The 72,089-nt window shown below is 31.4% G+C and overlaps 2 protein-coding genes and 1 long non-coding RNA gene across 3 annotated transcripts; all 3 read left to right on the top strand.

Moving 5' to 3' along the window:
* The first annotated feature begins 20,518 nt into the window (after nucleotides 1-20,518).
* LOC139526851 (uncharacterized) lies at nucleotides 20,519-22,516 on the top strand. The gene is made up of 4 exons (XR_011665201.1): nucleotides 20,519-20,601; nucleotides 20,982-21,121; nucleotides 22,023-22,110; nucleotides 22,436-22,516. It is a non-coding gene; the product is annotated as an uncharacterized lncRNA (long non-coding RNA).
* Nucleotides 22,517-37,699: 15,183 nt separating this feature from the next.
* Nucleotides 37,700-43,155, top strand: LOC139528767 (bactericidal permeability-increasing protein-like). The gene is made up of 6 exons (XM_071324964.1): nucleotides 37,700-37,820; nucleotides 38,402-38,495; nucleotides 39,808-39,927; nucleotides 40,962-41,041; nucleotides 41,533-41,672; nucleotides 43,065-43,155. The coding sequence occupies exons 1-6, from the start codon at nucleotides 37,724-37,726 to the stop codon at nucleotides 43,134-43,136; spliced, it is 603 nt and encodes a 200-aa protein (XP_071181065.1). The 5' UTR covers nucleotides 37,700-37,723; the 3' UTR covers nucleotides 43,137-43,155.
* A 10,030-nt stretch (nucleotides 43,156-53,185) lies between these two features.
* LOC139528768 (uncharacterized) lies at nucleotides 53,186-58,451 on the top strand. Its single transcript, XM_071324965.1, has 7 exons — nucleotides 53,186-53,337; nucleotides 53,939-54,032; nucleotides 54,991-55,110; nucleotides 56,424-56,503; nucleotides 56,963-57,102; nucleotides 57,843-57,931; nucleotides 58,375-58,451. The coding sequence occupies exons 1-6, from the start codon at nucleotides 53,241-53,243 to the stop codon at nucleotides 57,909-57,911; spliced, it is 600 nt and encodes a 199-aa protein (XP_071181066.1). The 5' UTR covers nucleotides 53,186-53,240; the 3' UTR covers nucleotides 57,912-57,931; nucleotides 58,375-58,451.
* Nucleotides 58,452-72,089: the final 13,638 nt, after the last annotated feature.

The raw sequence follows: 72,089 nt of genomic DNA, 5'->3' as shown, positions 1-72,089 counted from the left end.
TTAAAAAAAATGTTATTCAGTGTAGACTTGGCGTGATTTGCCGATAGCCAGTTTCTATATAAGACTTTGAACTGTTCTTTGTCTTCCTTCTTTTAAAATATTTATTTTGAATGCTTTTTGATTTTAAAGACGGAGTACCATAAACGAACCTTCAACAGTAAAACAAGCAATCTTTATACCATATATATATATATATATCTATACGATTAGAAATCAACGCATCCGGAGCCTCGTGCAAGCTTCAAACTCATAATCGCAGTTTTAACAGACAATTTCCACAGTAGATAACTATTTTAACGTTCGGCCACTAATGCCCATGTGTCATGAATCAATGATACTATGTAACATTCGAAGACGTTGTTTAATTTTTGATTCAACATCTTTAAGCCATGTAGAAATATAAAGTAATAATTGCGAAATGAGTCTATTGATCTCATGTAGATAGTGTAGAACTGTGTCAAAGACACTAAATTAGTAAAAATGTCCATGCGAGCTATATCTGGACATAAATAAGATCAATTCAGACGTTAGAGACCATATGTTTTGTAACGTTCATTAAATCTGCTAATATATCAGGATTTTAAGCATTAGTTATATGACTATCCTTAATGTCAAAGAGTTCAATCCCCACAATAGTAATTAATTTCTCAGATTTTCTAGATGCAATAAACTTAACCGGATTAGAACTGGTTATTTTATTATTTTTTTCAATGCTAAAACTTCAATACTGTTGAAACATAAATTTAAATTTTATCGTTCACAGAATTTCAATACGAGAGGGAACTCGAGATAGACACAGGAAAAGCCATTAAATGAGAGGCGATGAATTTTCCGAACTTATTATTCGGAAAAAGATGACTATGCAACGACAATACATAGGGATACTCATGCACTACATGTGAGACCCGTTGTGTGGCTAATATTAGTACACATCCGGTTATTATTGTTATTCAATAGGTCGTTTTTAAGGGTAAATTCTTATACCAGTGTTTTTTAAAGTCTTTATTAATGATATTTTCTACTACAGTTGGGTGCAGACCAATCATTACATAAAGTAAACGCAAGTTAACGCGGCGTGCACATATTTCGTTAGTTAACTTTAAATTTCGCGTTTACTAGTAAACGCCCGTTTACTTCATTAACGTTAACGCGGTCAAAATGGAAATTTCTAATGTCTACTCGAGTAAACGCGCGTTTACTCTGTGTCCGTTTAGTCAGTAGTAAACGGCCGTTTACTTCAGATTTCACAAGTTTAATTTTACGTGCACGTGTATCTTATAAAATAATCGTCGTGTGCATTTGTACATTTATTTATGTTGTTAAAATGACTTAATATTTTACGTATATGTGTTTTGAACCTTAACATTCAAAAACACTTTTTATTAGAAATATAAACATTTATCTAGCGGATATTTCTAGATCATTACGAATTGTTTCGTCAATAAATTCTAGATGTACTTCCTGTAACATTTTCTGTCTAGTGTTTACTTTAAAGTCAGTAACAGATCTACTCTGACGGAAACGTCGTAGAAATGCACTTATCCCCTGTCTAGAAACTTGAACATTATCTGATCGTATCAACTCATCTCTAACTTCAGTATGTTTTTGCCAGATCTTCTTATACTTAATATCCTCTCACGAATGGTTTTACAGGTCCAGGACGCATTTCCATTTTGTTCTTATATGCAATGATTAATTTTCAATAAATTAATTAAAGAGGTGTCATTTCATTAAATGCAATCGTCAATGTGTTGATCGAAAATGGACAGATGGATATTTTGATGTACCTTATCATGTGATATATTAGGTCAGTGTATCCAGGATACGAGGTCAATCTGCGTTAACGCGCGTTTACTACAAACAGTAAACGGGCGTTTACTTTTTTTTTACAAAAATAGAAGACACGCCTTTTTCGCGTTAACGGGAAGTAAACGCGAAAGTAAACGCCCGTTTACTCTTTACAAAATTAGAAGACGCGCGGTTTTCGCGTTAACGCGGAGGTAAACGCGAAAGTAAACGCCAGTTTACTATTTATGTCTACTAAAATTTCGGAGTTAACGCAGAGTTAACGCGGCGTTTACATGAAGTGCACGCGAGTAAACGCCGCGTTAACTTTTTAGGCCCGTTTACATGTAATGCTTGGTCTGCACCCAACTGTATCTTCAAACCAGTAAGATATATTACTACGCAGATGACAATAATCTGTCTTACTGTGACAATAATGTAGCTAATTTGATTAAAATACTGGTAAATGACAGTTCAAAAAGGATAAAATTTAATGAAAGCGAATCCAGACCAGGCCATTGCTAATGTGAAAAAGACAAGAACTATAATTTAACTTCAGAAGGCAATAAAATTTCATGTGATGAAGATGTTAAACTCATTCTTGTAACTAAATGTTGATAAGCAGTTCTCACAAAATAGTAAAAAAGTTTAAAGACAACTTAACTTTTTTAAACGTATTGTCAATTCATTAAACAGTTACTACTCTATCATTCTTTCACATATTATTATTGGTAACTTTGCATTTTTTTGGTAACAGAAAATACATTAAAAATGAATATATCTCACCGCTGCAAAAAGATATATGTATGAAGATAATATAAGCATAAATGAAAATTTACTTTTTACTTCTAAAATTTCATCTTTAATAATTTGCAAATTTCGAACCATTAGAATTCGAATTGAAATATTTAAAATAGCACACAAGCAAAAGTCTAAGTTTACTTCATAACTTAATTAAATATTTAAACTTTTAGATCTTAGGACACTAATAATGTGCCGAGAGTAAACACTGCAATATATGGGCCCAAATCGTTCCACTATAGTGTTGCACAATTATGTAATGAGCTGCCAAACTACATTCGACAGAACAGTTTTTAAATGTCACTCTTGCGTAGAATGGCATGTTATTAGTACTTTGTGATATGAGCTTAGCTTATCCTCTAAATTGTTTTGCTTTGATTTAATGATGTATCTACATGAACAGTACATATGTTTGTCTAAATATGTGTGTTTTCTGCGTGTCATTTTATTTGTGTTGAATATATTATAGAGTCATTTTAAAAGTTCACTAGAGCTTGTGTAACTTTATTTTAATGTAAAGACAATAAAAAAAAAATTTTACATTTTGTATTTAGTTTGATTTTTTTTTTATTAACGACAATTGGAGCATATCTATCGTCTTCTGTGAATCTGTTATCCCAACGGTGACCCGACTCGCAATTGATTTTGTACAATTTTCTAGGATTTCATTTAAACTTGACAACCATTCAGCAAGTGTGATAAGCAATACAAATTATGCAAAGGGACGTTTACCTACATTCGTTGTTTTGTTTAAATGCAGATGTTTGATCACATGTTTTCGTTCGTCATATGAATTCATTATATACATGGTTTTCAATGGGAATTATTACCTCACAATGCATTCTTAATAGTAAAAAAAGCCATGACACGTGCAAAGATACATGTATGCGGTTTATTTTTGCAGGCAATTTAAAGTTAATTTTTGAAAGGGCCTGATATATTAAACGTGTGTGTGATAAAGTTTGAAAGACATACAACGTTCAAAAAGAAACTAACAATAATAAGTTCTTTACTAAATAGTCAGTAAATTTCAGTAGTGATCTGCATAATACCAAATGGAAATGTAAGATGCGAGAGGTATGCGTCAATTGAACAACAACCCAATGTCACAAACTATGATACTCGTCGATTTGAAAATAAACATTACTGCCTGTGTAAACTAGGCCGAAGTTACCAAATTGATATTAAATGTTGTAAAACGGTTTGACAATGCCATGACAGGAAAGACAGACAATATTTTAAAAGCATAACATAAAGCATGTACACATTCCCGTATCCTTTCCCAATTTGACTTCAAGGATAACAGTCGAAATTATCATTTTGTGGAAATATTCAGTATTAAGATAAACTGTGTAAGGGTTTTTGATATACACGAGTGTTATAAACAGAAGTATGGGAGAAAAACACACACACAAATTCTACAAAGATCATAACAATTTAATTGATAATTTTTCATGAACTCATTACTATAACCATTTTTCGTAAGCTTTAATAGAAATGATTTTTCTGTAACGAACAAAATTTCAATAATTTTCATTAAAGATACCAAAGAGATTCCATTTTCTGACTGTAGCTGTCAAAGATGAATTATCTTGAATTAAGAGCTAACGAATCAATGTAAACGATGTTATAATTCAAGGCTAAGCAATTGTTCCATTAAATGACATGTAAATTTATTATTATTCAAAGGTCAGAATTCATTTGAGACGTTTTACTTCGATTACTGCTGCATTTCTAATCAGGAATATTTCCTTGACTGTTATCATTTAATTAGTCTTTTACTTACATTCACAACGTCGACAGAAACTGAATCAGTGCATCATTTTTCTGATAGTCTGTATTACAAATTGCCTAATCACGCATTTAGTAGTTATCGAGGAATTATCATTCTACTGAATTTGTCAGTTTTGAATAAATAATCATTATGAGTGTATCTCGATAATCAAAAGAGAAAGAAATGACTGGAATTATTTTTCAAATATTTTACAAACACTGTAACGTAAATAAAGAAAAGGGGGATTATACGAATTTAAAAACAAACATGAGGCATACTGGGGAAACACAACAGGTTTCTCGAAGACCTAAATGTGATTTCGTTATGATGAACAGTAGCTAAAATAAAACCTCATTTCTTTCAAAAGAACATCATGAATTTTAAGCTACAAGTAATTGTAATAGTTATAGTTGCGCTGTCAGTCTACGAACTGTGACGACTCGTTTTACCTTCCTGTGATAAAATATAAAACACATTTAAACGATTATAGACAGAATTGCAAGGTCCTTTTAAGAATAAGACAAGGCTGGTACAGTTGTACTGGGTAGAGGTAATTATATCCGAACGCAACCATTCACGTTGATGTGAACCTTTTCTTTGATTTCTTTTTTGTTTTTCAGAAATTTTCAGAGTTAGTATGTGATCATGAGACAATCTTACAAAACAATGATTTCAAAAAAGGTCACTTAAACTAGCCGAATAAAAGCTCAACTAAATTCTTAATTATACATCAATTTATGAAGCAACATGTCAGTTTTAATCTCAGGGGAAACTATTGTATGTGACGCTTAGGCTTTTCAAAAAGTTTTTAATTTGAAAAGATCAGAAATACAGTTTTATCTAATTTGTGTCTTTATTTATGGACATAGCCAGACTGAAACACACAGAGAAGGAAGCAAAGTATTGTGTTTTAAGGACAAAGTTCAAGTACTTGTACTGTACTTATGTAACAAACAGGTCTTTTCAAATCTAAAAAAGTAATCAATTTATAAAGAATATATATTTATTGTGGAGATTTTTCTCAAATAAAACAAACACTTGTGTATAAACAGGAAGTATGCCTTTGTGTTATACACGGACAAGAGAGTTGTTGTTGAACGCTCTTCAATCCTTTTGTCTGGAAAATATAATGTTGGTTATAGTTTGAGAGCAGGCAGGCAGTGCAAATGCTGCAGCCACTTCTTAATTGATATAAATTATTGAAAATTCAAGAAACACAAAAGAGAGATTCTGACATACGCTCAGTTTTATTATTAGGTATTAACGAAATGTTAACGTTGGTATGACAAGCTGTTTTATTTAGAAATTTTTTTTCTTAACACAATGTGAGTAAGCTTTTATTTATTCTATTTTTTTTTTCAAAACAAGCTTTGAGGCCTACTAGTATTTTTAATAACAAGGAACGGTATATGTAAAATATACTTAAACTTGATGAAATTACACATTCGCATTACCAGTGACGTGACTAGCATTTCGCTATTATTGTGGCATTTAATTAAAAGTACTCCTTATGTTTAACAAAATGTTGGTTATGCAATCAAATTAGTACATGGCACTAATAAGAACAATTCTGTGTTTTATGTAAAATTGTGAATGGAAATGTGGAATATGTCAAAGAGCCAACAACCCGACCAAAAAGCAGAAAACAGACGAAGGCCACCAATTGGTCTTCAATGCAGCGAGATATACCCGCACCCGGAGGCGGGCATCAGCTGGCCTCTAAAAAAGATGTGAACTAGTTCAGGGATAAGGGACGTCATACTAAACTGCGAAATATATAAAAGAAACTAAAATTATAAAAAATAAATTGAAAAAAGCATAGAAATAAAAAAAAAACCAAACAGTTACGCCTGACTGATTGTGAATAGTATTATGAATTATAGAAAATGTTGTTTTTTTTATGCTACTGAGAAATTTCGGTTTATCATTGAAGTGAGCTTCCCAAATATTCAAGCATCCAATTTACCTTGTCAAGACAAAAATCTCAAAATTATGATAGAAATTTGTAAAAAGTCAAATCACAAAAATACTAAACTCCAAGGAAAATTCAAAACGAAAAGTCCCTAATCAAATGGCAAAATCAAAAGCTCTAACACATCAAACGAATAGATAACAACTGTCATATTCGTTGTATTTGGTACAGGCATTTTCTTATGTAGAAAATGATGGATTGAACCTGGGTTTGTTAGCTTGATAAACCTCTCACTTATATGACAGTCGCATCAAATTTCATTATATTGACAACGATGCGTGAACAAAACCTGCGTTACTGTTTATCTAATCAAATGCAAAAAAGATTGATAGAAAATATAAAGCATACATTCTTTTTAGTTCAACAATCATTAAGAGCCACTTAATGGTTTGAAAAAAAGGTCTTGTATAGATGGAGTGATATAATATATAATATATATATGTATATAGATATAGGAAGACGTGGATTCAGTGCCAATGAGACAACTCTCCATCTAAATCACTATTTATAAAAGTAAACCAGTATAGGCCAAGGTCTCCAACACGGAGCCGTGGCACATACCGAACAGCGAACAAGGCCCCCAAAAAGTAACTAGTGTAAAACCATTCCAACGTTAAAACCAACGGTCTAATCTATATATAAAAAAAGAAACGAAAACACTTATGAACTACATCAACAAACGACAACGTACGAACATTAGATTTTTGACTTAACTTAGATGGAAACAATTGCAGCGAGTTTGAACGGTATGACGGTACCAAACCTTCACCCTTTTCGGAAACAATAGTGTAACATGTATGCATATAATTTCGCCAAAAATTAAAGGTAATTTTCGAATGGGCGTGATATATTTTGATAAAAATCAATTGAAAAGAAAAAAGTTCTTAACTAGGTAGTCAGTGATTTTCAGTAGTGAACTGCACAATTCCAAATGACAATATAAGATAAAAGCAACACGTTAATCAGAAATTGAAAAACCGTATCTAATACTTAAAAAAAAATACTGCCTGTATAAAAGAAGCAGAAATAACCAAATTGATATTCAAACTTGTTAGTTGAGATAAAATTGAAAAAGCCATGGCAAGAAAGACAAAACAACATTTTATCAACATAAAATAAAAAACTTAAAACTGGACCATCATCGAATCCCACTAAAACCGGAGGTTATATCAAAAACTTAAGTAAAATGCAGATTTAACTGAGACAATCCAATATTTAAAAGTAACATTCGGAATTTAATTTTCCCATATCCAATCTCACTTCTACTTATCAAACACAACAGTCGAACATTTTACTTGCTTGAAAAGTATATCAATATCAGCTTTGTCATAAGATTCTATATACCTATATACGAGGGTTGTGAACAGAAGTATGTGATTAAGATACACAAACAATTTTATAAAGAACACAACAGCATACGATTGATAGCTGTTGTTGATTTAATTACTTTAGCCGTTTTTCTTAAGCTTTATCAGAAATAATTTTCCTGTAATTAACACATATTCTTTAAATATTAATAAATATCCCACACAGATTCCATATACTGATTGAAGCTGTCAATAATGAATTATCTTGAGTTTAGAGCAACCAAACATATGCTAACAGTGTTAGAATTCAAGGCTAAGCGATTGTTACATTAAATGACATGTAAATTAACAATTGAGCAAAGGCATGAATTGAGTAGAAACGTCCTTCTGTGATTACCGCTAAATTTCTTATCAGGAATGTTCCATTTATCGTTCAATTATTTTTTTACTACCATTTTAAAAGTTGACAGAAACTTAAAAAGTGCTTCATTTTTCTAATAGTCAGTATGAACAATTGCCTAATCATTTGGGGTAGGGAAAGTGGTATTTATTGAGGAATTAAAATTCTGCTGAATATATCAGTTTTAAATAACTAATCATTAAGTGTACCTCGATAATCAAAAGAGAAAGAAATTACTGGCAATATTTTTAAATATCTTACAAACACTGTTATGTTCATAAAGAAATAAGGAAATTATACAAATGTTATTATATAAAACATGACGCAAACTGGGTAAAACAACAGGCTTTCTCGAAGACCTATTTGTGATTTTGTTATTATGAACAGTAGTTAAAGTAATACTTCGCATTACATCAGTGACTAGCATATCGCTATCATTGTGGCATTCAATTGAAAGTGCTTCTTATGTTTTACAAAATGTTGGTTATGCAATCAAATTGGAGCATGGACCTAACAGGGAAGAGGAACTAGATTTTAAATTATAAATTTGAGAATAGTAATGGGAATGTCTTAAAGAGCCAACAACCCGACAAAAAACAGATAACAGCCGAAGGCCACCAATTGGTCTTCAATGCAGCGATAAATACCCAAAACTGGAGGCGTGCTTCCGATGGCCTCGAAACAAAATGTATACTAGTTCAGTGATAATGGACGTAATATTAAAGTCCGAAATATATAAAACAAACTTAAATCAAAAACTTCAATTAAAAAACGCATAGAAATGAAAAATACAACAGTAACGACTAAAGTTATAAAAAAAAACGTTCTCATTAGTTATGACGATTTGAATAGTATTACGAAGTATAGAAAATGTGTTTTTATTCTACTTGGATATTCCGGTTTATACATTTAAATATTCAAGCATCCAATTTACCTTGTCACAACCCAAATCTCGAAACTATAATAGAAAGTTGTAAAAAATAAAATCACAAAAATATTGATCTCCGGGGTAAATTCTAAACGAATAGTCCCTAATCAAATGATAAGATTAAAAGCTCAAATACATCAAACGAATAGATAACAACTGTCATATCCATGGTATTTGGTACATGCATTTTCATATGTAGAAAATGGTGGATTGAACCTGGTTTTATAGCTAGCCAAACCTTTCACTTGTATGACAGTCGCATCAAATTCCATCATATTGACAACGATGCGTGTGGTTTGTTTTCATAGGACCACACAATATTTTATAGACGACCATAGCGAGGTAGCACATAACCGAATATTTGTCAAATTTTTTTGAGTGTATGTGTCTACTATTGTTAGTTTTTATTTTTTGTTTTCCGCAAAAACATGCCTGATGATTTTTGACAATAGCCTAGGAAAGCAACAAGCTAAGCTCTAGAAATATTAGAGTTATTCTATATGTATCAAACTCCTCACGAATTCTTCTTCTCCGCACTATTTTGAAATGTTACGAACAGAATGTATTCAGTGTATAATGTTATATAATTACCCCATCTTCTGTTTTAAAATAGAAAGAAAAAATCTTGAGTATTATTACCTGCAAATATGTTCATCAAATAAAATTTCAATAATATTTCAACGGATATTGGACACATAAAGTAGTTGTCTCTATAAATTAAAAAAGAAAACTAATACGAAAAAAGGTAATTTCTATGAACATTAAATAACACCAGTCGTTTTATCCGCACGAAAATCGTGTTATATTTCAAATAACGTATTTTGTTCTACTTATTGTCATTTATAAAATTAATCTAATCATAAACATTTACAATTTCGGAAAATTAAGTCACGAAGTAAATGCACATGTCTGTTAACATCCCAATTTTGCATTACAGATGAAAACATTGCACTAATATTGTAAATCTTATTTGTGCAGATTTCAATGCATTGACAAAGAGTACAAGTCATGTACTAATACGTTAAAGTCTGACATTGTGATATATACAAGACAGGAAATCAAAATATTAAGTATCATTATACAACGGTTGTGCAAAGACATTATATTAGTTATTGAATATGAAGATACTGAAAGCTATTTAGTTTGTGATATTATAATTGCAATTTAAAAGGTTTTTATAATCTTGTCAAATAGTTGTGCAAATAGTTATCAAAATTACCAAGCACGCGCTTCGCTTACATAATATAAAGGACCATCTGTATGCAGAGTTGTCTAATTTGCACGCATACCACATCGTATATCTAGATATCCGTGTCGGGGCTGTGTTGAGATTATTAAAGCTGTAATTGTTTTCCTTGGCATCGTTACGTGTCCCAGTACTGGTATAAATAGCCGTCAATGGTCAATGGCCAGCTTTGGTAAAGCTTCGTCTATATTACATTATTCTTTTTTTTATCACAGAATACCATGTTATCATATTTAATCCAAAGTAACCAAGTCAGGATAAATTTTGAAATTATTAAGAAACTAAGGTTTGGCTTTGAGCGTTTCTGATGAAGATAAATCCAGAGAAGCGCTTTGGACGCAAGAAATTATCAAACGTGTTGTTTTCAATTTTTTTACATCACTGGGTCGATACCTCTGCTGGTGGACTTTCAGTCCCCGAGGGTATCATCAGCTCAGTAGTCAGTACTTCGGTACTGACATGATTTAACAAACTTTACTAAAACTGTCCGTTTATAGATTTTGAAATTATTAAGAAACTAAGGTTTTAACTCCCTCAGGCAAAGTTGGCTTTGCACATTGCACAAGGTCATATTTTTCTCTGACTGTTTATGACGTCTTTACACTAAAACCATTGGATGTTGGATGTGTACGGATTGATTGTTTAGTCTTAGATGCATGATTTTTTATCAGTTGTTAGTGGCTTTGAACAAGCTATCAGATAACTGCGAGTACTCTCAGATCTGTTCCTGCTGTCTTTGTGTTGTCGGGATGTATAAATACCCGGCCACGTCTACTTGTAGTCTTGTTCATCTGATGGGTTAAGCCTTTTCAACTGATTTTTATAGTTTGTTTTTATGTTGTACTGTTATACCACTGTCCCAGGTTAGGGAGAGGGTTCGGATCCCGCTAACATGTTTAACCCCGCCACATTATTTATGTATGTGCCTGTCCCAAGTCAGGAGCCTGTAATTCAGTGGTTGTAGTTTGTTTATGAGTTACATATTTAATTTTCGTTAATTTGTTTTTATATAAATAAGGCCGTTAGTTTTCTCGTTTGAATTGTTTTACATTGTCATATCGGGGCAGCTGACTATGCGGTTTGAGCTTTGCACATTGTTGAAAGCCACACGGTGACCTAGAGTTGTTAATGTATGTGTCATTTTAATCTCTTGTGGACAGTTGTCTCATTGGCAATCATACCACATCTTCTTTTTTATATTTAGGTGAATTTGGCAATTTATTTTTGGTATTGTTCACATATAGCTCTTCAACGGTTTCGGTACTTATACATCTTCGAATGTTTGGCTTTGAGTGTTCCTGGTGAAGGTAAATCCAGAAAAGTGCTTCGGACGCAAGAAATTATTAAACGTGTTGTTTTCATTTTTTTGTATAACATTATACATTCCAATAAACATATAAAACATTGCATATAACCTAAAACATTGCATATAACATAAAAGATTGGAATACATATAAAACATAAATTATAATCCTGGTACCTTTGATAACTATTGTATATTAAAACTAACTGTAAAACAGCATAGCTTAAATACTAAATCAAATGCAAGCGTCAATAAACAATTTATAAAACTGATCATTATCTTTCACTGCATTACAATTTATTTCGAAGGTTTGGACATAAAGGACCTAAAGTAGATACATGTTTCTCATATTTATTTTAATTTTTTTACACATAAAACAAGGTCTTTCACTTATAGTATATCATTGGTTTATTCTCATATGGTCCTGGTTCTATTTTAAGTGACACAACGGCCCATTTGAATTTTGCATTAACACGTCCAGATTGAATAGATATATATTCAAATATTACTCTGTACAATAGTGTGATTTAAATAGCTTATACGTACGAAGCTTGTTACTATTACTCTGTAACAAAACATTCTTCAATATTTTTATCAAATAAAACATTTTCAAGTTGTAGAACAATTTCCTTATTCAGCACACTACTAGACATTTGCGAAAACTCGCATACACCTACGATTAGGATTACGATTACACTTACAGGTAACATTTAAACTTTGATCGTCTCAAAGTGTAAATACAAACTTTCTTTCAAAACCAATGCTATCTCATTTATGATGATTTTAAATGTTGAACAATTGAGTTTTCAAGCAAAATATGTAACTATACTTAACATATTTAATATTGGTCGTTGTGTTAAACTATAGTTTAAGCATGCCACTCTAAAGTATGCATATATAATGTTGAAGGCCGTAAATTGACCTATAATGATTTACTTTTATAAATTGTTATTTGGATGGAGAGTTGTCTCATTGGCACGGATACCACATCTTCATATATCTTTATATGAAAAAATGAAGGAACATCATTTCATAAATTGATTTGACAACTGAGATTTTTTTTAAGGAGAATGAGATTCAACAAGTTGTTGTTTAAGAACTACATGTAGCGACATAAAGAATTTCGTTGATAACTGGTTTTTCTTTACAAGCAACCGATATTCTTTCTTTGAAGTAACAGATGAAACTCCTGAAACTTTGCTCCAAAATTTAGCCGATGTGAACGTTCTTTCCAGACACCGGTCGAAATCATACGCTTTCTCCAAGAAACAGAATACTTCTTTTTATGCTCTGGTTACGATCGTATCCGTCATATCACATGCTTTCTGTAATATTTGACGTTAGTGTTTCGACTATTAGAGATGAAATGCATGCATGTATACCTATTTTTGAAGAAACATATAGTCGTCTCATTCATTGTCCTTCTTTGGACGAATGGCAGGACTTACAAGGTGGGTGGGGAAAACTTCCGTTTGCAGAAGGGGCTATTGACGGAAATTCAACTGAAATTTATAGGCCGATAACAGAACCACAGGAACAATATTATTCGGGGCAACTTTGTGGAGACATCCACGACAGCGATTAACACCTGTTGTGACCATATGCGCTGACTTCGTTTGTCGCCGTAAAGACTTATTTACATAATGAAAAAAATCATTTTACTATGTATCTTTATTTGTTTTTGTTTTTTTTCATTTTGAGATAACCCTTTGTTTTTTTTTAACTGTAATCGTAAGTCTAAGGTGTAATCCTAAGTGTAGACCTAGTTTCCGCAAATGTCTATTAATACTAGTATACAATTCAAAATTACAATCTGTACGTTTCTTCATGACCCTATTACACCAGTCTTTATTATTAACAGCATTTTTATGTGATCATTTGTTTATGACAATATATCTTGCATAGTGTCAAAAGACACAAGTCTATATCTTTTTTGACACTAGGTGATCTCATAACATTTGTAATCAGTAATTGTAATTTAAAAAATTATCTTATATAAGCAAATTCATTGTTTTAGATAAATTACTTTCATGAGTTTTTAATGTAATTAAACCTCATTTACGGACCAAAAACTGCTAAAACGTAGACCATTTGTCAATAATGTTCTAAATGTATCAATGGATCTGGTCTGGTATTGCAGGTTTTAAAACGATAGATTAGAAATATAAGAGATTTTTTGGCGACAACTAGAAATAGATAATTTCGGGTTCAATGAGTGAACTCATCATAGATCTGAGGATTTTAATTTTGAACGTCTGATGCGCGTTACGTCTAATAAGACTCACCAATGACGCTCAAATAACTAACACATTAATGGCCAAAGAAAGTACAAAACATACAAACAGCATTGCTACCAAATATTCTCATAATTCTTTCGTAAAACAGGCAATAGTACTAATTTCTGAGGTAGAAAAGACTCAGTTTTTAAAGCTCTAATTTTTTTTAAGTTATTACTTTGTTATGACCAAATCTACAAATCTATGATAATTCATGTCTACTAGTGGAAGATATTAGCAGGCAAAATCGAGGGAATTGTGCAAATGATGATACAAGCATGAAAATTACCACAAAGCATCATTATTATATACTTTTAAAAAAACAACTGCTGGCCATTAAATAAAATCATTTTTTCAAGATGGCCACCGCCGTTTTCTAAAATGGCTGTTTTTTCAGTTTGAAAATACTGATTTTTTCTGGAAAACTTTTCGTTTACCTTCTTTTAGTGAAAAACTACTGTCAGGTTTGGTAGCTACCTTCCTCACATGTGAATAATTCACTAGACATGAATATTTGACACATACAGGGTTTGCGCATGCGCAAAAATGTTACAAAATTCATTTAAAAATATTTCAACTATTTAATATAAAATAAGTCATTTGGGATTTTCAATGATATTATGATCTGGTTTGATAACATTTTTCAAGGTTATGACACATATGATTTAACAATTTTGCGCATGCGCAAACTATTTATAGACATAATGAGTGATTTGTATGCACTACCAGGGCAAACTGATATAAATCGTAGTTCATCTCATTACTCTAAAAAGCAAGTAAGTGTAAAATCTATGATGCCACTGTTTAAAAACAAGCCCATTCAGTTGCAATAATGAGGTATTTGATGGATAAGACGGAAAATGTGATAAAAACGAGAAAAACATCGATAGTAACGGCAGATCAGCCACTTTTGGTAATGGATATTCAGTGGGAATTGCCTGATTTGTACAAAGGATTGTAAGGTGGATTTCACATTGAAATGACTTGTTATAAAATTCTGGGTGATATATAACGTGAAGGTAGATGGACACATGTGTCATGTGTCCTCACTAAAACTAGTATTGCAACACACAGAACGGCATATTCTTGTATGTATGTTCAAATGTACCTAGGACTAGACACGCGCATCAGATAACTCTATGTGTTTTAGCTTGAAAGGTATATATCGGCTTAAGAAAGCTAAACACAGAAATTATAATCATGTCATGACTCTGTGACGTTCAATGATTTGATAGACTGGCGTAAGAAAATATAGTCATCTCTACCACAGTTCAATTCCTGGAGTTAAATTATAAAATAAGAACTTTTTGTGAATTTGGTAGTATGCTCATTTCATGAGTCAGATTTTGTACAAACAGTTCATATAAAGCATGATACTGTATTCATTTAGGTCTTGATCGTGTAACATATTCTCGATCGCGACCGACCTTCTCCGAGATATGGCTTTCCTTCTCTTAAGTCACCCACAGGTGGCAATTGATTTTGAAAATGATAATTTTATTGTACGTAAGACCAGAAAATATTTTTTCTTATAACACAATTGATCAGACAAAAACAGAATAATGCAATTGTAAAGGGCGATGTGTTGTCAAAGGTTTAACCGAAGCCCTCATTTAGACGTATTGATGATAGCTAGACCAGAAGTCAGTAGACTAGCAGATGAATTTGCAAGATCTAGTAGTTTGAGGCATTCTATAATAGATGAACGACTTAATGAACACAAAAGGATTTCTTTAAAAAGATCAAAGGCAAATAATTTGTAGATCGTTTGAAGCAAATACAAAACGAAGGAGAACCGGTTTCTTATAAACAGATCAAAAAGAACAACTTCCTATTATGTCGGTAAAATAAAACTGTAAACGTTTTTGTAAAAAACAAAGCTAGAGAACCTTAGATATCTTTTCTAGACTTTTATTTCTTGTCGTAGTGGACAAATTGATTTGGAATATTTCTTAATCTATAAAGACAAACTGCTCCTCCGTTTTTGTCTTCGGATGTCATTTTTAACAGTGGTATTAAATCGGTGCAAATGGATAAACTTGAAACATTTTGCAATTTGCAGATCCAAATTCTGACGCGTTTATCGTTGATAGAGCAGCAATGGATAATTCCAGGCCACCTTGTAGGGAACAATATTGGATGATTTTGCAATTGTGTTATACGGCCTTAAATAAAATATTGCATCGATAAGTATTCAAGAGTAGATATTGTGTTAGATTTACTAAATGGATCATTGAAAGGCTAGATGTGAGAAGACAAAAGTTGGGTTTTGGAGTAGTTTTCTCTATGAAGATGACAATGAAACGAAGTGTCTTGCCGACAGAAATGCTTCTGTAGAGACTAATAAGGATACTTTCCATCTATCCCTTGTAAGCATGGAGAAGCAGATATACGAATTTTTGTCCATGTTCGGCCTGATTATGAAAATTGTTGTAGGACGGTAATTTAAGGTAGCACCGACACAGATGTAGTAGTACTAAACATTGCAACACTCCAAAAATATGGTGGAACAAACTGTGAATAGGTTTTGGCAGGAATGAAGACTTTTGATGGCTTCCTGTACGTGATATATCAAATGCGTTTGGTCCTCGTGTAGCTACTCTTCCTTTCATTCATACATTCAGTGCATGTGACACTAAGGGAATAGGTCAGTTTGGATGACATAGGAAGCATTTCAACATGTAAGGGACGTACTTATTTCTTTGCTGAAGTATAAAGACACATACAAGGACACAAAATAAGCATTTGTTTGCATCATGTATGACAGAACAACATCACTATTTGCTGTTAATGAGGCACGATGTAAATTTTTACCAAGGAAGCAGCGGCATTGTGATGTAGTTCCGCCTACAAGAGTTTTTTTTCGGAGGACATCCAAAGAGCAGCGTATCAAGGAGGATAAGTTTGGGCTCAGCCTGATTTATGTACCAATTCATGAACACTGGGGTTGGATGAAAGAAACAAATCGAGGACTTCTTCGGCTGCCGTTAAAGTTGTCGGAAACTTTTGAAATGAGGAGGCGAAATATCCTATTGTGTTGGTGACTGTAAATGCTACCGTTCTGTCCTTTCTTGTACGAGTCTTTCTAACAAAACTAGGCATTTAATCTTAACAAAGAATGTGATATCACTTGTTAAGTTTAATGATGAAAATTATTAAAAAAAAATACGTTTTCCAAAATTTTGCCGCCATTTTGAAACCGGAAATTACTCTTTTTTTGTCATTTATGTGTTGTTTTTTGTACTTTAAGAACTGTAATTTAAAGCTTAATAAAACCTTACATTGGATTATACCTATAACACAACTTTCAAAGATTTACTTCTGGATATGACGCCATTTGCAAAATGATCGGTGGCCATCTTGAAAAAAAGGAAATAAATTTTTTATGGCCAGCACACTTATTTCTTTTAATTATCTTTTAGTCCACCTGTATACCAAATTTCATGCTTGTATTTCATGCTTGTATTATTACTTGAAAATTATTAAAATATTTTTTAAGTATTTGCCTCTAATTTGGAACCGGAAACCACTATTTTTTTTCTTTTATGTGTTGTTTTGTCGTACTAAGGAGCTGTTTTTAACGTTTTATCATATCTTACATTGGATTATACATGACACACCTTTCAAGGATTAAAATCCCTTGTAAAATTGATTGAAAGTAAAAAAAAATCGAAATTTTTGACTCGTTAGCCGACATTTTAAAACCGGAAGTCACCTAAAGTTTCATTAATGTATTGTCTAGTCGTAATTTATGAACTGTCATTTTCTTTTTATCAAACTTAACAATGGATTTTACATATAACACCTTTCAAAGGATTAACAAATAATGGCTAATTTGTTATTACGCCCATTTTCAAAATGTGTGGTGGCCATCTTGAAAAAAAAAAAAAAAAAATTCTGGCCAGCAGCGGATTTTTTATAAGTATCATTTAGTTAACCTTTATACCAAATTTCATGCTTGTATCACGATTTGCACAATTATGTCCATAATATCTCCCACTATACACATAAGTGCTTACTTCTATACGGGTGCCACATGTGGAGCAGGATCTGCTTACCCGTCCAGAGCACTTGAGATCACCCCTTGTGTTTGGTGGGGTTCGTGTTGCTTATTTTTTAGTTTTTAATGTAGTGTCATATGTACTATTGTTTGTCTCTTTGTCTTTTTCATTTTTAGCCATGGCCTTGTCACTTTTTTCGATTTATGAGTTTGACTGTCACTCTGGTATCTTTAGTTCCTCTTTTGAAACCGTGAAAATAGAATTGAAAGGCAATTTCCAACTGTAAAATTTTCCATCTTGATGATTTGCCACAAATTACCAAGAAAATTGTTCAAATGTTTTGGAAAAACTTCCATTACGAAATGCAAAAATGCTTGGAATCCAGTAGGTGTGAATTCTACGAATTCCAAGTAAATTTAATACTTCCTCATTTTCCAATAAATTCCACATTTTTGAAGAACATACATGTAACAACAACAGCTGTTTATTTTTGGAATCCATACGACCATAGTAATACGATAACAATCATTACCAATAAATAGTATAAAATAAGTTCTAATTTATTTGAACTGTTATACATTTTCAAAAGGTGGCGAAGCAATCATGCAGTGTAAAAATACACTTTCACTGCTTTGTTTGTTTTTGGTAATACTTCCAAATGTATATCCTAGGAGAATCACATGGAAGCAAATTCAAAAAGGTCAGTTAAAACCATGCTTTGAGAAAATCGTTAAAAAAATATCAATGAAAGAGGGACGAAAGATTTCAGAGGGACAGTCAAACTTATAGATAAATAAATTGACAACGCCATGACTAAAAATAAAAAGGCAAAGTAAAAAGTATTCTATTTAGACACGCAATAATGTTTTATTGAATAACGTATTTGAAAAAAATGAAAATGAAAAAATGAAATTATTTTTGTTTTATTATTCATACATTTAACTTCATTAAAGTGTAAATTACATGTTGATCTATAGAAGCACGTCATGTTGGCTTTCAGCTTTTTGTGTTGACAACGGAAACTAAACCAAGTTTTATCTGTGCCAAGCATATGTCTAAATAAGGACGTTAGGCAACAAACAAATCAACCAATTAAATGTTATGTATTCTTTTATCTTTTAAATCAAGCCAATGTATACATGTAAAACGTCTCCGTGAAATATAAAGTATTTCAATTTGAATTGATTTGGTAGTATCGGACTTTCATTATTCGTACTTTCGTTTGCATAATATATATGTATGTTTCTTTTACAGCCACTAGAATTTGGAAAGCAATTTCAGGCAAAGACATTTCCAGTCGCCTACAGATAAAAGATATAAATATGAAAGGAGGATCGTATGTTAAAAAGTAAGATGGTACTGACGTATATTTTCTGATTTAAATAAATATACTAGGATCAATGAAATAAAAAAGGAAATTAAAAAAAAAACAAGTGAACATACATCTGGCTTTAAGTAAAAATTTGTTTTGTTATCTATGTAGATAAAAAAAAATGCTTCGGTGCCTTTCAACCTTTCACACGTCTTTTTTATAATTCCAATAACGTCATATATCTGATCAATTTTCAAGTTTGCTTAAATCTTTTTCTTTCAATCCTTTTTATTTAGTTTTCTGAGGATGGTAAAAAACAATTACAATAAATATTTTTTTCTTTTGTATTATATTAATATTATATATAAATTATACTACATGTCTTTGATTTTACGTTTGTACTACTTATATTGATTTATATAAATTAGTTATGAAATATATGCGTTTTCCGAACGTTTTATTAAATCTGTTCGCAATGGGATAACTTTTATCAATATATATTGCTATCTAACAAATACTTTAATTGTCTAATCCATCAGTATAAAGATAACTCATGTGGATATACCCAGAATATCAATCAAGGGGGATTGGAAGAAAACTATTATTGTCGAAGCATCCAACATTGGCCTCGGAATGAAAGCTGACTGGCGGGTAAAAAAGTAGGTTTACGCAATAGGAACTTAACTATTGGTTCATTAGATTGTTTTTATTTATTTAAAGAGTGGGCTTTCTTTAGGTGTTTGCAATAAAGCAACGACACCGATGTCACCTTCATTAAATGTATACAATACTGTTATTCCTTACGTATAAGTTGGTAAATTTCTATTTCTATTGTTAACTTTGATTATTATGACATGGATAGAAACTGTCATACATTTCTACTAAAACATTTTGTATAGATTCGAAAATCAATACAATATTGTACAGGTGCATAACTCTTGGCAAACATTGATTGGGAATGTCAAATTCATAAATCATTTTAAGGCATCAAAAGTCTTATTAAATGCTAACAATACTCTGAAGTTTGAATGATACTTTAATTTTTTTTCTAGAAATAACTTAGTTAAAATGGTCACAATGATAAATTATTTACAGTTTTTAGATACCCTAGAAAACTATAATGCAACATAAACGAACATCAAGCAAACTATTTATACAAAAATCAGAACGAACTTTGTTGGCGTACTGTATCAATCGTTACAGAAAACTGAAGTTGTGTACATTTGTGTCAATAGCAAATATAAAATGTTATGTTTCTGGAAGAACCATGCAAAACGTTAAGTCAGATTAGCACCACAAAATAAATATAAATACATAATATTTGATGAAAATGTTTATAAGAACAAAGAGTATGATTTAATTTTTTGATTGAAAAATTTTAAATATTAATCATTAAAATGTATTTTTATTCAGAAAGGTTCTATGGGTAATACGATATAGGGAAAGTGGTACTCTAAAAGCATCTGTTTCAAACATGAAGTTCCGGGTAACATTAAGTAAGTCAAACTAAACAGTTAAAAAGAAAAGAAAAGAAAGATATTTTAAAGATTAAAATTACTAATGATGAAAAGATGTCACTAATACAAATACAAACAGTAGACCTACTGTTATTTGGTTACAATGAATAATTAAACGAATAGAAGTTAATGATGTGTTTCAAATTTCCATCGACACCAAAATTTTCATTCAGTTTTATAATAGTAAGGGTATTTTTAAATACGTATTCTTGTTTGTCTCAAATATCTGTGCAAATCTATAATATTTAGCTAAACCATAATAAAACAAAAATATCTTCATTTTCATTCCACTGAATTGTGCTACAATTTGAAAAACAAAGAATCAAATAAACTACAATACAGTATTTTGTTTTTTGTAGACAAAAACACATTTAGGGTAAAGAGTTGTTCTGAGTCAATTGGTTCCACTAAAGTCAAACTAAGAGGAAAGCTGCTTGCATGGGTAGTTAGAAAATTGTTTAATCTTGACAAACTGTTAAAGAAAAGGCTAAACGGAAAGGTTTGTAGTTATCTATTATCCTTAGATAACAACTTCGACCGCTTGTATTTACCCTCATAAATTACATCGCCAGAAGTTAAACAGCGGTTTATTAAAACCTTGCAAAATTTAGGTCACTAATACTTGCAATTGATAACGGAAAGTTTGAACTAATTCTGGAAACTTTTTTTTTATTAAACAAGCTAGATAATGCATAGCGATAAATAAGACTTTCCATATATACTTGTTTATTCATGATTAGAATTGAAATATTACGATTGAGTTCAGGAGTAAAATAATAATTATTTTTTTCCAACTTCAAATATTTTATTACTCCACTGGTTGTGAACAACGTCCTTTAGTGCAACAACAATGACGCTAATTCATGATTAGAAATGAAACATTACGATTTAATTTAGATGTAATATATTTTTTGATTTTTGCAGTTTGACCTTTTTATTGAGTCTCACAGTCGGTCTTTATTGGACGAAACACGCAAGTTTAGTTTACCGATGTTCAATTGCGTAGAAACAAATGAAGATACTAAACAAATAACTGGCGAATCGCAATAATTTCATAAAGAAAGATACGTAAATATCAGCAGGGTAAGCGTCTACTGCTACATACATACATGTATCACTATCTGTGCAAACCTACATTCGTCATAATCGAGAATAGAACACAATCGAAATAAATATCAAAGGAAATAAGTTCTGGTATCTTTATATTTTTTGTAATTTGAATAAACTGACTAACCAAAACAAAATTCAACGATACTACAAATGACCTATGTCCATTTGGTAAAAGTGTTCCTGTTGAAATTATTGTAAGCAAGATCTATGTGAGTTACAGTGACTTGGAAAATATATCCATAGAACCATGTAGTAATTATAAATTTACAAAAAATAAAATCTATTTTTAGATATGCCGTGCTGTTACTAAAGCAATCAATAAACAGTCATCAAGAATTTCAAGAATAGTTAAAGGATGATGGGAAATTATATAAAAAGGTACGTATCATTGTTAATTCATTTAACAGGATAATTATCAGTGGTCATTCCTTTTTTTATAACTTTTTTTTTCAATCTGAATTATGAGAGTGGAAACAAGTTTCAGATCATTTAAATCGTATGCTTAATCGAACTCTCATATTTACATTAGAACCTCAGCGTGGTAAATGCAATGAACAACAATAAACCTGGATTTATAATGACAACAATTTTAAAATGTTATCTTCATATACATGTTTGGTAAACTGCCATTTCGATCAACAACTCGACCTTTTGATACGCATTTCAATTGAACAAAACTGAAGCTTTTCCTTTTATTTTGTAGGTTGTAAGATCAGAATGACTGAAGACAAACACCATCAATAACAACAACAAAGACGATATTTAATAAATATTCTCAAATGTATTGTTTTATTCTGTCTGATTCATGCATTCAAATAAGTCTTTCAACGAGTTTTTCTCATCTTAACTAGGCGACAGCAGTCATATGCACTTATTGTCTAAAAATATGCAACACGACGGGTGCCACATTTTAGCCATGGCGTTGTCAGTTTATTTTCGATTTATGAGTTTGACTGTCCCTCTGGTATCTTTCGTCCCTCTTTTAGACCTCAATTGTATGTACAAAAATGAGTCGATTATGTATAATTGCCAGTGAGAAATCTATCCAACAATATTTAAACAAGTTGGTGTAAGCAATTATAGGCAACCGTATGACCCCCTGATAATTGAGAATGTCTATGTGTGCATCCGGTTTGTCGTTCATGCATTTGTTGCTAGTTTAGGGCCGAAAAACAGTATAAAACAGAAACCTATTGAAAATCCCAAATGGTCATATAGCGTGTTAACTGTAAATGATACTGAACATGAAACTACATGAATTACTTGAAGGTAAAAACAATAATTAACTTTAATAATTTGACCTTTATGTTTTATCTAAATATTTTTGCGGTCAAACACTATAGAAAATTTGTTGAATAAATTGAATTTAAAACGATATCAATAATAACACACACATGCAATAAATTATAGTGTGAAGCTATTTATTAAAAATAGTTCAGATGTTTAATAAGTCATCAATACCCTTTTGTGTCTTGTATCGGGTGTAGAAACAAATGGAAATAAGGTATGGATGAGCCGCCATGGATTATGTATCTTTTCTCTTTTTTTGATAGATGGGAAATGATTTAGATACTTAACTTTCTTGTTAAAATTGTCAACTTGGATTGATTAATTTAAAGAGTACGTCATTAGGGGTCATTCACATCTCCTGTCATTTGGAAATATTTAGCAATCTTGAAAATAAATCAAATCGTCTATCCCGATTATGTTTGTTATCAGTATTGATTACGCTGAAAAGGGATGATTTGTGTTGTGTTTTTTTTGGAAGCTAAGAAACTGATCAGTTTTATCCCCTCTCAATGTTGATGTGTTTCCCACGGTTTTAGTTTGTAACCTGATTTTTGTTTCTATCAATCGATTTATGATGTTCGAACAGCTGTATACTACTTTTGCCTTTATTTGTTTCAATTTCTTTTTTAAAAATGTTAAACACACACAGACTTTTAAAACGAGTATCTCACATCATCCCTTGTTTTTGATTGAATTTTTTTTTGCCATTATTTTGCCACATCGTTGTCTATATAGTGAAATTTGATGCTACTCTTATACATGTGAGAGGTTTAGCTAGCTTTTAAACTAGGTTTAATCAACCTTTTTCTACATAAGAAAATGCGTGTACCAAGTCAGAAATATGAATATTTGAACTCATTCTATGATTTTTGAAATGACAAATACTAGTATGCACTATTCGATATTTCAAGATCACAAAAAAGTGGTACCCTTTTTTCCCGATTATATACAACAAAACCTTTTCAATCAGTCTGATTCAGTAATCACACATAATGTTAGAGCTGTTTGAAATATTTATATGAAAGGAAATTGATCAGACAAAAGTAGCCAGAAAGTCATATTTATAAACAAAAAAATCAATAGATGTGGTGTAATTGCCAATGTGTCAACTAACGACCAGTTAAAATGAAATGATAGTTAAGCAATGATGACTCTCTGTACAGCTTTCAGTAGTGCACAAATCCTAAAAGGCCCCGGATAGAAAATGTTTAAATCTTTAACTAGATTTTTTTTATATATATATAAATATGACAAGGATCTACGACAATCTCTATACTAGCTAATGGCTAGGAAAATGTACATAAAAAGTAAACTCCGAGCAAAATTCAAAACAGAAAGTTTAAACGATAGCTAAAAAATGTGACAGGGTTAAAAATGCTTGTGAGTCCATAAACCTACATTGTACACCCAAATATGCGACTGTAGTATAAGAGTACACAATGAAAACAAAATGTAATTGTCTTTACTCAAATTATGATCTCTGAAAAATTATTAGAAAAACCATTAAAACTTGTGTCATTTCTCCGTCAATTTATTCTACGTTGTGCTTTACGATCAAATATTAAAAAGAATATTTTTTGCATCATTAAATTTTGAATACGTTTATAAGTTTAAGTTTAAGATATAAAATAAAAATACTTTGCATTTATCTAGTTTTTGCAAAAATTATTATTATTTTAAAATCACTTTTATTAACCTGTAATATAACTTACTCTTCCGGAGCACCTGATATCATCCCAAGTTTTTGGTGGATTTCGTGTTGCTGATCATTTGGTTTTCTATGTTGTGTTTTGTGTACCATTATTTGTCTGTCTGTCTGTCTTTTTGTTTAACCATAGTGTTGTCAGATTATTTTCTATCTATGAGTTAGATTGTTTCCCTGGTATTTTTACCCCTCTTTTTTTATCATTGAAATCTTAACAAAAAATGCCAAATGTGTATTTTTTTTTATCAAAATCATCCATAAACACTTAAACAAACTGGATCAAAAAGCTTCTTGTGAATAAAAGCACACATGAAACAACAATCGAAAAGAAAGGCTAAACAAGATTAAGAGGTTCAACAATATACGTATCTTAATATGATGTCATGCTCTTTATCTAAAAACAAATCAGATTTATTTATCAGATCATTACTCTCTCCCACATATACCCATTGAATTAAACGTTTCAATTCCGATCAAACATGACTGCGTATTTATGCATCCCGCGCAACTCAAGTGACAGGAGTGTTACTGCATATTACGAGAATAACAACAATTTACATAACTGGAATAATTGATACAGAGTTGGTACACTATTCAGGCAAACAATCAAACACCCCAAAATTGGTAGTATTAATACAGTATTACACTTGGCTTTATAATAAAGCCTTTCTACAAATACCTTAACTCTTCATTAATTCGTTGCGTAGTTACGGGGCTTCATTGTTAATAACTTCTCTAAGCCTAGCATTAGCATGAACACACACAAAAACAACGTCGTTCCCATACTAAAATAGTTCATTTTTGTTATCAGGTATAAAAATATTAAAATGCAGCATAAATGTTAAATGTAACTAAAATATGCCCTGCGTTTTAACCATAAGACTTGAGTATAAATATTTATTATGTGAAAATCAAAATCATAACATTATCCCCTGACATTGTACTATTGTAACCTACGACCTGATTTTAAACATTTGATTGTTTTTACTTGTAAGACCGTTCTGTTATTCTATCACACATTTTTTTTAATAGAAAAAGGTATGTAAGAGAAGTAATGCGCATAAATAGTGGTAAAGATTGAATATGTTAATTAACACGGGGATCGGGAGGATGGGGAGATAGGTGATTACTTCGATTGAAATACATCTCATGGCGCTGGAGATGTGATACAATAGTTAATTAATACAATAATTTTGTATAAAAAAACCGCATTGATATGTTATCCATATTGGCATCGTCCAGGCTCTGTTAAAGGACTTCTGACATTTTAACTATAATAATAATAATAATATTAGTCTTTTATTCAGAAGCAATACAGCTTATAGAATTTACATATACAAGTAAAATAGCATCAGTGAATAATTACATACTATATGAATGACAAAATCCATCATCTCAAACATTTTCGAAACTGAACGATGATCTTATTTTGTAAAGTTACATGTAATGCACGACATGCGCTTTAGTACAGTTGTACAAGATACATATTTGTGGGATAATTTCTCACAAAATTTAGGTATCCCCGCTAGACACAAAACAAATCAGTCGTTCCAAATTATATACATTAAAATTTACAGAGATTTATATTGAAACGTTCCAATAGACAGTTTGAAAAATAGAATAATTGAAATAAAACAATCTCTAAAAAGTTTATTGTCTATAACTTCACTTTTTATTCAACAGAATATCAAGTTGCACTCCCATCAAGCAAGGATTACGATTTTAAAGTGTTTGCTGTGCTGAAGCTCAAGTAATGTCTTGTATGTATTTTATAAATCATCTGATGATACGAACATGCAATGTTTTTTTTTTGTAATTACATGGATAGAGCTAGAATAATACTTATTTAAAATGAAACGACTATATATAACACGTATTTATTGCAAATTATTCAATATTTCTAGTTTTGAATATTTCGTATATTGTAAGTTTCAAGTAAACGTTAACTTTACTAAATTGTTTTTTTTTTTGCATTTATATTCAAATGTGTGCATTTGGAGAGAGAATAACTGTTCACCCGCGTTGTTTCGTTTCCAAAAATTAAAAATTCAAATCAAATACGAAATTACAACAGATTTAGACAAAACTAGCTTAGATTATTTATTCATGGATAGAAAGCCTAAGTATTTCGAATAGTTCAAGATAAATTTAATTCAATGTTTATTAAGCAATTCGTTTTTTTAACATACCATGTAACTTATATAAAAATGGTATTCGTATTTCAAAAGAATAGTTATCAAAAGTACCAGGATTATAATTTATACGCCAGACGCGCGTTTCGTCTACATAAGACTCATCAGTGACGATCAGATCAAAATAGTTAAAAAGCCAAAAAGTTGAAGAGCATTGAGGACCCAAAATTCCAAAAGGTTGTGCCAAATACGGCTAAGGTAATCTACTCCTGGGGTAAGAAAATTCTTAGTTTTTCGAAAAATTCATAGTTTTGTAAACAGAAAATTTATAAAAATGACCATATAATTGATATTCATGTCAACACCGAAGTGCTGACTACTGGGCTCGTGATACCCTCGGGGACAAAACGTCCACCAGCAGTGGTATCGACCCAGTGGTGTTAATAGTTATCAAAAGTACCAGGATTGTAATTTTATACGCCAGACGCGCGTTTCGTCTACATAAGACTCACCAGTGACGCTCAGATCAAAATAGTTAAAAAGCCAAATAAATACAAAGTTGAAGAGCATTGAGGACCCAAAATTCCAAAAAAGTTGTGCCAAATACGGCTAAGGTGATCTACTCCTGGGGTAAGAAAATTCTTAGTTTTTCGAAAAATTCAAAGTTTTGTAAACAGAAAATTTATAAAAATGACCATATAATTGATATTCATGTCAACACCGAAATGCTGACTACTGGGTTGGTGATACCCTCGGGGGCGAAACGTCCACCAGCAGTGGCATCGACCCAGTGGTGTAAATAGTTATCAAAAGTACCAGGATTATAATTTTATACGCCAGACGCGCGTTTCGTCTACATAAGACTCATCAGTGACGCTCAGATCAAAATAGTTAAAAAGCCAAATAAATACAAAGTTGAAGAGCATTGAGGACCCAAAATTCCAAAAAAGTTGTGCCAAATACGGCTAAGGTGATCTACTCCTGGGGTAAGAAAATTCTTAGTTTTTCGAAAAATTCAAAGTTTTGTAAACAGAAAATTTATAAAAATGACCATATAATTGATATTCATGTCAACAATGAAGTGCTGACTACTGGGCTGGTGATACCCTCGGGGGCGAAACGTCCACCAGAAGTGGCATCGACCCAGTGGTGTAAATAGTTATCAAAAGTACCAGGATTATAATTTTATACGCCAGACGCGCGTTTCGTCTACATAAGACTCATCAGTGACGCTCAGATCAAAATAGTTAAAAAGCCAAATAAATACAAAGTTGAAGAGCATTGAGGACCCAAAATTCCAAAAAGCTGTGCCAAATACGGCTAATGTAATCTACTCCTGGTGTAAGAAAATTCTTAGTTTTTCGAAAAATTCAAAGTTTTGTAAACAGAAAATTTATTAAAATGACCATATAATTGATATTCATGTCAACACCGAAGTGCTGACTACTGGGCTGGTGATACCCTCGGGGACGAAACGTCCACCAGCAGTGGCATCGACCCAGTGAAAATACTTTTTTCTACTTTTTCCATTGAGTAAACTTAGACAAAATAGAAATATTGTTGTTTGTCTTTTTTTTTTCATTGTGACAGCCGGGAGTTTTATTGATTCGACCTTACATGTTTGTATTAACTGTATTCTCTATTACTGACTATCCTATACATGCGTCATTTGATATTAAAAATATGTTTTATTCCACACGAAACATGACAAATGCCACTATGATTGACCTTAACAATTGTTGAAACTGTTCTATTCTACTGATGTATAGAAGTCAAATACTTTAGGTGACCATGACATGATTTACTCCAAGTAGCATCAATCTTTAACTATCCTGTCTATAATGATACACCTTTCCCAGAATGTGGAAATAATGATGTTGTAAACGTAAATCAAGTGGTTTTCAATCAATACTTTACAGTGATACATCACGTGTATATGTCATGTGATCTTAATATGTCTCTGATAATTAGACACCTTTTGATCCGAAGCTGCGATAAACATCGAAATTTACATTTTATTCTGAAACAATGCGATCTTCAAAATGAAATAAAGCCCTTTAAATGCCACTGTAACTTGATTAAGTAGAGTTTGAATTGTTTTTAGTGTTAATAAACGTCCAGAGATATAGTTTATACTCTTGTGGCCTACATATTTTACATTTTGATAATTTAGCTAGACAGCTTTATTATGGATGTTGACAAATTTGATAGTCAAATCAAGTTCAGCAGAAGTTTATATTTTTTTATTGATCAGAGTGCCATAGGATTGTAACATTCTGTACTGCCAATGCATTGATTTTACTGCAAATCTGTTGTATATATTGTAGTGTAATAACTTTGTTTGCTATATATTAACAAAATGTAAAAGACATTTGCGAAAGATTAATGCTTCTTTCAGCATAACATTAAAACCCATTGATTTATTAATTAAAATTATTTGCATTTTCTCCTTTACATGTATACAAACATGTGCTATAGTCAATGCTTTAATTGTGTTTTGTTACTATTCGGTGTTTTCCATGAATTAAATCTTATCATTAAATCGATGGATTCAACTTTAAAATTGATGTTACGCCTTTTCATTATGTATTGATAATTATTACCACATTTTGTGGAATAAAATTATTTCATATTTCACGAGATTTGATAAATGTACAGTACATACAAAGCTACATCATAAAAGAGGGACGAAAGATACCAAAGGGACAGTCAAACTCATAAATCGAAAATAAACCGACAACGCCAAGGCTAAAATTGGAAAAGACAAACAGACAAACAATAGTACACACAACATACAAAACTAAAGAATAAGCAACACGAACCCCATTTAAAAACTCGGGTGATCTCAGGTGTTCCGGAAGGGTAAGCAGTCCCTGCTCCACCCGTGGCACCCGTCGTCTTGCTTATGTTATAACAAATCCGGTAAATAGTCTAATTCGGTAGGTCACATTCATGAAAGGGAAGGAACATATCCAAGATCATTTGTGAGACGGTTATTCCATATTGGTCAACCAACTCGTGATGGCGTCCGTAAACTTTACAACGGGATGATTTCAACTTCACCAATTGGAACTCTTGGTTTAATAGCTTCCCTGTGAGCATCAACCCTCTATCAAGAAAATCTTGATAGGAAATGCAGACACGGGAATATCGTATCAATTGGGAGATATGTACCCCGTATGCAGATGCTGTTGGAATATTGCTACTTAGAAATGAAAAGTTCACAAATGGAAAGCTACTTTTCAACATAAGGAAAATAATAGAAATTATTTTATTAAAGCGTTACAATTAACAATAGAAATAGGGAATGTGTAGCAAAGACAACAACCCTACCAAATAGCGGAAACCAGACGAAGGCCACACATGGGTTTAAAACGCATGAAAAGCGAGAAAATCCTGTTCCCGGAGGTATGCCTCGACTGTCTCTTAAACAAAAATATGTACTATTTCATTGATAATGGACGCCATACTAAACTTCGAAACACACAAATGAACTAAGAACAAAGGCCAGAGGCTCCTGACTTGGGACAGGCGCAAATAAGTGACAGGGTTAAACATACTCAATGGTATTTGATATACGTCTGATCATAAAGTGTTGAAATGTCACTTTTAATATCACTAAGAAGTCATAAAGATGTCGTAATTGACAGTGTTTATCACATTTGAAAAAGCCTGTACCAAGTCAGGAATATGACAATTAGTGTCCATTCGTTTGATTTTGTCAACTGATTAGGGACTGTCCGTTTTGAATTTTCCTCGGAGTTCAGTATTTTTTAGTGATTTTACTTTTTATATGATGATTTTGGATTGTTTTAAAACATGAGGTAACGTTTTGCCAAATAATTTATTTTACAACCATATGCATCTTTGCAAAATGGATTATACAATTAACTCTCGTTGTCTCGAACTCGGTTAACTCGAAATTTCGGATGAGTCAAAGTTTTCACGTGGTCCCAAACTTTGTTCCATATAAATGTATGTAATTCGACTCCCGATGAGTCGAAATTGGAAGAGGTCGAAATTGGGGATAAGTCGAAATTGGATAAGTCGAAATTTCGGTTGAGTCGAACTAAATTTCGATCCCAAGGTTAACAAAAGCATTGAAAATTCATTATTTATCTCGAACTAACACACATATTTCAAAACATTACCTCCGGCATTTAAATAGATAGAAGAGTTAATCTGACAATACACGTGTAATTAAATTTCCAGTCACTGACCACTGTATTTATTTATGACATGCTATTTCAACGAGTGTTTACCTAAGATTATCTTTTATAGAATTTTTATAGATAATTAATGATGCATTGTTAATGTTCATGAAAAGTATTTAAAATGTTTACAAAACAATAAATTGTGATTTACACAAATGAGCTTGGGTGTGTATAAAGTAAGGATTATGACTTCCGTTGATGATCACCTAAAAACTACTCAATCGGCGTCTTTAATCTTGTTGTATTTTCTTTTGAAAAGAAAGAGTGATATTAAACAAAATGAAGAGGAATCTTAATTTTCTAAAGTCTCTTGTATCCGAGAATAAACAATTTTGTCAACTATAAACGACCTGAATAACAGAACTTTCGATGTGAAATTACTCTCTCGGATAAAAGCCATAGGAAAAGGTTGTTACTGAAACAATTATAAGTAAAATAATCTTATAATTATAATAATGAAAGACATTGACATACAAGTACATCGATCTGATACCAGAATATCGATCCCCTTCCCATATTCACCCGGATTTATTTTAGCTTTACCAAGCTAAGCAAGAGTTTTGTCTCTTGTTTTGTCAAACTTCCGGTTTTCGTTTGAGTCGAACTATGTGTATCTCGAAATGTTTCTCTGGTCCGGTTGACTTCGAGATAACGAGAGTCGACTGTATTTAATTGATATTTCGCTGTATAATGTCAACGTCATCGTGAATGACGTTTAATTTTTTGGTCGCGCCCCCCTAAAAAACAATTTAACATCATCTAACAAATTTTTCTTTATAAGTTGATTTAGAAAAAAAAAATAATAGGTAAGTAGTAACCTTAAACGCTAAACAGCATAACGCATATACTTTTGTGCCTATGTTTTGCTTGAAAGTAAATTTAACAATGTTACCTATTCAATTTATAATATTTAAAAGCACTTTTTCTGTTCAGTCTGATATTTTATTTTTGTCGTCGGGTACAAAATTCGTTTCGTAAAGGTTATAAGGTTGATACAATTGTGGTAATTGTTAGCGATCCAAGAAAAATATTTCCTTAAGAGGTTTTTTTCGCTCACTAAATATTCAGTGTTTTGCAGGATTTCTTAAGTGAACATATACCAAATGAAGATGCAATTGGAATATAGGTAGTGATCATTTTAACATTTACAAAACTAAGCAAATAAAGGCACATTAGTATACCGCTGTTCGAAATTCATAAATCGATTGAGAAATACAAAACATATCCGGGTTACAAACTAAAACTTAGGAAAACACATTAAATATAAGAAGAGAACTATGACACAACAGAAACACAACAATAAAATGTAACACACACAGAAACGAACTATAATATAACAATGGCAATTTTCCACACTTGGTACAGGACATTTTAAGAACAAAATGATTGGTTGAACCTGGTGTTGTGGCATGCCAAACCTCCTGCTTTAATGGCAATGTTAAATATAACATTAAAATGACAACATTACTTGACAGGACTACAACCGAGCCCAACCAAGTCAAGGACAATATGCAATAACATTTTATCATTCAAATTAAATTGATTAAATCATGTTAATTAAGACTTTCAATACTAGAGAAACAACTTCGAAACCATGTAACTTATACATTATATAAAGATAGTAATTGAAAATTTAATGTTTTAAAATATTCAATAAGCTTTGTCAGTATGTTTCATGTAAACCAATTTTATAATTCGAAATATATAATAAAACCAACAGTTTCAACAGGAAAATGAAAATAAAAAACTGTTGATAATAAAATAAACGGTAGCAATTCTTATGCATTATATGCGCATTTTGACAATCAATGACTTTTCTCTGATCATGCTGATGATCAAGGCAAATTTGAAAATCAGCAATTTATTCAAAAAATGGAAAATGATAAAACCAAAAATGATTATTAAAAAAATATTTGGAATATAGCCAGGTTCATTTTTACAATTGTAGAGAATATCATGAATATATGTCTCAGTTTTAACTCAACTTGTCGCCTTCAAGGGAAACCAAGAAGAAGTAAATTAATGTACACAAACCATATATGTCAATATAATGAATAGTGAAAAGATTTTGTTCAAATTAGTGCAAAATTATCTCCAAAATGCTTGCGAAACTATAATAACTGTGTTTTAATCAAGGTTGATGCAAATTGTTACATGAAATCACATGTAAATTTATAATTGAGGAAAGTCTTGCAATAATTGGAGACGTCATTCTGTGATAACTGCTGAATTTCTGATCAGGAATGATAAAGAGGCGTTGAATACGAGACATAAGGAAAAAAAATCAATGATGAAAATGAAATAGTGAAATAATAATTCGCTTTAAGCAGGCAGTTTGGTTCAATTTTGTCAAAATAATATTCGAAAGATCGCTGATTAAGTTGTAAGTGAATAATTTGACCTCATTGAAACCTCATTTTTATGACCTTCGATGTAACAACTCAGCTTGAGATGGATAACGCATATATTAAATAAAAAGATAAATCATTCTCATACCGGTAAAACCTATGATCAATATACACATCAGTTAACACAATGGAATCAAACAGACCCAAAAGAATCAGTTTAAACGTGGTCGTTATCTATTTATCATATTTATATTTGTGTTAATATTGGATTATGTGACTGTTGGCAGTCTTCGCAGGTAATCTCGATTAATATAATGACGTCTAGACACAAAAAAAAACACCCAATGCTGATATATTTTACCAAGTTCATGCATTGTTGATTATTTTATTTAGAAATGATGTAATGTGGATATCAGTTTTGGTATGTTTGAAAGTAATGTGAGAATTTGAGTCAAAGCGAGGAACATCAATCTGTGAGGAAATGATTCTTAAATATGTATTAGTTAATCATAACTTGACTAACATATCGGCGGATAACAAAATAGTGGTTCATTTATTTTATATTTGGTTTTGTCAATTGCCTCAACTTACATTGAGATAGTTTAATATTCTACTGATGTCGTGTGTCTATGTTTTTTAATGGATTTTGTGTCATCATGTAATTTTTTGTCATTCGAAAGAGACAATTAAATGTATTTATTGCATGAATATATTAAAGCTAAGGATGTCAACTCGGTGAAAATGTACTTACCTATTATTCGTTTAATTTGATAGAGCATATATGTCAATTGGTCGTTGCATTCTAAAAAGAAGCCTATAACAATAGAATTTTTAAATCAGACTGTTATAACTAATTCAGTAATTAAGGATGAACTAAGGTGAGGTTTTGGAATTTGTGTCAGATAGTCACACTCCGTGTTAATTTCCTTACAAAACAGGGAAATATATTTTGCCCCATAACACCCTTATTTCTTTATTTTAAAGACTTCAATAGCTAATAAAAGGTAATTTACCAAAGTTTAAGCCGATTCTACATTTCTTTTTCGTTCGATTTGAGACCTGAATAATACATAAACAAATATCAGGTAAAAATCGGAGTCAGTAATTTTTTGCCATTTTTAAAAATCAAATACATAGAAATGGAGCACCATCACCTGTTAATATTTCAGCTTATTTTGATCCTTAACGAATGCTGTTCCAACTTATAGTATCAATTCTAAAATCTAGTACATATTCAAGTAAAACTATGACAGCATGTTTGTGTCATTAACGCTCTGTGGGATTTGAAAGCTTTTCTAAACTTATTAATTTGAAAAGATCAAATATACTACTTACAATATGGATGTCTCCATCTATGAACATCATAAATATGACAAACAAGGAGAGGATAGTAATGTATTGCATTGAAAGACATGTTCAACTACTTGTTCTGTTCTATTGTAATAACATTTTTATCACAAGCTAACACAACAATCAATTCTTAAGAATTTTCTTCAAAGAAGGTGTATCTTTTCCAAATAAGACAAACAAGTGTGCATTAACAGGGAGTATTGCTTTCATCTCACACAAAGACAAGAGTGTTGTTGTTAGACGTCAAATGAATTCTTTTGTCTAAATATGGTTTATAGTTTGTGAGCAGGTGAGACGGCTGCAGCTGTTCTGAAATAAATGATAGACTATTTAAGAAACACAATAGATTGGCATCTAAAATTTCCAAATATAGGTATCTTCAAGTAATGATTCTGACAAATAATCAGTTTCAAAGAACCTTGATATCTTATCCATACATTCTCTCTTTGTTACTTTTGAAGGACAAGAAGAACTCATTTCTGATACATGTTTTGATTTTTGATGTACAAAATATTGAGCTACTTTTAAGCCTAGTAAATAAGTCCACAACTATCTTCATAAAAAAAATACGTATACGCAACCAGTTGTAAATTATGTTTCACCAACATGTGTTGAAACTACCTGGAATGTTTACAATGGTTTAAATTTGTCGAATTGCAGGTATAACTGCGACTTTTACCGGTTTTATAAGCATAAAAAAATTTGATGTTGCACATACTTTATGTTATCATCAAAGTTTTTACTAACACCGAGTTAAAATGCTATTTAGGAATTGATCGTAAGCTATATACTTACATGTGTATGACTTACAATTTTTGAGATTTTTGGTGAAAACAGCCACTGGTTCAGAACATTTTTTTGTAGGTTTTTAATGTCACACCAAAACTAGTTAATACTTAAAACACCTATAGGAGTGAATTCTAGGAATTCCCTGTAAGAATGATAATAGATCATTTTCCAATAAATTGAAATTCTATAGGGGGCACATTGGAGAGCTCGAGATAATTGATATTGATATATTTTTTTTGTTTTCAAACTATATATAGTGCCTTTCAGAGTTTAAGACACAAAATTAGTTAAAGAAAGGCCTGCTGTGAAAAGATTTACAAAATTACAAAATATAAATGTACTTTTGAGGATAAAGGTAATTGTCAAAACAATTTAAAATCGCTTATTGAATAATCGAACCTGTATATTTACATCAAAATAAGCTATATTGTAGAAAATTGTTGTTTGGTTTACACCAGATGGAAAGTACAAAAGGAATTTCTAGGTCATGAACAAAGGTAAAGAAGAAAGAGGCTTGTAAAACGAAAGGGGTCGAAAGATATCAGAGGGACCATAAAACTCGTAGATCGAAAAATACTGACAACGACATTGCTTAATGAGACATAATTAAGTCAAATGACCGTGACGTCAACAACGTTTTTTCATGGTTTTCTACGGTTTGAAATGGAATTTAGAATTAAATTATAAGAAATGACTGTAATATTTTTTTCTGTCTATTAGAAATAACAGAAAAAATGTGGTGCACACTGTTAAATAACCCGCTACGCGCGTTATTCAGTGTGCACCAAATTTTTTTTGTTATTTCTTCATAGACAGAAAAAATATTACAGTCATTCCTTAAATAAACAGATTGAAAAATATTACTTTTTGTTGAAATTAATGATAATTTTACCAGGCGTAGCTTTGATTTAAATGTATTTTGGCATTTCTTAAAAAAAAAATATGTGTTTAATTGAATAAAAAGTCTAATTTGTAAACTAATTCTCTTTTCTCCGAAATAGGCTATTAGAAATAACTTTTTTAATCAATATGTGGAAAATGTTGTGAAAATAAAAAGTGTAAATAACTTTCTGACAATACTTTTCTTGGGAGAAAAATATATGAACTCGTCCAGTTTTCAGTTTAAAAGTCATCAAAGTAACTGTACACAATTTTTCAGTTTAAAAGTCATCAAAGTAACTGTACACAATGATGTATTTTCTGAAGAAATCAATACACGTGTATGAACAGCTTGAAGGTAAACTAATTATAACTCAATACAATCAAATTGCTTAAGACTAAATGACCAGTCCACATCATAATGAGTAATAGTTGGATAAATTGTGTAGAGAGACAATGCCATATATCTAAAGTTAATATTTTGTTAATAATTGTCAATCAAAAGATGTGCTGTAATTTAAAAAAAAGAAAACCATATGTCTTCCTATACTAGTATAGTTTTCGGAACTTTCATTTGCGTACATAAAGCAATAAAAATTTCGGGCGTCACAATTCTTCATAGTTATATATTTAATATAAAAAATACGTCCTTTTTAAATATCAATGTTTTACAAATAATGTATGGATACAAAGTGAAATCATTTCTTAAAACACTGCAAAAACAATCATTCTAATTGATATTGTAGTATAGTTATTAACAGCGTTGAGATGTACTGTTGTACAGCAAACATCGAAACACCTCATAAAATTTGATCACGCACTATGGAGACCTAGAGACAGAAATCTGGTATGTTACCAATATGAATACACATTGTAGCGGTGCAATTAAATTTTATTGAATATCAAAAGGGAAGGGAGGGGTAAATAAGACTATTATTATCTTAAACTTTTAGAAGTTCGAAGCGTTTGAAAATATGCCGCAAAGCCCTGTGTTTTGACCTTTGAATAAACTGGTAGTGCATATACACTTTATATGATATATTGTTATACAAAAAGTCATAGTCACAAAAGCTTTAGTCGAAATGGGAGTTCCTATGGGAAATTGCGTTCTTTATATTTACAAAAGTGAAACTTAGAGTACATAACTACAACAGCTGTGTCCACTTTTATTTAGAAATCCATACAGCCCTTTCATAACGATAAAAGTCATTACCAATGCATACTATAAAACAAATTCCTAATCACTTATTCTGCTATACATTTTCAAAAGGTGGTGAAGCAATTATGGAGTGTAAAGTTACACTTTCACTGATATGTATTAGTTTTCTAATAATTCCAAATGTACATCCGGGGACAATCACAGGAACGCAAATTAAACAAGGTGAGTTAACACAATGCTACAAGAAAATACTTTGTAATAATAAAAGAGGCATTAAAACCGTGCTAAATGATAATAAAAAATAGACATTAAACAATGCTACACGCACAAGTCCATTCATTGTTATGACACAGTGTGTATAACATGATGGTTATATTTTTTTATATAAACTCAAGTCTAAATTGAAAACAGCGTTCAAACCTCAAAACCAACATTTATGTTGACCATACTTGTATATTGTATATTGTTTTCGACTTTCCGTAGCGTCCAGCCAATTTTTAACTGTAAATCTTCTCTTTGACATATACGACATTTTACCTTTCCGGAGCACATGAGATCACCCCTAAATTTTGGTGGGGTTCGTGTTGCTTATTCTTTAGTTATCTATCTTGTGTCATGTGTACTATTGTTTGTCTGTTTGACTTTTTCATTTTTAGCCATGTCGATGTCAGTTTATTTCCAATTATGAATCTGACTGACCTCTGGTATCTTTCGTCCCTCTTTAAATCATTGCATGAATTGAGTAGTATTGGTATTTCCGCCTAGGTTTGTATGTATAAATAATCTCTGTATGTTGTTTTCAGCCACTGATGTTTTGCAAGCCATTTCAGGCAAAGACATCTCCAAACTTATAAAGATAAAAGATGTGGATTTGAAAGGAGGATCGTATATCAAAAAGTAAGACAACTCTATAGATATATGAAGATGTGATGTGAGTGCCAATGAGACAACTCCCCATCCAAAAAACGAGTGTAAAGCGGGAAAACCAATGGTCTAACCTATATGAAAAACGAGAAACGAGAAACACGTATAAATAACATAAACAATCGACAACTACTGAACATCATATTCCTGACTAAGGACAGGTGCAAACATTCGCAGCGGGATTAAACGTTTTAATGGTACCAAACCTTTTCCCTTTTTCTGAAACAATAGCATAACATCACAACATAGAAATCCACACGATAAAATATCAATTGGAAGGCTTAACTCAATCAAACAAACGTAAATTAACACACTATGAACGAATAAATTTGATCTGCAATACCTGAATGCAAATACACAGTTAATAAAATATTAGGGACAAAAATTCAAGGCCAATAAGCAAACAAGCAAGCACAAACAAAGCTATGGCAAGACACCCCCGCGAAATATTTAACCCATGGAAAATAATCACTTATGAAAAAAAAACTGTTTTAATAATTTCTACAGGTAAATGAAAAATAATTTTGTAGTTTTAGGTATACTACATATGTGTATAAAATTCTTCCAATAATTAGGAATACCAAGAAAGTTCTGTCATACAAAAACTTGTCTGAATAAGATAAGTAACCAACAAGCAATACAATTATTGAAACATTATACACAACTACAATTGAAAAATGATTTGGTACTTTTCAAATCATAAAACGGCGTATTTGCTTTATTGAATAATGTCACACCTTTGGTCATGTATCTTTCTCTATTTATTACATGATTGACCCTTTTCCAGACCTCTTAATTATTTGTATTCAAACAATGTGTGGTGCGTTTAATCTCAGTCCTACATTTGTTAAAATTCGATTTTGACGTAAAGCGTTTTCCTCTGAAATACGATATTTATCCACTCTCGACAGTTAAACTTTAAATATTTAAAATGATCAGGCGAGTCTCGGTTTTTGAATTGACAATTTAACTGACAAGAGTGGATGAATATTGAATCGCACTCGATACAGTAGTTGAATTTATATTAGAATTTCATTTCTTTTGATTTGAATGTTCCGGAGGAAGGTAAATTGACACTAACAATTTATAAATTGTTATTTTCATTTGATACCTTTACTACACGCCTCTGATAATACTATTTTAAAATCAGCGTTCATATACTAGTAATATTAATATTGAAAAGAAAGTACTTATGAAATTTGTGTTATGTTAAAATTTTAACATTGTAAAAAAACAAGTAATCATATGTAATCCATTAACAAAACTTTTTTGTCTAATTAATCAGTATAAAGATTACTCATGTCGACATTCCAAAAATATCGATTAAAGGAGATTGGAAGAACAATCTTGTTGTCAAGGCATCCAACATTGGACTCGGAGTAACAGCTGACTGGCGGGTAAAAAAGTAAGTTCACAAACAATAACCCAACATGTGGCATAACATTGTTTTTTTCTACGGTGTGAATTTTATTCCTGTTTTGTGCCAGAATACATGGCATCTAAGGCGACCTTCAATAAAATTTGAACCATATATTTATTCCAAAAGTTCATTTTTTTAAACTGTCACCAGATCGTCCTGTGATTCGCTTAAATAATTTGTAGACCAAGGAATCAAAACAGTATTGTATATACATTTGATCTATTAAAAACCTTGATTTGGAAAGTCAAATATATAAACATTATATGCATGAATTTTTTTCCCCCTTTTGAATTGTTTTACACTAGTAATTTTGTTGGTCCCTTTATAGCATGCTGTTCGATGTGATTCAAGGCTCCATGTTGACGTATAATTGTTAACTTTTACAAACTATGACTTGGATGGAGGGGTGTCTCATTGGCACGTATACCGCCTCTTCTTATATTTATTGTATTTCCTATAATGATTTCTTAATAGAGGGTTGCTGCTCATCATTAAGCTATTAAATCAAGAGTAACACATGGAGAAGTTTAAATAGGCCTTTCGTACATTTTACGGACGCCATCACAAATTTGTTATACGTTATTGAATAATTTTTTAACAGATTATCGCGAATATGTTCCCAATAAAGTATCAACAATCCTGTCCCTTTTTTACGAATGTGACCTACCGAAAAATACTTCTTACCGGTTTCTTACTAATATAAGTAACTTGATGGGTGCCACATGTGGAGCAGGATCTTCTTACCCTACTGTAGCCCCAGTTTTTGATGTGGTTCTTGTTGCTTAGTCGTTTGTTTTTTGTTTGTTTAACTTTTCCTTTACAGCCAATACGAATGTCAGTTATCCTCGATTTTTGAGTTTGAATATCCCTCTGGGTAATTTACTTTTTCATTTAAAAGAATACAATAATTAGTTAAGTCCGATGTGAATGTATAAATAAACAAAGGATGCATCCAAGAACAAATAATGTAAATTAATTTCAGAATGGAAATATATATAATTGAAGTGTATTCTTTTCAGGCGGATTTTCTTTATAAAATATCGGGAGACTGGTACTCTAAAAGCATCTGTTTCAAACGTGACGTTCCAGGTTACCTTAAGTAAGTCAACCAATAAAAAAGTAAATATAAAAATAAAATCACAATGAGAATTAAAATATTGACCAAACAATTACTCAGGCAATTTTGTATTGAGGGTTCGCGTTTCTGTTACCAACTATTTGTTGATATTCTTGATAATTGTTATCAATACACCTTCTGTTATTCAGTAATAAAATGAATAAAAAACCGAACTCCTGTAAAACAATAGTTGATCACAATTTCCATCTGCGCAACCCGTACTTAGGTTTACTCTGATATGGTTCACTCGAAGTTCTCAATCGGCTTAGAATTCAACTATAAAAGTATAAATTTTATTTTTCAAACATGCTGGTATGTCACAAAATATTTTGTCATCTCTTAACCTAACATGACAATACCAAGTAGTGTTGATTTTTATTTCATTGAATTCTGCAACAAATGACAAAAAAGAACCTTTTAATAGCTACGATATCATATTTTATTTTAATTCAATAAGATCTGACTTTTTGTAGACATGCGCACATTTAAGGTTGCAAACTGTTCTGAATCGATTGGTTCGTTTAACGTCAAACTTAAAGGTAAACTGTTGGCATGGGTTGTAAGAACATTTGTAAATGTTGACAAACTGTTGAAGAAGAAACTTAAAGGAAAAGTAAGTAGCTTAGTTATAAATAATTTAATATAAATAATAGTATATACATTTTGTTTAACAATTATGAATTAAGCAGTGGAGCTGTTTTTGACTCTTTACCTGATTATACTTTTGCTTTTCATTATTTGAGCTTTATAAAGGTGATACCTAACACTACAGGGAGATAACTCTGCAAAAATCATCAAAAAAAATGTAAAAAGGCCAAATTAAGTACGAAGTTGAAGAGCATTGAGAACCACAAAATCCTAAATGTTTTGCCAAATCCACCTAAACGTTTCAATTATCTTGTATTCTTAAAGAAATATTAAGCTTCTAAATGATCAATAAAAGTGTTTGTCAAACTGCTATATAACCAACGATGTTTTTCAAATGGTCAAGGTAAACATTTTGTCAAAACTTTATGAAAGTTAAACGAGCCAAATTAATATTAGTCAAAGTGTTGGGTAACACATTGATTATCTTTTGTAGAAGAAACGCGCGTCTTGCGTTTACTTTGTTACAAATAGTATGTTTGAAGGTTTCCTTTACCGCTGTTCAAATCTCAAAATCCAATTCCATAGAAAAAAGCTAGATCACAAACAAAACCTAACGAATCGCAAGATTTCCAAAAACCAAAAATAAAAGAAGCGGTGACAGGGTTATCCAGGGATCTCCATGGATGAAAATTGAACCATGGAGGAACTTTCACCATTACAAACCTTGTCTACGCTGTACAGTGTAGCGCGATCGGAAGTATTTTATCCCTCCATACAAGGAATGGTGAACATGCTAATTCATTGCTTATTTAAGTTATATTTATTTGAATTTTCATTATAGAATTAGAAGTATCAATATTTTCATTTATTGCCGTTTTTAACCATTCAAATGCCAAGTCTTCATGGTCCTCCCTTAGTCGAGAATGACCAAAAGCTTATCTTCTCCTGTAATATTAACATCATTCATTTGCGAAAAAATTTAATTAAGTTTCACAATCAGGAATAAATCATTACGACAAAATAAAAGATCAGACTACTTTTATTCTGGTTTTTAAGGATATGGTAGCCATAACATATATCGCTAGTGAGAATATATATTGTATGATAACATCAAGTACAAATGTTTATTTCGATTCAAAACAAATCAAGATTTCAACTTGAAAACAACAAAAATAAATACAAAGTTATTATTACTAATGTTATTTCAACTGATCGGGCGAAATTATGGTTTAATTTACATGCGGACACTCTATTGGAAGATGTGTTTGATAAGGATGATCGCTGTTATAACTATTATTGAATTCTAATCACATATCAATGTCACCAAACGCATATATAAAAGAACTGAGTGTATGGTATGTACGATTAGAAAGATAGTAATGAAATGTAATTTAAAACATGCACATTCCTTTTATAGATATGTAAGGCTATAACTAAAGCGATCGATAAACATTCTTCAAGAATTTTAAAAATAATAAAAGGATTATAAACAAGTGTCATACAATGGTAAGTTTAGGATAGATATTAGTCATGTTAGTGTTCATACTTTTTTCAGCTTTTTCCCACTTAAAATGAATCAACAGGAAAGCCATCATTTTGTATACCTAAATAACAACATTCATATGCTATTTGTGCAAAAACATTTTTTAAAAGATTCTAGATCTATAAGTATCTAATCATTTATTTTCTTAAATCACAAAATTTCAAATCATTTAAAAAGTAAAAACAATACCGAGGAAAACTCAATACGGAAAGTCCCTAATCAAATGGTCAAATCAACAGTTCAAAACACACCAAACAAATGGATAACAACTGTCATATTCCGGACTTTTCTTTGGTCAAAAATGGTGGATGAGACCGGATATTATAGCCTGCTAAACTTCTCACAAAACGCATTCCAATCAAACTCTCATGTCTCACAGAACATCTCGACGTGGTAAGTGCAGCAGACAAACAAATCAAATAATTGATAATGAAAGTTAACAATCTAACAATATAACTGCATACATGTACGTTTAGTTTTGTACACTGTCATTTAGAACGAAAACACTTAGTTCTGGTTAGCAGTTAAATGGCACCGAACTGAAACATTTTTTTTTAAATTTATTTTTCAGGTGGTACGAATAGGATTACTACAGACAAGTAAAATTAAAACAACGAAGATGAAGACGATATTTGATAAATAGTATCACCAATGTTTTACTCAGTTTTATTCATGATTTTAGATAAGCCGTCTTTTGAGGCTGTGAAGCTTCAAATTGATATATATCTTTTTTTTTCATTTGTTTCGAGAAACATAGCAATATATGAAGGTGAGCCAACAGAGATTATGTATGTGTCATTATTTGAATTTTTGATTATTTGGGAATTGGTTTACTGTATTTGAAAATAAACATACACCATATAATCTATTGTTCAGCGTGTCAATTTGAATTATTAGAAGACAAAATATTAGTCCCTTAGTGGTCATCTACATCTCTACTGCTCTTTTAAAATGATCAAAAAGTTTGAAAACACAATACCTATTGTCACCAGCTGCATCTATAAAACTAAAATTAGATTGACATATTTCATACCTCTACACCACAGGGAACCTTGGAGTGAAAAAAAAATCTACAATGTGTAAATAATACAGATTAATTGGTGTATCTAGACTAATAGACAATACATAGTTGTTGCCAATAAAAATATATTAATGATGCTTGTATATGGATATATAATAACGCAACTTAGACAGTCGACTGCTGTGTTCATGGATTTGCTGCGTTGTCTCTGTACCCCTTTTAAAGATTTGGAAAAATGATGATTACGACCTTCCTAAAATTGTCTATTTTAAACTGTTAGATTGTCAAATTTTGACGTTTTCAACACATTTTCTTATCAGTGTGAATGTGAAAATTAAAAATAAATGCTTTACCGTCTGAAATGTCAGACGACACACAAACATGTTTGTCCTTCTATATTCCAGACGCATTAATTCTAAGTTCCACGTATATAAGCGTTGAAGAATATATTGTACCGTACCATTATAATGGACGACAATTTAAAAACAATTAAGTAAAGAAAATTCTTAATCAAAGAATCAAGTTTCAGGCAAACAAGCAAATAACTAATGTGGAAATAACGGCCACAGTTCACTTAGAATGACGAGGTCTGACATGATTACAGAATACCGACATGATTGATTTAACTGACAAATCTGTGCACCATTGGTAGCAATGAATGCTCAAGTTCCTCAAGGTTCAGCCTAAAGAGAACGAGGTTTATGATCCCCATACGTCGGGTCTTATTCGCATCACCCCCTGGTTTCAGGGGAGTAAAGACTAACAGTTTCTTTATCATAAAACTCTATATGCACGCTGAATACATAGGCCGTACTATGTATTATAAAACAGTCAAGCTCGAACTGGTACCAATTCAGAACCGGCCACTCAGGGTAGACATGAGATGGTCTCAACAGAACTTCCTGATGTACCGCGGGAAAGTAAAAACCTAATATGATCCGACGTACAATTACGGGAAACGATCATAACCCCTTAATCTTGCCACTTGAGTGTGTCTATACACACTCATCAAAATCCCCTTCTTTTCCACAACCTAAAGGTCCATTTAGGTGAACTATCTAAGAAGGCATTAGACTTTGTTAATACGTTTGAATCTTGGAAAATCATATTTTTCCTTTTGTAATAGCTTTGTTATCATGGGGCTGTTATCCTTCCATGATATCCCCTCAGCAAGATTTGTTTTGGACGATATCATACTTTTGTTGTATTATTTATGTAATATATATATTTAAATCATCATAAAACGCAATATTTTAGCAGTAATACATCCACTGATAAACTGCTCATGAATTATCCATGTTTACTAAAAGAGTTATCTCGCCTTACCCGGCTTGGTTAAACAAATTTATTTTAAAGCACATATGCTTGGTACTTGTTAAAATATTTTATATTTATAATGCGATAAATCAGGAAGTTTTCTTCAGAAATAAACATTCTTATCAATAAAATTGAACATGAGTGTACAAATTCGGAGATTTGGGTAACAATTAGACTGATTGGTCACTGCAAAAGTACAATGCAAGATAGTGGTATACCATGAATCTACCTAATTGCTTTGTTAATCTGTAATACGCACTAATATTAGTTTTCCATTCTCAATTTTATTATCCTCTACAAAGTTTACGAAAATACATTACCTGTATAAATAATTTATGCTATTCTTCTAGGTACCCCTTCTAAGTCGAGTACATTTGTATATATTTTTATTTTTAACAAGTAACGGGACAAATATTTTAAAAACAAGGGTGTATAACGTACACTTTTAAAAAATAATTTATTCGTATCAAGCAATACATATAGAACGTAACACACTTCCTGTACTAAGTCGGCAACCTGCCACATGCATTCCTAGTAAAACTTAAAATTCGGATACAGCTAAGCAGTCTGTGCAGCTTTTTGGAAAGTTCAAACTTTAATTCCGACTAGAATGTGTCAATCAGCTCTGTATATAGATAAGAATGCTAAATGTTCCTTTTAATAGAAGGAGATAGATCACGAGTAATTAAAATTAATTTAAAAATTCATGAAGTCACCCATCTGGATAATATACGTGTTTGTCTGTAAAAGTCCTTAAAAGTAAATACCATATATTTGTTTTGTTTCTAAAAAAAATTGTGGGAAAGCCCATAGTTCGTGCTGACATGTGATACATGTAAAAGAAATGTGATGGTAAAATACAAAGGTATCCTTAATGTTCACATATCCGTGTTACATGATGATGACAATCAAAAATATTATAAACAATACATGTATATATACAATAACATTATCGCACTTCAAAGTAAAGAGGATATTGTGTATCATGCTCTGTCATGAGCTTTAGTGAGCTATCTGAATAACCTATACCAATAGTAATAACAGATCATACCCGAACCCGCCCCCCCCCCCCCACCCCACCCCCCTTGAAACCAAATAAACACTGTTAAATTCAACGTTCTGTTCAAATTGTGACTGTTAAGGTCGAGTTCATGATTCCAAATACCCCCCCCCCCCCCTTTTTGGGAAATTCCTGGCTTCGAGCCTGCAGATCATATGTTGAGGTTGAAAATATCAACTCAGATTTGCTTGTATAAATATATTTGCTTGTAAAACTATATTAACTCTGTTTGCAGAAGTCAGAAAATTTAGGGTCGGGCATGATATGTATGTTTCAACAACGTAAATATGAGCTCTGTAGCTCTCTCAAGCTCAACTGACTTGATATTTAATACAAAAATCAGATATCAAATTATAAGCATATTACACAACAAGAACACATGCATAATGAAATAGCTAGGCAAAGTGAAATATGCATAAATTAAAGCAGGCAAGCTTACAAGAATAGAAACGCAAATTGAATGTATATATATATTTATATATATACATGTAACTGAGTAACTCACTCATGAAAAAAATAATTGGTATGAATCAATGAAAAATCTTCACAGTAGACCAAAAGGCAAAGAAATCTTAACAATAAGTCATTGTACTGCCTTCAACAATGAGCAGGGCCCATACCGCATTAACAACAATAAGTCTTTTTGCTGCCTTCAACAATTAGCAGAGCCCATGCCGCATTAATAACAATAAGTCACTTTACTGCCTTCAATAATGAGCAGGGCCAATACTGCATTAATAACAATAAAGCATTGTACTGCCTTCAACAATGAGCAGAGCCAATACCGCATTAGTGAGTAACTAAAAACCCCAAAAGAAAATGTTATAAAACATTTTAAACAATCAAACGAGAAAACTGTAGGCATAAATTATGTACATTTCTTTTTTAAAGTAATGCCGATTAAAGTGTATCGAACAATATCAGGAAATATTAAAGACTGTTCAAAGAATTTGCACGTGTAAATAATCGAAGCCATCGACTCTGATTGGATTTATTCTAAAGCTATATATAGCGTCATCCGCCACAAAATTTGTCCTTTGTCTTCGAACTCTCATACTAGTGTATTTTATTTACACGTCAGCTGAGCCAACTAACACATAGTGTATAATTGTGTTGACGAATTTGCACTTATTGCCCTCGTGTGTATCTTGTGTGTAATAGCGCTAGGTGCGTCTTCCAAATAACTGCATGGTTATATAAGATATTGTACATTAAAGCAGAGACATGTAAAAAGGCCACAGTGCGATCATATTGCTCAGGTGAAATTCAAATTAAATATATGACATCAAATTATAATAATAAAAAAATTCTTTCAGTAAATCTTATCTTTATCACTATCATATTAATCTTATTCATTATGAGATAAATGTAAATTAGAATAATTATACGCCACAAAACATCAACTTTTTTATAAATTAAACATACCAAGATTGATGTTTGACGAAATCTGCAAACCGCTGGAACCAGGTAAGGAATTCTTTGGATCAGTGCCAGTGGTTCTCCTTTTGAATCGTGTTTTCCTTGTGCATCTTGTGCCGTGTGAAATTTTAAATGGGGCTCCTGGTGTGAAGATTGGTTCTGCCATTAAATTGATCACCGGTCAATGAGCCACTGACAAATTGGAAGCTGTCCCTGTCATTCGTGCACTGTATAAGTTTTATGGCGAAGATTCATTAATTAAATTGTTCAATGGTCTTTACACATCCACACATGTCGAAAGAAGCTGGATGTGTTCCTCGTGTTGATTGCATCGACTCGTGTGGTGACAGTTCGGTTTACCTTTTAATTTCGTCATTTGCTGGCACTTGCAAATGAAAAATCCTTTCTTGTAGAATTACCGTCTCTTCGATAGTTTCATATCAAAATATTGGAATATGCTATGCGGATGTCAATGATTTTTTACGATTACATTTTTGAAAGAAAGGCAAAAGATACGAAAGGGACATTCATAGGTCGAAAACAAAACTGACAACGTTGTGGCTGCAAAGAAAAGACGACGAGATTAACAACACGACACAAAAACAAAAGATAGAAAACTAAAAGCAATTAAAACCCCATCAGAAACTATCGGGGTTATCCGTGTCTTCGGAAGTGTTAGCAGAACCCGTCGTTATGATCCGTTAAAAACACCGTTGATAAGTCTAATTCGTTATTCACATTCGGGGAACGGGAACGTGATTATAGTTACGATTATAGTTGGAAAAAAGAGGGACAAAAGATACCAGAGGGACAGTCAAACTCATAAATCGAAAATAAACTGACAACGCCATGGCTAAAAATGAAGTCGACAAACAGACAAACAATAGTGCACATGACCCAATATAGAAAAATAAAGAATAAGCAACACGTATTCCACCAAAAACTTGAGGTGATCCCAGGTGCTCCGGAAGGGTAAGCAGATCCTGCTCCACATGTGGCACTCGTCGTGTTGCTTATGCGATAACAAATCCGGTAAATAGTCTAAAGTAGTAGGTCACATTCATGAAAGGAAAGGGGATTGTAGTTTATGACGTAATGAACATATCCGATATCATTTGTGAAACGGTTATTCCATAACGGTCAACCAACTCGTTATGGCGTCCATAAAATTTACGAAGGGATGATTTCAACTTCACCATTATGAACTCTTGGTTTAATAGATGGCTTGTGAGCAGCAACCCTCTATCATGAAAATCATGATAGGATGATAGAACATGTCTGTTGGTAGAGCATTGTTACAGGTTAATTAAATATTACTTTTCTCATTTTTGTAAAATTCAGCACATAGGGAAGGAGGTACATAATTCCTATTCTTAATTAAAAAAAATAGAATTAATATTAACGCAGGTGTTTGTTTAAAATATTATAATAAATTGACGAAAATACAGATATCTCAAATAAAAATGAAAACTTGAAATATCTTTTAATTAATATTTATTTTAATAACATCTTCTACATAGAGTTCGGTATATTTGTTTTTTAACGCAGTAAAAGAATTGAAATCATATGAAAAAACTAATGACGTACCAAAAATGAAATATTCTATTTCAAATTTCAAATTTATTATATTTTAAAGTATTCAACACATTTTCCTAGCAGTGTTACAGTGAAAATTGAAATAATTGCTATACCGTCTAACCTGTGAGACAGCAAATAGACAATATTGGTTATCCGACATTCAAAACGCATTTGTTTCAATTTTAAATTGTAAGTGCGATGTAGAATATATTTTAAAACGTCATGAAATGTGCTTTACGCTACCAATTAGTGCAAACCTGTATTACCAGTAGGTACAGGACAAGAAAAGTAATTTATTTCTCTATGCAACAGGATAAATTCTGGTATTTTCAATGCCCATAAATTGGACATAAAAATGCAATAATTTCTGAATTAACATAATATACAAGTTTTGATTTATGGACTGAATGGTTTAAGAATTTCAAGGAAAATTTAAATCATAATTTCATCTTACTGTTGGGTTTCAATATTTATTATAAATAAACATGACCTGATAATGTTAATTCAGAATAGGGCTTCAGACTCATAAAGTTATAAACATGATAAAGAGTTAAAAGTTAAAACGTCTTCTTTAACTTGCTACATACTTCCTGTACAAAAATATAACATATGCATATGCACTGTCAACATTTGTTCTTTGCTCTTTCCACAAGGTACTTTTCTAATTTCTTTCATTGTGGGTTCTGTTTGTGAGGAAATCGATTAAAAAAAACGTAAGAGGCTTGTCATTTCGAAATTCTTCAAAATACGATTTACCTGGCCTGTTTGGTCCATCATAAAGTATGATGACGGTACTGAAGTATAAAAAAAAGCAATGGAGGACGAAAGAGGGGGTTTCGAAAGTTCTGAAATGGTTTTATTTAGGCATTTGAAAATCAGGTTTGAAATGGCCATTAGAAAATCTTCTTTTTTGTACAATGTATTAGAATAACAAATATTAATGAAAGCATATCTTTCGAAATGTCTTTTTATATAGAAGTGTAGAAAAACGTATTCTGCACAAAGTGTATTAACTAGATTTAATGAAGTGACGTCAATGTGGTGTTCAGTCATGAGATAAACATATCACAAAACTAACGACCAGACATTATGAACGATTATAGACAACGGTAGGATATCTAATTGCATAGACTGTTATAGATAACTGGTTTATCAGATGTACCAGTTTGCAACAGAACAAAAATTACAAGATGTAGAATGATTGCCAATGAGACAAATATCCACAACAGAACAAAGGATGTGGATGTAAGCAACACTAAGTCTTATTGTCTATCAACGAACAAAACCCAATTACGAATACTAACCTATAAACGGCACCGGCTTGACACAATTCTTTTCTTTACTTCTGTGTCTTATTCATTCTAGTATATGTCATGTGTAACCTTGTTTATCCCTCTAACACAAACTAGTACATATACTTCATAAATAAAGTCATATTGTCACTATGTCATTTAAGTAGTTCACCGATCGGAAAAATAATTAATCTTACTTATATGGTAACAACCTTATGTGTTATTGATTTGTCCTAGTGACTACACACTCCATCATTTTAACACTTTCCTCTATATAATGTTATAAAATAATGTGTTTTATTTCACACGCAATATGATACATGACACGAGCATTGACGTTTGCAATTATTACAAATGTTCTATCTGATACGAGTGTCTAGAAATCAAATATATTAAGCGACGGTGACATAATTGATGCTAAAGAAAATATTCAAAATCAGTTTGTCTGTAAGATACGCGATTCCTTAAATGTGGAAAATATTCCATGTTTGATCAAAAACTGTTTTGAATCGATCAATAATAGTGATACATCACGTGTAAACGTCATCTACATTTGTTTCCAATAATTGGACATACATGTATTATGATCAGCAGCTACGATAAACATTGAGAATTTTCTAGTTAAACTACCGGCATGTTTAGGCCTGAAGAGCTTCAACTATACATCTAGAGTGTTTAAAGTTTCATTTACACTATTAACAATTCAAACTCTACTTAATAAAGTAACATTTGCATAAAACGGCTGTTATTAAGCTAGATAACTTTATTATTAATTTTCTCAAATTTGTTAGTCAAATCCAATAAATGGATCTAATAAAATATAAATACGGGTCAGCAGAAGTTTATACATCGTTTTTAATTGTTCAGAATACCATAAGGCTGTTACTCTATAACTCATACATCAAAAATAAACTGACAACGCCATGACTAAAAATAAAAAAAGACAAACAGACCAATGATAGTACACAAGACACAACATAGAAAACAAGACTAAGAAACACGAACACCACTAAAAACTCGGGGTGATCTCAGGAGCTCATTTAAAAGGTTTATATCTAGATGTAAAAAGTTATGAACTGGGACGAGGGAGCACACAAGCGTGATTCATGTATATGTAACTAAAAAAAAAGGAATATCAATACATGTACAATGTATGTATATGCCTGTCCCAAATCGGGAGTTTATCATTGACAGGTTGTCGTTTGTTGATGTGTTACATATTTGTTTTTCATTCATATCTTAATATTAGTTAGATCGTTAGTTTTCTCGTGCGAGTTGTTTTGTACAAGTCATTTCAGAGCCGTCCATAGCTGAATATGTGGTACGTACATTGCTCTTTATTGAAGTCAGTACGTTCACCTATAGTTTTCAATTTCTGTGTCATTTGGTCTCGTGTAAGGAGTTCTCTCATTTGTTATCACACCACGTCTTATTCTTATATGTAGGCTACAGTATGATTTCCTATTCAGTATAATCCAGTAAGATTTTCTAAATCCTACACACGAATTTGTTAATGACTTGTCATAACAAGAGTCAGCAATATTATAGTTCATGTTGTTATCAATTCCTTTGATGTGTTAGAGCTTTTGATTTTGCCATTTGATAAGGGACTTTCCGTCTTTAATTTTCCTCGGAGTTCAGTTTTTTTATGATTTTACTATTCAGAGTATTTTGAATTGGGTTTGACTTTAATGCTCTTTTCTTATTTCTATGCTGTAACGAAATAACTTTAGTCAATTGTTTGTTGGAGTGTTATCTCTTCATTTTTTACTATTGCTACGGTTCCTGCTTCGTTCGTTTTTAATTTCAAATTTGGTATGTACTAGTGAACGAAATTATGCGTAGACTTGATGTTATAGTAGGTTGTTGTCTGTTGAGAAATACATAAATGTAAATAACAAAAGTACATTAAAATATGTAAACAACAGAATGACATGAGTTAATGACCTCACAACAGGACACGAAATGTTTATGTTTTACATGAATAGATAAACGTCACATAATTAAAAGACATATTATTAATAATACAAGGAATTTGTATCCGCAACCTGTTTTTCAAATATGTTTGTTGACATTGAAAAAAAGAAGTAAAAGGTAAATAGTCAGATATAAAGCTTTCACACCCTATGACTTACCACGAATAAATATTGTTTTCTTGGAGTTCTATAGTGATTTTGTTTTTCAGATTCAATGAATTCAAAATTCAAACTATATTTTATCATTTTCCAAGAAATTGGAATTTATAAAATACATAACCACATCTTTGTCAAATTTTATTCGACAATTCATGAACATAGATACTATAAAATAAGTTCTTTTTCAATTGATTTGTTATACATTTTTGAAAAGTTGACAAAATAATCATGAAGTGTAAAATAACACCTTCGCTGATATGTATTTTTTTTCTAATAATTCCGAGTGTTTATCCTAAGGAAACCACATCGAAGCGAATTAAACAAGGTAAGTAAACACAATACCACACGTACATACATCGTAATAAAAAAAGAGAAGTTAACACAATGTTACATGTGCATACATTGTAATAAAAAATGTTAACGCCATACAAAAACAAATGTACACAAATATAAATTGTATTTATTAAATGAGGATATATATTGTAATTATTAACTGACGATATGTATTGTAATTGTTAAATAAATAAATTAACGTTATTCTATTTATACTATAACTTTAAACTGTTGATTTGTTTGAATTATTTCTTGCTTTAATTTTAATTTTAACACATTTCATAATTCAGAAACAAAAAAAGGATGAGACACAAATGTTACAACTTCATGTTTATCATCAGCTTGAACTCTGTGTTGAAAATGACAAAATACATATGCTCAAATCACCAGACCAACATTAATCTGTGTCAAACATATATTGTATATTGTATATTGTGTATTGTATTCGACTTCAAATTAAGCATATTAAGTCAGACCAATGTAACCTTTTTCTTACGTAGAAAATATTTTATTTATTGTACCGGTTTAAGAATATCAATAACTATATGTTCCGTATTAATTAAACATAAAACATATATCTATGTTATTTTCAGCAACGGGTGTTTTAAAAGCAATTTCAGGCACAGACATTTCCAAATATCTAAAAATAAAGGATGTGAATTTCAAAGGAGGATCGTACATCAAAAAGTAAGACCATGCTAACATTTATTTTCTGAATACAATAAATAATAATAAAGCAATACAATTTTGCAATATTCTGCAAAGTTTTGTTTTTAAAAATAATGTCATGATTCATGAACGTCATCACTTTGATCATACATCTTATCATTTAAACAAGGATGTTTAAGTCGTTCTCTTTCTATTGTTTTTGGTTTGAATGTTTACGAGGAAGATTTATTGAAATATGCAATTCGACACAGTCACAATATTAACAGTGTTATTTCCATTTAAAAAAATAACTGCACGTCTCTGATCTAACTATTTAAAATCTGCTTTATAATACTAGTAATATTTAATCGTAAGATGAGATAAGAACACTTTATTTTGATTCGGCATGGTTTAAACATACACGTATATAAGTATGGTGACCTATAGTTGTTAATGTCTGTGTCATTTTGGTCTCTTGTGGACAGTTGTCTCATTGGCAATCATACCACATCTTCTTTTTTGTAAGTTTACGCTCTTGAGAGCATTTCACCAAATATATGAAACAGAACACCTAACATAATCAGATATAAATACACATACATACATGGAATGAATACGATATACATACACATACATACATGGAATGAATACGATATACATGCACATACATACATGGAATGAATACGATATACATGCACATACATACATGGAATGAATACGATATCCATACACATACATACATGGAATGAATACGATATACATACACATACATACATCGAATGAATACGATATACATGCATATACATACATGGAATGAATACGATATACGTACACATACATACATGGAAAGAATATGATATACATGCAAGGTAATCAAAGCATAAATCATTTATAAGATGTGTGTGTTCTAGAAGCTTTTATTAAATTGTAAAGATTGAAATACTTATTATTCATATGTAATTCCTTCAATAATGATTTTTATTGTCTAATCAATCAGTATAAAGATAGCCAATTTTGACAATCCAAAAATAACGATCAAGGGGGATTGGAAGAACAATATAGTTATCGAAGCATCCAACATTGGCCTTGGAGTAACAGCTGACTGGCGAGTAAAAAAGTAAGTGCACGAAATAGGAACCTAACTATTTGTCATAAGATCTTACTTATTTTTTTAATTGTGATTGTTTTCTAGGTTTTTTTTTCCATAATTAACTTTGTACCATTGTGTTAGTGCTTAAGTTTAAATTTGTAAAAAAATACATTTCTAGTCAACTTTGAACGTTAATATTTAATAACATTCTTATTGAACTTCTGTCAAGTTTCAAACAGAAGATTTGAATTCTAGTTTTCATTTCTATTTAATATAATAACTCTTTAAAACGCCTGTATTTGTTTGTTGTTCGGGGTATGTTTTACTACTTTCTCGGAATTGAAATTAAGACCAACTCAGTTTATGTTCAGATTATTTAGTATGTGTCATTAACTCAACACCAGACTGAATTGTCTGAAAACTACTGATAATTCATGTAGAACAGGATGTGCTTACCCTGAGATCACTCCCGATTTCTGTTAGGGTACGTGTCACTAAGCCTTTAGTTTTTTTTTGGTGTTTTTTTGTGTGTGCCGTTGTTTGTCTGTTGGTCTTTTCATTGTTTGTTGCCGTAGCGATGCTAGTGCATTTTTAAATTATGGGTTTAAATGTCTATTTTGTTTCTTACGCCTTTCTTCTAGTACTGAATTGACTATAAACGACTTCTCCGGACAGTAATGAATTAACCTCATCGGAAAAAAAATGCACATGACAGAATACTTATAGTTCTGACTGTTCGGATGTTGAAACTGTTTTCATATTGCCATTGTTACGGTACACGTCTATCGTGGCCAATCTATCTGAATAGTTCTGATCAAGGTTACTCAAGTGAGCATTGACATGCACCAAATTCATAAGAGTTTATTATTAATTGCCAATAACTTGAGCCAGTCTGCCTAAATGTCTTTAGCAGTTGCGAGTCTATCGGGCTCAAGTAGACTCCAGGTTTCAGTTTGCATTCCATGTTAATCTGATTGACCGATGTTCATCTATTATGGCCTGATTGATATATTGAAAATGAATTAAGAAAATAAATACTACTGTTTTATCTAATAATAAAAATGTTCTCAATTTGTACAATGTGTATTTAAGAAGTATTTAATTGCTCAAATATCGCACAATATAGAAAAGATCGAGTAAATGAAATAATTTATATAATGAAGACATACGCAGGATAAACGGATATCAGACAACATAGCGATCACAATTTACACAAATCAAAACGGTCTTAGTGTATCTATCGTGTGAATATATAATAAAAACAAAGATGTTCCAAAGAATATAGAATGTAAGTTTAATTTCCAAGTAGAAACCTATAACATTGAATTATATTTTTTCAGGCGAATTTTATTTATTAAATATCAGGAGTCTGGTACTTTAAGAGCAACTGTTTCCAACGTGTCGTTCAAGGTGACCTTAAGTAAGTCTAACAATATAAAAGTAATGATTAAGAAAATAATAAAATAATTATTAACTATCGACAAAAAAATGACACATACAACCTAAATAAATTTTGTACTAAGCATTTTCGTTCATTCCGTCAAGTTATTACTTTTAGAATAAATTTATTGATGTTAAATATTTGTAAGCAATACACCTGTTATTTAGTAGCAAAATTTGTAATAAAAAACGAACACAAATCAAACAAAAGTGTCAGTCACATTTCTAACTTCACAACACGTGCCCCTCGAATAATGTTCATATGTTACACTTATCAACTATGAAAGAATGATTTGTTTGCTGGTATGTCTTAGCCATGCAAACAGGATCATATCAAATAATGCTGACTTTTATTTCATTGAATTGTGCTACAACATGATAAACAAGTACATTTTCAAATAAGCTACAATAGTATATCTAATTTTAATGATTTTTGTAGGCACGCGCACATTTAGTGTTGCGAAATGTTCTGAATCGATTGGTTCCTTTAAAGTCAAACTAAAAGGCAAATTGTTGGCATGGGTTGTAAAAACATTTGTAAATGTTGACAAACTATTAAAGCGAAAACTTAAAGGACAGGTGAGTAGTTTACGATATATTTATAGAAACATAAAGAATATCATCGGCATTTTATTTAAAATCAGTCAACAGTAGTGAATATACTTTCGGCAACACCGCTCAGAATCTTGTCCTTGATTTTAGTTTTTACTCTTTACTTTCCAGCCTTTGAAATGGTCTTTAGTGGGCAAAATTTTCTCCTGGCGTACAATATTATAACATTGGTATCTTTGATTGTCTTTTATTCACCGCTGGTCAAATTTCATAAACAAACTGCGTAAAAAAATAAGGCAATATCCCAAATAAAAACCAGAAAATGTCATGACTGACAAAATGAGAGATTACGGGAGTATTGCCAGAGTTGTGGTCTCCTATTATGTATGCATTATCCCCTGTGCACAACTGCACTTACTTGAGTTTTCACTTTCGGGAATAGGTCATAATCGACACAATAAAAGATTCGACCTCTTTAATACCGCTACCTAAAGACAAACTTACACTCAAATGTATCGATAGTTTGTATTATAATATCAAGTACACGTTTTTGACATCATTTTTACGATTCATCACAAATCTGGCTTTCAACTTCAGAGCAAAAAAATAATACAAAGTTATTACAAATGCCAAGGTACATTTTGTAATAAGGTTCATTATGTAATTTTGTGAGCATGATTTATGTAAGTTAGATTAATATGAACAATGTATCCAGAGAAAGATAGCCATGATGTATAATTTATAAACATACAAATGACTTTTCTTAGGTATGCAAGGCTATAAGTAGAGAGATCAATAAGCGTACAGCAAAAATTTCAAGAATAATTCAAGGATGATGAACAACTATTATAAAATGGTGAGTATGATCGTTTATTTAATTGAAAAGATAGTTATTATTGGTCATTCTTTTTCACAATATTTTTTTCTTCAAATTTAATACACAAGAAAGCCTTAAGTATAAGTTACTGTACCGAAACATTCACATGCTAGTGTTTTAAAAACATGTTTATAAACAATTCTACGATACTAAAAATCACCAAAATTTGTAAGTTTTCAAATCATTTAGAGAGGTATCGCTATCAAACTATCATGCTTATCACCGAAGACCTTACCGTAGTAAATGCAACGAAAAAACAATCAAATTGGAATATAAATGATAATACAATATAGCAATTCAATTATATAAACATAAGTTTGGTGTTAAACACTGTCATCTAGAACGACAACAATCAGTTCTGGTACAGTTAAGCAATACAAAGGAAACAAAACTGATGCATTTGTTTTAAATTTATTTTGTAGGTTGTACGAATAGGGTTACTGTATACTAGTACAAGACGAAGACGATTTTCAATAAATATTATCACGGTTTTTTTTTACTCTGTCTTATTCCTGATTTTATATAAGTCTCCTAACGAGTTTGTTTGCACTGAATTTGTGCATGGTAGTCAGAAGTATCTTGTTTTACAATGCGTTAACCTTAGAGTGCATATCATATGCCTTGTTGTTTGTGCATTTGACTCTTTGGATACTTTGAGAAGCCGAGAAAGGTCGGGTGTGCTATACAAACGTATGGAAAAATCGTCATTGTCAATTTACAATGTTATAGCCTTAGAATGATAAGTGATAGATACTTGTGCTTTTAAGTTATGATCATGAGACTACATGACTTACTTTATGACAAAGATTTTAATTAGAGCAATTTACTTTAATTCCAAGATCTACACTTTTAAATAAAGACAACAGTAGAACACCGCTGTTCGAAAGTCATCTTGTTACAGGACATTTTAAGAAAATAAATGGTGGATCGAACCTGGTTTGTGGCTAGCAATACTTCACCCTTTTATGAAAATATTGAATATTACTCTGAACACTAAAAGGACACCATTACATGACGGGACCCCAGTACAAATAAATGATAGAACATTCAGGACAGCGAAATACTAAAATAAACAATACAATAAAACATTTCCATGCTAATAGTTATCAAAGGTACCATGATTCAATACCCCCAGACGCGCGTTTTATCGACAAAAAACTCACCATTGTTGCTCTGATCAAAATAATCAGAAGAATAAACTTGACTGCAAAACGATCTTGATAAATTAAAAAAATACAACCCCAAATGGGGTAATTCCAAATCTCTTAGTTCATCGGTATACATTCTTATTAATCCTAGAATGAGATTTCAGTGGTCATTATCTGAGAACATTTATTAAAAATTAAAAAAGAATGGTTGCGACCCCCAACCTATTTAAACGTTGTTTTTTTTTATTTTTTTATTTTTTTATTTTTAAGATGAATTGAATACATTATTACCAGAATATTCAGTGTTCATAGCAATCCCTCAAAACAGAGTGTGTACAAATATTTTGGAATATAGCCATGAAACCAACCATAAATAATAACTTACTTCTTTTAGTTGTGTAGATGAAATATAGTAGTGCGAAGCTAAACATTGAAAGATGATATTGATAAAAAATATATCTGTTTTTGTGTGTGTCAAGTAACATAGAAATATATAATAGTATGCCACCAGGGATATTTTTTCATCTCTGGGAAAAGCATATATTATATTGTTAAACGAGTTAATTTGAATAATTGAATAACAAAAGATTAGTCCTTTGGGGTCCTTTGCATCTCCTGTTCTATGAAAATGATTAAAAATCTTGAAAATCTTTTATCAGCATCTATCATACTATATTAATCCATTTTATTTGTTAAATATTAAATTATTCTACAGTATGTTTGTACAATGTTTTAAATGAAAATGCTCTGCCGTTTTACCTGTCAGTTCAGAAAAGAAAAAAGAATTGTGGCAAATATTTGATGGCTATTAAAGAGAACAAAGGTACCAGAAATAATCAGCTTTATTGCGTCGACCATAATAAATAGTAAGAAACGGAGACTGCCGATGGGAAAAATAAAACGTAATGTTAGACGTATTATTTTTCAGTTTTAAAAAAAAATTGCTGTGTTAATTAATTCGCTGCATCGTATCAGTGCATCCTTTAAAGAAATTCTTAAGACATTTATTTAAGGTAACACGATACCGAATGGCATATCTACCGGTTTCCAAACTTTTTGGCACACGTGTTCTTTGAATCGAGTTACATCGGAATATGTAATAAAAAATGGGGGTCACCATTTTTGTTTTCTTGGTATTTTCATAGGAAAACGTCAATTTTGGTATATAGGGGAAATGCCTTTTTTTCGGCTTAACTTTTTAGATTTTCCAATGGATGGCTATGTTCTTATATACGGAGAAAAACAAAAAACTAACATAATATCCAGAATTGCATACTGAATCCATACACGTATAGAAACTCATATGTCACCATCCTTGTTTTTGAGAAAAATGGCTTCAAAGTTGATTGATACCATTAGAATTGGACCGAAAACGTTTGACGTTATTGAATACAGAATGTAACGTTACGGTATTACTACTCAGAGATATTGAAAACAAAATATGTGTCAGGATCTGAATGGTGTTTATTTTTATTTTTATTTCCGCTGTCGGGTTTCGTAAATTTCCTAGTAATGAAATATACAATTCTGCTGATATAATTTATTTCGTTCTGCACCTGGAAATTTCACTCACATGAATTAACATTAATCTCGTCTGATTTTCATAACGAGCATATACTTGAAACTTGCTTGAACTGGTTGGTTCCACGTGAATCATGCATAAATCAGGCACACGTTGAATTCACGTAAATTTTCAAAATAAGATTATTAAAAAATTTAATTAAAATCATGAAAAATACCTTCATATTTTTGTAAAGTTCACGTGAAAATAACATGAAAAATTTCACGTGGGATTCATTTGAATTACTGAGTTTTAAGACAATGGTGGTGTCGTTGCTTCATCCATGCATAAATAGAGTACTTTAAAAATTTGATTCAGTTAACAGTTTTATAATTGGTCGGTTTTTGATAGTTCTTTAACGTTCAGTGGCAAATAGTTCATGCATGTTCGGGACGATACAATACAATTTTGAAAACAGTTGTTAATAAAAGACACATTTGATGCACCAGTCAAAAAAGGTTTAACATTCTGTTAGATGTGAATATTATGAGGGAAAATAATGATCCTGATAAAATGCACATTCTAAAAAATAAAATAACAAAACTCAAAGAAAAAATTCAAAACTTCAAAGTCCCTTATCAAATGACGAAATCATAAGCTCAAATACATTAAAAGAATGATAGATAAACAGCCGTCATATTCTTGACTTGCTACACACATTGGTTTAGCGTGGTGTAAATGTGTGAGTTGGCTGCTCAACAAGTCGGACAAACCTTGCAAACTGTATATGCAAAATTTCACAGTGTCATTTGTGGAAAATTATTTACGAACAAATCTTCAGATCATATATGCATTCTTTATAAGTGAAACAAACTGCAAATGCGAAATATAAAAGTTTCAGCTTGAAATTCCACCTGTAGGAGATGTAAGCCGGAGTCTGCGTGCCTTTTTATTTTATCAAAACGCCTAATCCAGGAACCTGTCATGAACAAAAAATATAGAAAATCCAGACGATATGCGCACTTTTAATATGAGTAGTAACACCAGGTACATAATTTAAACCTGAAGCAAAAAGACTGTAAACCCTATATACACCAAGTGCGGCACCAAGTGCGGGATTGACGGTAGAACGGACGCGGAGAAAAAAAGCATTCTATAATACTTCCGAGTTAATTTTCTTCAGAAGAACAAAAGTTTTAGGACTTAAACACATATGTACTAGGAGACTGAAATGTTACTGTGATAATTATACTTTCCAATTTAGGGGGCCAACGTTTACTAAATTTACAAATTAGAAATAAAAAGATGCTCGTCCAATTACCATTAGTCAAAATTTGCTTAATGTCTTTGGTTTTGATGTCGTTAAATGTCCAGATGTTGCTATCTCATAAATTGCAAATCCCATTTCTCTATTTATCATTCTTTGTACAAATGACATGTTCCATATATTTTTTTGTTTTATTTGTACTTGTACTTTTACAAATAAAGTTTCATGTTACTCCACTTCCATAATAAGCAAGCGGAAACGTAGATATTTCTTTTTGCGTAAATATTCGTAAACTTTGTCGATTTCTTTGAAAAAAATAGAGGCAATGATTTAAATTTTAACAACTGAAGTTTCAAGTGACGGGTGTAAATTGTAGGATTGATTGTTGGTTGCTTAAACGTCCAGTGGCAAATATGTCATGCATGTTCAGGACGAGAACAAGTTAGCATTAATACAATAATAGATAGGTTTTGTAATAGAGGCGATCCGGGAAGATGGTTGAGAAAATTTTGACTGACACTGGAAAATGAGGGTATATCATGTGAGCAATATGCCACACATGACCTAAAAAGGCAACTATGTTAATTATCTATCAGTCATTTTGTCTCCGAACTTGTACATGTACATCATTTCCAACTCAAATCACACAAAAATATTTATAAATGCAAGTGGATACTTGGGACTGGCTTTAATCAGACTCTAACGAGACCTGGTTTTATTTTTTTTTTAATTTTTGCCGAATCAAGTTCGCATGTATTTCTCAGCCTACGGTAACTTTCTCAGGCCTCATTCTGATGTTGCTGTCTGTCCTGTGTAGACTTGGTCTATGATATTACGAAGCTAGCACTTTATTTTTAAAATGTTTCCGAAACTATATCAGATTTACTCTGTACAGCCAATGAGAATGTTTACACTTGGAACACAGGAAATGTTATTCAGCAAAATAACCAAGTTAAACCACTTTTCTACACTCCATACTAACAAACTATTTTCTATATGAGTTTCAAAGTCTGCTTGTATTGTGCTTTTTTGCCTTATTCTATCCGTATTCTCATCCAGATAAATTTCCTTTTTCCATTTTGCCCGAGCGGTGTTTTTGACGACCATTTTAACACCAATTAATAGTTGTACAGTTCCCCGTTTTTTTACACATCATCCTAAGTTTCTATAGACAAGATTTCTATTTTCAAAACAAAATTTCATTGGGATACGGCGTGCATCATGAAAAAGTTTTTATTGCAAAAATAAACTAAGAGTAAAATAAAGTGATAAAACTCAGTCTATTTTGCATAAGAACGTATATAGATAAATCGTGCAGATGCTAAAATATTAAAGAAACAGAATATGAATTAAAAGTAAAAGTAAAAGTAACGTAATACATTTTTAAAGGTTAACAATGATCAGAAGAATTGCCGGAAAACGATAAAACAATCTATGTCGAAAAGTTAACCGTTTCGTATTGCATCAAAACTCTCGGCACTCTGCATCTAGAAAAAGTAACCGTTAAAAATGTCAATTAGTTATGATTATTTCTTTATTATGTAATCACTTTGTGATTGCAGAACCTGCTGCATTGGCTTGTATGTGTGAACGTTATTCGATAACGTCAGGAACGATAACTCGTGGCGTAACGTCATTCGGTATCGTGTTACCTTAAACATTTAAATTGTCAGATTTTGAAGTATTTTACAAAATTTCTTAGCAAAGATACTGCAAAAAATAAAAATAAATCTATCCCGGCTAAACTGTTAGACAACACACAAATCAATATTCGTTTTTCCACATTCCAGACGTATTTGTAAAAAAAAGTTCAACTCAGTGACAATATATTTCGGATGACAATTTAAAAATAATCAGTAAAAAATAAAGGCAGCAGTAGTATACCGCTGTTCAAATTTCATAAATCGATAAAGAAAAAACAAATCCGGGTAACAAACTAAAACTGAGGGAAACGTATCAAATATAAGAGAACTACGACACAACAGGTACACAACACCGAAATGTAACACACACAGAAACGAACTTTAATGTAACAATGGCCATTTTTCTGTAATGGTACAAGGCATTTTATGAAAAAATGATGGGTTGAACCTGGTTTTGTGGCATGCCAAACCTCCCGCTTTAATGACAGTGTTAAGTATAACATTATAATAGCAACATTGCACGACAAGGTTACAATAATAAAAAAAACAGATAAATGGAAGAAAATATAAGATAGAAAAACAAACGATTAATAGCCATCAAAAGGTAACAGGGTAAACAATATTTTTATACGCCAGATGCGCGTTACGTCCACACAAAACTATGTTCAGATGTAAAAGTTTGAAAGCCATAACAACTACAAAGTTGTAGATCGCCGAGGACCAAAAGTTCAAAAAAGTTGTGAGGCCAGGGTTATCCGCCTCGAACAAAAACATCATTATTACCAAGAAACATATATAGGTTTGCAAACAGTTAATTTTATAAAATGACTATATAATAGATGTACATGATTAAACTGAAGTGGTGACTAGCTATAGAATTAAAAGTAATACATTACAAAATCACAGCCCTGTTCGCCATAGCCAATGCAACGCCCAAAGTGACGTCACATTTAAATTTATAAAACGTGTTCCAAAAATTAAAAAAGAATTTGGATGAAATTCAAGATTAGATTTGTATGACTTATCTAACTTATATTAATAAGAGTGAACATTATAATACTGATTAATATTTAATTGTAGTAGTAATTAGATAATTAATTGTATTATCTAGCTTTGTGGTTGTTTCTTCTGATCAAACTGCAGACCATATATACCGGATAAATTTCGTTGATCCAGAATTAAATCTACCAAATGTACTGGATGAGTAGTTATCTCCAACACAACACACGATTACATCAGAAATAAATACGATTTACAACTACAAAAGTTTAAACATTTGACAAAATCCGATGACAATAACAAACACAACATCAAAGCTTTTTCTAAAAAAAGTTACAAAAGACAAATGTACTTCTGAGGAGAAATGATTGTCAAACCAATTTAAGATCACTTATTGAATAATCGAACCTGTGCATGTATATGCAAATAAGCTATATAATGTATGATTGTTGTTTGTTTAACACCAGATGGAAAGTACTGTAGGAATATAAAGGTCAAGAACAAAGGTAGATGTATGATAAAATTATGGCCCCTAATTAGACAAAACATAGTTGAATTATGCAAGCCTCTCAAAATTATTTAAGTTGTATTGCTACATAAAGAGGTCTGTATAATCTTAGCTTTTTGGTATAAAGACGTTTAATGTCATTTTAAAATTGCAACAAGGGTGTTTTGCATTATGAATTATAACGAAGCTTCAAATTCCTATTGACAACTTTATGTACAATAACATAAACGAATAATGTATATCAAGTAAAACTTTAATGGTATATCTACATTTAATTAGGTAAATAATCAATTAAAGATCAGAACCTTCTTTTAAAATGTATCTAGATTTTTTCTCAAAATGTTTATTCGTCTATAATTATCTGTGTAGATTAAAGAATTTAAGATAGAGTAAGCAATGTACCAACTAGTTTTTCTAAGCCATTATACACTTTTTGAATTCCATCGGTCATGATGAAAACAATGTGTTATAAATTTAATGCTACTGACGCCCGAAGGATGGGAATTCTGTTCATAAATAACAATTATTGTTTTTAAAATGACATATAACTAACGTGAAACGTATCGATATAATTTAAACCATGACCTTATTTATCTTATTGGTTTTTCTTCGCAGTTATAAAAATAAATCAGAAAATATCTTTATGCTTCTGAAGATGGAATATGTTAAGTTTAGCGACTGTTAAAACGTTTAAACCCGCTGCATTTGTTTGCACCTGTCCAGAGCCTGTTGGTCAGTAGTTTTTTTTTTTGTTGGAGTGGTTCATATGTGTTCTTTGTTTCTCGTATTTTATATATATATTACCCTGTTATTTTTTCCTGATTAAGATTTGTTTTTATTTCTGGAATTCCTTATAATGACATTTAATAAATGCACTTTTAAAAAAAAAGCCAATGGATGTACACGCATTGATATTATATCGTTTTTGGTTTGTCTTCTATTTTGTCTTGCAAGTAAAATAACAGAACCTGTTTTTAGAATACTTTGACCAAACTAGTGAAGGCAAGCTCCAGCAAAATAGATCCTTAAAATAGTCTTGTGCGTATAGCGTATCACAAGGGGCAGGGGCGATTTAAGCCATTTTCAAAAAAGGGGGGTCCCAACCCAGGCTAAAGGGGGTTCAAACTATGTGTCCCCATTCAAATGCACTGATCGGTAAATAAAAAGGGACCCCGGACCCCAGACCCCCCCCCCCCTTTGGATCCACCACTGAGGGGAACCTTGTCAATTTGTATATACAGCAAATTTATTCATATATAAAGACAAACTAAGATTTAAATCTGCTTCCTCTGGAATCAAAAACACAGGCTCGATTACCGGATATTCATATGTTTGATTAGAGTATTTTATGCTCCATTCATGGGCATTATGTTTTCTGGTCTGTGCGTCCGTTCGTTTGTTCGTCCGTTCGTCTGCTCGTTCGTCCGTCTGTCCCACCTCAGGTTAAAGTTTTTGGTCGAGGAGGTTTTTGATGACATTGAAGTCCAATCAACTTGAAACTAAGTACACATGTTTTCTATGATATGATCTTTCTAATCATAATGCCAAATGACAGTTTTTCCCCATTTTAACGGTCCACTGAACATAGAAAATTATAGTGTAGATAAGGCATGTACTAGAGACACCTCAGAGGGACACATTCTTGTTTCTTCAACTTTTCGTCGTATCTCTGTCAATTTGTATTAAAATTTTAAAGTCGTTATCAATAAAAATTTCATTGTTTACGAAAAATTTGCAATTTACTATCATTGTCATGAACTCAAAATACGGCAAATAGTTAAAAAAAAATTAATGAAATATGTTTATATCCGCTAACTAAGCCCCTGTTGAGACAAACACAACAAAAAGCTATGAATACAAATACGGATATTCTTAGAATTGAGGGTCATCATTTAAAAGTTACGATCATCCTTTATAAATTACAGTCAATCTTTATAAATTACAGTCAATCTTTACAAATTACGGACATCTTTTACAAGTTACGGTCATCTGTTAGCCAATCACGGTCATCCTTGTTTTATGTTACGGTCATCTTGAAAATATTTTGATAATGATTTACGAACATCTAAGCGATTTTTTCAAATTGAATTTCGCGTTTCCTGAACATTTTTCGGTAGTAATTTGTGTTTTCTGTGTGAATCTTTTATAAATTTACATCGTATCAATGTATACTTTGTAAAGAAATTAATATAGAAATCACTGTAACAGACAATACAGATACTGACCTACTTTTTCATCCGACATCTTGGGATGACCGTGAATGCAGTTACGGTCATCAGTATTACCCCAGTGAATACGTAAAACTTAGATCTTTTCTTATCAAACTACATTAAGTATTCGCGAAATTGAATAGCCGAGAAGTAGAGTAGACAGGGTTAAACTCGAAATAAAGTATCTGCGAAAATAAGTAGGTTTTAAGTATATTTATTCGAAATCATGTGCATGTGTCGTTAAAGTTTTCTAATATGTGAAATATAGATGAATCAAACACGACCTTTTGATAATGTGGAGCACCTGAGATCACCCCTAGTTTTTGGTGGGGTTCGTGTTGTTTATTCTTTAGTTTTCTATGTTGTGTCGTGTGTACTATTGTTTTTCTGTTTGTCTTTTTTATTTTTAGCCATGGCGTTGTCAGTTTGTTTTAGATTTATGAGTTTGACTGTCCCTTTGGTATCTTTCGTCCCTCTTTTGAACTTTTTTAGTCTATTCTTATGTTGAAGCGTTACACCACTATCCAAGATCCTCTATTTCATGAAATACAAAATTTTACACAATCATATATTACCCTTTGACGCATCCAGGAGTCCTCAATATGTGTGGTACTAGTACCTAATAATTATATTTTGGATGTAACGCGTCTTCTAATTGGCTGACGCTATTATTTTATCATCCCAGAAACATAATTTAGTCATTTGACCGTGACGTTATCAACGTTTTTTTATGGTTTTCTACGGTTTACAATGGAATTCAGAATTAAATTATAAGGAATGACTGTAATATTTTTTCTGTCTATTCGAAATAAAATAAAAAATGTGGTGCACACTGTTAAATAACCCGCAACGCGCGTTATTCAGTTTGCACCAATTTTTCTATGTTATTTCTTCATAGCAAGAAAAAATATTACAGTCATTCCTTAATAAGACGATTACTCTTTGGACCCAAAAAAATAAGAAACATCTGACAACATTTACTTAGGTAATTCAGTAATAAGAAGATTAACTTCAATTCTTGACTGTTCTTCAGATGTTATATATTTGTTTTTCTCGTGGGATTTTGTCTGATGCTTGGTCCGTTTCTGTGTGTGTTACATTGCAGTGTTGTGTCGTTGTTCTCCTCTTATATTTAATGCGTTTCCCTCAGTTTTAGTTTGTTACCCAGATTTTGTTTTTTGTCCATGGATTTATGAGTTTGAACAGCGGTATACTACTGTTGCCTTTAATTATAGACGAGCCCTCAGTTCATTATGGGTGTTGTGGAATACGTCTCTCTAATGATCATAAAGACGATATAGATAAATCTTAATAGTTATATTCGAATCATCTGCAAAAACGATGTGATCCTTGTATGTGACTGGTCATGGCCGCCCTTTAGCACAACTTAACAATAAGAAATATAGAGAGGCACACAAATATTTAACGTAATTATCGAAATTTGACCAATGAAGAACTGAGATCAAACGAATAACACGTTGATTAAATGTTAAAATAATAAAGGAAGGATAAATCGTGTAAATATTAGAGAAAGTTATAATATTTGAATGCTGTGTACGTATTCTTGTGTTTTCTCAAGCGTAATGCCATCTATCAAAACTGAGAAGACATATTGAGATACCATATTTTTTTACCTTTGTACATGTTATAATCGGGATTGTCAGGTATAATTTATTTCTTAGATAGAACGATAAGATTTTAGGCAGTTTCAAAGTTCTTGTTTCTTAACATCATTATCTCATACAGCATTAATTGTATTATAATATTAAAATTTTCAGGAAATACCTGTATCAAGTCAGGAATATGGAAATTGTTTTTGTACTCATTTGAATTTGTTGAGCTTTTGATTTGGCGATTTGATTAGAGACTTTCCGTTTTGATTTTTCTATGGAGTAGGGTATTTTTTTATTTAACTTTTTCAAGGAATTGAAATCATATAAATCACGCCACAGAACTATCGACGTTCCAAAACTAAAATAGTCATTACAATGTTTAATTTATTAGATTTTAAAATATCCAACACATTTTCCAGGCCGTGTTACTGTGAAAATTGAAAATGATTGCTCTACCGTCTAAGCTGTCATACGACAGAGATACAATATTTGTTATCCGACATTCGAGACGTATTAGTCTAAAGTTTAAATGGTAAATGCAATGTAGATTCCATTGTAACATGCTATGAAATGTACTTTACGCTACCAATTAGTGGAAACATGTTGAGAAAACCTTAACAAATACTATTGATTATAAATGTTATTGTCAAACCAATTTAAAATAACTCAATTATCGAACCTGTATATGTATATGGAAAAATACAATATATGAATCATAAGTGATTGCTTTCCGTCTAGTGGCAAGTATATTTGACATATTTAAAACCAGAGCATATGTGGAGATATACAAAACCCGTTTTGGTGACCCTGACAAATGAAATTAAAATGTTTAAAGCTTTTGATTACAATGAGTATTTTAGCGCACGAAAGTCACTTTTAATTTCACTATTTCATCATAAATATGTCTAATTCGAGATATTTAATCTAAAATTGCCATTTAACATGTAATGTATAGTCAAAATAATAATAGCAAAATCCGTGATAAAATTGCATTTTGCTCAAATACAGGTGTCTATCATTTTGAACTTAAAAGTTATAACTTAAAAATCCGACTTGCTTAGTCTGCTTGATCTGTCATCTGACGGGTTTTGAATTTTAAAAACAATAATTTTCGACAAAAGAAAGGTTTTCTAAGGTTCTGATATGTTTTTATTTATGTATTCGAAAGTTTTTTTTATGTATTCAAAAGTCAATTTTCAAATAAATATACAAATATGTGGTATGAGAGCCTATGAGACAACTCTTAATGCAAGTCACAATTTACAACAGTAAACCATTATAGGTCAAGGTACGGTCTTCAACATGAAGCCTTGGCTCACACCGAATAGCAAGCTATAAGGGCCCAAAACAATTACTAGTTTAAAACCATTCAAACTGGAAAAACAACGGTCTTATCTATATAAAAAACGAGAAACGAGAAACACTTACGAACAGCATAAACAAACAACACCTATTGAACATCAGATTCCTGACTTAGGACAGGTGCAAACAATTGCAGCGGGATTAAAAGTTTTAATAGTACCAAACCTGCTCCCTTATCTGAAACAATAGTGTAATGTCACAACATAAAAAGACACACTATACAATTGGAATGGCTTAACTCAATCAAAAAGTAGCAGCAAAAATTAACGCACAATGAACGAATAAATTTGATCTACACGGGCAAAATTTGCTCACATGAATTTCACATCAATCTCACGTGAAATTCACATGAAAAATTTCACGTAAGATTCACCTCAATCGAGCTTATACCTGAAACTCACGTGAAAATTTTCATGTGAATTTCACGTGAATTGAGATTCACATGAATCTGATGTGAAATTTTTCACATGAATTTCACGTGAAATTTACAACAAAAAAATTTGATATTTTTCATGATTTTAATTACATTTAAAAATTTTGATGTTATTTGAATTACTCTATTTTAAAAATTCATGTCAATTTCACATGAAAAAGTTTACGTGATTTTCATGTGAAATTCACATGAGTTTCACACAAGAATCACATGAAACTCACAAAAATTGTTTTCACGTGAGTTTCACGTATAAGCTCGTTTGAGGTGAAATTGATGTGAATTTCACGTGAGATTCACATGAATTTAAATTCACGTGAAATTGATGTGAGTGAAATTTGCCTGTGTATGATGCAATGTAAAATACATAGTTAAAAAAAACAAGGGATGAATAATTGTAGGAAAAGTACCGATGTGAAACACTAAACGATTTCAGAAAAACATCAACTTTGAAAAACATTATGTCATATTTTACACAATCAGGTAAATGAAAATAATTTGTATAATCATCCATTTAGAAATACCAAAAATTTCTTGTATATCAATAAAACTATTCTAAAACTTGGTAAATAAAGGGGGAATATCAACCATAAAACTATAAAACTGGTGCTCGAATGGCCATTTGAAAATCTGCATTTTTGTACAATGCTTAAAAAAAATAGCGAAAAAGTATCTTTAGAAATACCACACATATCACCATGATATTTGAGTAGTTCTCCAATCGGATAAAGAATTATTCTTACTTAAACGGACAGATGTATTATTGATTTGACCTACTGACTACATTCTCCATCATTTTAAAACTTTACTCTGTTTAATGTGATAAACTTATATGTTTTATTCCACACGACTCATGACACTTGACACATGATACATTATACGAGCATTGACTTTGTAATTATTACAAGTGTTCTATATTATAACGACAGAGCAAGGGCTGTATAGCCAGTTAAGGTCGCTAAAAACTTCCATTTGCTACATGTATATTGTGTGGGTGTCTAGAAATCAAATAATTAAGGTGTTGAGACATGATCTACTCCAAGGAGAATATCATTATCTTTGTACAATACACGTTTCCTAACATGTGGATAATATTCCTTGTGTGATCATAAATTAAGTGGTTTTCATCTCATTAATTTCAGTGAGACACTAAGTTTGATATATGCTGTGATCTTAATTTGTCTCTGATAAATAGAAATATCATTACCAGATGCTGCCAAATAATTTATAAATCACTGTTATGCAGATGTAACTTACTTAATTAAGTGTAGTTTGATTTATAATTAACGAAAGTAGTAGTTTGAAAACACTAGTGGAATTGTTTAAACTGTTGTGACTTTTGCATTTTATCAACTCAACAAGAAAACGTTATTATGAATGTTGAAAAATTTCCTATAAATATCATACAGAAAACGTATGAACTAATGAACTATATATACGGGTCAGCAAGATTTTA

This window comes from Mytilus edulis, chromosome 6 (assembly GCF_963676685.1).
Source record: "Mytilus edulis chromosome 6, xbMytEdul2.2, whole genome shotgun sequence".
Classification (NCBI taxonomy): domain Eukaryota; kingdom Metazoa; phylum Mollusca; class Bivalvia; order Mytilida; family Mytilidae; genus Mytilus; species Mytilus edulis.
The sequence above is the reverse complement of the archived record's forward strand: the minus strand, read 5'-3'. Positions and strand labels throughout refer to the sequence as shown.

Excerpts from the sequence above, each read along its gene's own strand:
- LOC139528767 (XM_071324964.1), top strand. The coding sequence starts at position 37,724 with ATGGAGTGTAAAGTTACACTTTCACTGATATGTATTAGTTTTCTAATA. Across the intron at positions 37,821-38,401 it reads AGGAACGCAAATTAAACAAG|CCACTGATGTTTTGCAAGCC; the intron begins GTGAGTTAACAC and ends TGTTGTTTTCAG. Across the intron at positions 39,928-40,961 it reads GCTGACTGGCGGGTAAAAAA|GCGGATTTTCTTTATAAAAT; the intron begins GTAAGTTCACAA and ends TATTCTTTTCAG.
- LOC139528768 (XM_071324965.1), top strand. The coding sequence starts at position 53,241 with ATGAAGTGTAAAATAACACCTTCGCTGATATGTATTTTTTTTCTAATA. Across the intron at positions 54,033-54,990 it reads GGAGGATCGTACATCAAAAA|TATAAAGATAGCCAATTTTG; the intron begins GTAAGACCATGC and ends CTAATCAATCAG. Across the intron at positions 57,103-57,842 it reads AGCGAAAACTTAAAGGACAG|GTATGCAAGGCTATAAGTAG; the intron begins GTGAGTAGTTTA and ends GACTTTTCTTAG.